The 70,580-nt window shown below is 37.8% G+C and overlaps 8 protein-coding genes across 11 annotated transcripts in view; 5 read left to right on the forward strand and 3 right to left on the reverse strand.

Moving 5' to 3' along the window:
* LOC121962215 (uncharacterized protein C17orf114-like) overlaps nt 1–2,396 on the reverse strand; it is a 7,422-nt gene extending 5,026 nt beyond the window's left edge. Inside the window, exon 1 of the mRNA XM_042512436.1 lies at nt 2,176–2,396. The gene's annotated coding sequence lies outside the window, so the exon portion shown is untranslated. The remainder of the gene's footprint in view (nt 1–2,175) is intronic.
* An 11,301-nt stretch (nt 2,397–13,697) lies between these two features.
* On the reverse strand, nt 13,698–21,168 carry tm4sf5 (transmembrane 4 L six family member 5). The gene is given in 6 exon segments (XM_042512603.1): nt 13,698–14,246; nt 16,437–16,629; nt 18,712–18,854; nt 19,663–19,677; nt 19,679–19,744; nt 20,883–21,168. Coding segments are annotated over 6 exon segments (609 nt in total). The 5' UTR covers nt 21,057–21,168; the 3' UTR covers nt 13,698–14,228.
* A 3,168-nt stretch (nt 21,169–24,336) lies between these two features.
* On the forward strand, nt 24,337–27,144 carry zgc:103586. Its single transcript, XM_042512533.1, has 5 exons — nt 24,337–24,407; nt 24,543–24,659; nt 25,723–25,834; nt 26,145–26,202; nt 26,937–27,144. Exons 1-5 carry the CDS (start codon nt 24,401–24,403, stop codon nt 27,048–27,050), a joined length of 408 nt encoding a protein of 135 aa, XP_042368467.1. The 5' UTR covers nt 24,337–24,400; the 3' UTR covers nt 27,051–27,144.
* Nucleotides 27,145–27,369: 225 nt separating this feature from the next.
* fis1 (fission, mitochondrial 1) lies at nt 27,370–30,767 on the forward strand. Its single transcript, XM_042512532.1, has 5 exons — nt 27,370–27,434; nt 27,885–28,017; nt 28,722–28,798; nt 28,975–29,080; nt 29,913–30,767. The coding sequence occupies exons 1-5, from the start codon at nt 27,390–27,392 to the stop codon at nt 30,014–30,016; spliced, it is 465 nt and encodes a 154-aa protein (XP_042368466.1). The 5' UTR covers nt 27,370–27,389; the 3' UTR covers nt 30,017–30,767.
* Nucleotides 30,768–37,888: 7,121 nt separating this feature from the next.
* Nucleotides 37,889–42,734, forward strand: cldn15a (claudin 15a). The gene is given in 8 exon segments (XM_042512487.1): nt 37,889–38,063; nt 38,065–38,136; nt 38,139–38,166; nt 39,058–39,220; nt 40,877–40,913; nt 40,915–40,961; nt 41,041–41,148; nt 42,124–42,734. Coding segments are annotated over 8 exon segments (669 nt in total). The 5' UTR covers nt 37,889–37,946; the 3' UTR covers nt 42,221–42,734.
* Nucleotides 42,735–43,994: 1,260 nt separating this feature from the next.
* On the forward strand, nt 43,995–51,929 carry dnajc3b (DnaJ (Hsp40) homolog, subfamily C, member 3b). The gene is made up of 12 exons (XM_042512208.1): nt 43,995–44,086; nt 45,536–45,646; nt 45,823–45,952; nt 46,735–46,804; nt 46,894–47,037; nt 47,118–47,299; nt 47,411–47,530; nt 48,925–49,030; nt 49,242–49,362; nt 50,084–50,222; nt 50,306–50,454; nt 51,149–51,929. Exons 1-12 carry the CDS (start codon nt 44,002–44,004, stop codon nt 51,295–51,297), a joined length of 1,506 nt encoding a protein of 501 aa, XP_042368142.1. The 5' UTR covers nt 43,995–44,001; the 3' UTR covers nt 51,298–51,929.
* Nucleotides 51,930–54,849: 2,920 nt separating this feature from the next.
* naa38 (N-alpha-acetyltransferase 38, NatC auxiliary subunit) lies at nt 54,850–57,305 on the reverse strand. The gene is made up of 3 exons (XM_042512545.1): nt 57,229–57,305; nt 56,683–56,857; nt 54,850–55,621 (listed from the first exon to the last, which is right to left on the reverse strand). Exons 1-3 carry the CDS (start codon nt 57,265–57,267, stop codon nt 55,503–55,505), a joined length of 333 nt encoding a protein of 110 aa, XP_042368479.1. The 5' UTR covers nt 57,268–57,305; the 3' UTR covers nt 54,850–55,502.
* Nucleotides 57,306–63,778: 6,473 nt separating this feature from the next.
* The window catches only part of chd3 (chromodomain helicase DNA binding protein 3), a 58,051-nt gene continuing 51,249 nt past the window's right edge, over nt 63,779–70,580 (forward strand). For 2 of the 4 annotated variants that reach the window (XM_042512187.1, XM_042512189.1), the window contains exons 1-5: nt 63,779–64,540; nt 67,532–67,659; nt 67,743–67,931; nt 68,008–68,135; nt 69,217–69,455. In XM_042512187.1, coding sequence (XP_042368121.1) covers nt 64,375–64,540; nt 67,532–67,659; nt 67,743–67,931; nt 68,008–68,135; nt 69,217–69,455 — 850 coding nt within the window. In that variant the 5' untranslated portion in view covers nt 63,779–64,374. The remainder of the gene's footprint in view (nt 64,541–67,531; nt 67,660–67,742; nt 67,932–68,007; nt 68,136–69,216; nt 69,456–70,580) is intronic. The other 2 variants (XM_042512188.1, XM_042512190.1) reach the window with 1 other exon arrangement.

A 70,580-nucleotide genomic window follows, 5' to 3' on the forward strand; every position in this document is an offset into this window, starting at 1 on the left:
ATATTTTAAATTTCCAATTAAACATCGGGGGAATTAGTGGTTAGGAACCTTCCTAGTTTGTACACAAATTATATAGGGTATTAAGAGGAAGGCCTTATTGACTGTTACACCGCCAAAAAGCATCCCAGCTACAGCTCGCTCTCTGTTGCTGCCAAACGCTCAAGAACAGACACAAAAAGAGAGACCAGAGATGTTACATTGTAGCAAACTCAAACATTTCGAGTGTCAGTGATATACGCTTTTGTTCCCCGACCCAAGGAAGCTCAGTGTGGAGTGTGAAGTTGTTTGGATGAGTGAGTAAGTTTGCCACCATCGTACACATGAATCAGATCCCGACACAGAGTCAGAAATGTCGTCCTCGGCACACAGAAAGTTGTCTTTTTTGATGTAGTTATTTATGTTAGTAACTTTATTGCAAAGGAAGGCTGAAATAAATAATACATTTAGGACGGAAACTCAACCCGACTATGGTTAACTTTTAGTTATGTTAAGGCAGAAAACCAGTTTGTTACGGTGAGGAAAAGATTGTGTTTTGGGTTAAAAATCCACTTTTGGGGGCACAATCCCGGCTGGAAATGCAATGCGTTCTCAGTAAAAAATAACCACTTTTTGAACCACTGTCCCAAAGAAAAAACAGGATGACTTCGACGTCGAAAAAAAAAAAAAATTTTCATGGCATTATCTCAATGAAAACACTACAATGTCTCTGAAACAAATATCTGTTTTTCATGGCACCATCCCACTAGAAACTTGATAAAAAAAATCAAGTTTTGTTGTTTGTTGGTCTGAAATAGTGGTATGCAGCTTGACAGCCATCTCACTTCCGCCTCCTGATGACAGCTCATATACTAGATCACTTTAGAAACACGGATAAAGATGCATGAAATGTACAAATAACGAATCTGTTCTTTGCAGAAATGCACATTGCAAAATTAACTCATGGCGACTGGGCTGCAAAAACAGTTTTTTAATATCTGCCCCCCCCAATATTTTTTTGGCACAGACCCTAACCAGTAGTGAGTACACTGCAGTAAACTAAATACTTCCTCCACCACTACTTTTGTCATGTTTAACAGGTTAATCGGGGAGACAGAGAGGAGATAAGTGATGCGTAGTGCTCCTGATGAAAGCTCAGATTAGCCTGTCTGGCGCAGCGTTTCATTCAACCTTCCACCCGCACGCGCACACAAAGCCTCCCGCTCCTGCACGCGCATCTGAAGTAGCGTTTGAGACTGGAAACTAAAGCTGTATTAATGAGTTAAAGAGGGGCTTGTTTGCATATTTAAAGCGTCAGAAGTGGAAAAACACATTATCTGGTCATTAAAACATGAAGCAAAGTCTAAAGATGATGCATTTATTATGGTTTAACCCTTTAAAAACCCGAATCGACATCAGTTTTGCTGCATTCAGATGCGTCTTACAAGCTCTTAAACCCGTTAAAACCTGGAAAAATTGGTTTAATTTCTTGGTATAACAAAAAACATTGTTAAAAAGGTAATGGCCAACTTGGTAAGAAATCTCCAACAAAGTTTTTAAAAAATAGTAAAAAGGTGACAAGAGAAAAATATTGGAAAAATATATATTAAAAACTATGAACAAAAGTAGAGAAACGTATATTTATGATTATTGTAATTTTATATGGAAAATGTATTTAGAGAAAATATGATTTATTTATAATTTATACTTCTTCTATACTTCTTTTTCCCTATTATTTTCAGGTACTTTGGGGGTTTGTTTGGTTTCTTTTTTTTAACCGTTATTTATTTATTTTTCTACTATTTTTTTGGTCAAGTCTTTTTAAGATACCCACTGCCTTCTCCTCATGGTTTTGGAAGAAATCAAACTAGTCTACCCAGGTTTCAAAGGGTTAACTTGCTCATAATTTCCGTTATTTGGCCCATATTAGTGTGTGGACAGTTAAAGAGAATAAAAGGTCGCGCATTCAAGCGTGCAGAATAAAGTTTGACAAGTTGTTTTTAGTTTATAATGGCTCATAAGGAGCTGTCAAGCATAGAAGAGTGCTTTCTTTATGACCAGGAACCCTCCCACTGACACACCTCCTGCTCCGTAAACCAAAACAGACACGCTTTTAATAAGAAACATAACTATATTTATGCAAAAGCAGCCTTATAAATACAGGTCATAATAAGTAAAATGGCATTTTAAATTACCTACCTGGTGAAAAAACTTGTAGACTTGAATATAGGCCGTGTATTCTTGATAATTCCCAGCTGCAACACTACTGTCACTTCATCCACGTTTTCTTTTCGCTTCCTTTATTCACATTTATGTCCTCTGCTCGGTTCTGCGCGTCCTTAACTGTGCGTCCTGTTGCGTCCTGGTTGGCAGCGCGGAAAGGTTTCTGTGGCGCGGAGCGACTGGACTTTAAATAGCAAATCCCCGGAGCACGGCGAGGGAGTGAGTGGACACGCCTGCTTTCTCTCACCCTCCCTCACTGTCTCTCCCTCTCTCTTTATTTGCTGCCTCTCACCATCCCACATTCAGACGCTTCCCCCCTGCATGCTTTGCTCTGTTTTGCCTCCACCTCATTCACATATTTGTTGATACAGATAACACAGAGTTTGATCAGAAATAGCTTCCAGCATATAAATAGCTGCCCCTCCTGCAAAAGTCATGAAAGATGAAGTATGAAAGATGAAGTCGTGTGTGTGCAGAGATAACAGGTTAAAATGAATCACTAAAATCATGAATCAAGGAACTTTAACCTACACTATGAGCATGATGTAATCATATTTTAACAATAGACTCAATTATCTTTGTCAGCTTTTTAAGTGTATTGATCACTGATGAAGTGTTTTTTTTTTTGCCTAATTCGTGTAGGGACTTTTTCACTCCTTCTTCCAAAGAGGTGAGAGGTCACTATCAGTCATAGCATCCTTTTGTATTTCCTAATGTTAACTATTTTTGTTTATTTATATGGTCTTTTCTTTTTTTCGTCTTGTTTTGTAAAGCACTTTGAGCGTTTTCCTCATAAAATGGTCCACACATCTTAAGAAAATGCACATATAATATGATATTTAACACTGTAGCGCCCCACAAATGGCATCTACATGTTGCTTACTCAACATAAAGTTAATGTACGCCTACTTATTGATGAGTTACATCGGTTATGTTCAAAAAAAGAAACTTGTTATGTGCTCAATGTAAAGTTACTTTATGTAACATGTTTATATATATTCAGCAGAAAGAAAATACTTCCTACATGAAACTATTCATAATGAGGTTTGTGGATGATGGTAAGTAATCAGGTCACGAGCTCTGGAAAGAGACATTGATGTTGAATTTTTCAAATGTATTTTTTTGGCGCCTTGAGCTCCACAAGCTGAGCGTCATCTAGTTCAATTATATTCGGTATCTCTATAGCTGTTATCTTCAACACCCAGCACCTAAAACAATCTAGATTGAAAAATAGCACAAAAGGTAAGAGAAAAAAATACGTACTTTTGACGTTTTGGTTAATTATCGTGACATTCAATTGTTTAACCACAAACAAAACTTCTCTGTGACCTTCACCACAATGTGTTATTACTGTCCCAAACTCAAAGGTTACATGTCGGTGTATATAATTGAGTTTTTGTGCTTGTTTGTGAAAAAATTTGACTTTAAAACAGCAGAGTTTGAGCATTGCAGGAAAGTGAGACCGACAGTAGCTGTGGAGGAAATCCCTACATATCCTGTTAGAATGAGAGGGTTTAAGTCTGAAGTGGATCAAACCTACCGAGAAGAATTAGCAAGCAGCAGTCGCAGAAGCCCCTCAAGACTCAATACAAGCCCGAAATACAAGCCAGTTTAATCTGAATAGATTTCTTGTCCATACAAATGTACCAACAGTACACAAAATCAATTCTTTAGAGTGGAAAAGCGCAATCTACCACTTGCTTTTTGGCCCCCATCCACCAAAATTCATAGAAATCTGTCCACTGTTTTAAGATATCAAGGACATAAACATAACCTTGTTCGTAGAGGTGAATTATGCTTTCCAGGAATAAAGGTGTGAACAGGCGTTGCTTTCTTGGCACTGGCACTGCAGCATGAATGAGTCAGACACGGTAGTTTTTATGTGATGTGTTTGACATGTAAACATTAGGTCTACCTCAGATTGTCGGCCCAGTGGCCAAAAGACAATGTTGACTTTGCACATTTCTGCAAACAATGTATATGTTACTTTTGTACATTTCATTCGTGTCATGCCGCTGTTTTTAAAGTAGTTCTGATTATATGTATTTGAGCTGACATCAGGTGGGATTTTTATTAAGCCTCAAATTGTGCAAATATAAAATACGTCTAATGGTTAAAAAAAAAACCTCCTATTTATCACAAAAAAGTTTTTATGCTTACACGAGGTGGTCTGCATTGGAAACACTTTTTTCTCTTTTATAGGTCACATAATGCTATGGCTATGAGCTTGTAGGTAGGAACTGGCCCCTCATGATGCAGCAGGTACAAGAGCTGTTGTTGTGTCACGTAACTCTTCAAAAGTTGAGCAAAACACCCGGAAGTTTTGAATCCACAATTCCTCTGTGAAATCGTGGACTATCACCTCCCAGGATTCCCTAATTCGTGTCCACTCCCACATATAAGGAAAAACATTGCTTATATTTTGTGCAAATTGAAAAAATCTGCTGATTTGGTTTAAAAGACTTGCAGACAGTTCATGTTTGTCGGCTTGAAATCAAATTGCCATGTTGTCAGGAGTCAAAAGTTGGAGAATAAATTATAATCTGACTGCAGACAGTTTTGAACAATGATATTGAGACGCGCCCGCTCTGTAAGACAGATATAGGGAGACAGACAGAGGAAACCTTCTCAGCCCATTAGATGGTTTACTGCTGTTTATTAGCTCTCTGCTCTGGGTCTAAGCTTATTGAGGGCAGCTCAGTGGTTGGAGAGATTTGCCCTAGTGGAAATTTACCCAGATGAGCTCTCGGAGTGAGTCTGCGCCTGCTGGTTAGAAATCACCCAGGAAACCGTCTGTGTAACAGCAGGCTCATTTCTGAAGCTGATTTCTGTACTGAGAATACAACAGGGACTTACCCGCAAGTAGATTAGTCATTTTTTATGCCGAATTCTCACAGGAATGTCGGCTTTGTTCTACATAATGGAAACACATGCAGATGAACATTTACAGGTTGTAATCGGGTCAAAGCTTGTGCAGATTGTGTCCCATTGCACAGTCAGTTATAACAGAATGCAATTAATGGGTTTGTGGCTTGTTTTGGTGCCTGTCGTTCAAAAGCATGTGGCAAACCAAGGCTTTAATAATTAGGAACTCACAAATAGTTTCAGATTTTCCATTTCAACATACACCATTAGCACATTTTCATTTATATTTGGTTTAATTGCTCATATCAGTGTATAAGTTCTAAAACAATAACAAGCAAAGGGTCAAAGTTGAAGGTGAATTTGTGGCCGCTGAGGACATAGCCTTTTTTTGTAACATCCTTACAGGGCTGATAATGTTTTACTGCAAACTGCAAGTAAAAATAAAAACTAAATAGTGTTGCAAGGATCTGAGAGGGGAGAGATGCACCGAGACTAACAATCTGTCGGTGCTGATGACAGTTTACATTTCAACTGTCATGTTTCACGGCAGCGTCAAAATCTCTGCTGACACTGTAAATGTCCAGTCTTACCCAAAGAGACATGCGTGCACAGATTTACACCTGTGAATGTGGGTGAAGGACAGACATTCTTCAGTGGGACATTGTCTCTAATTTTAAATCGACTCTGTGTGGATGATTAACAGCTGAGCTGCAGACTCGGACTGTAGTGGTGCAGACAGGGTTCAGACACATTTTTTACCAGTAAATTTCCATGACTTTGAGACAAATTTTAAAGACCATACATTCTCTGAAATGACTGTCATTATTCCTTTAAATTACCATATAATAGTTGTTGTTTTTTATATATATATACATATTCATTCAAGTTTTCTAAGTTTTCTATGACCATACGAACCCTGTGCAGAGTTGACGTTTTGAATTAAACATGAAAAGCATGCATCTAATGGCATGCTTAATATTTAATGCAAACTTAACCTTCTAGTTCCACTAGGCACCGTTTTCTAATGTTTTATGATGAATGATCTAATACAATCAGAACTTTTTAACCTGTTTTAGACGGATTTTGAGCTCTTTCCCCCATGACGACTTTAACAATCCCAGATGTTTTCACAAACTGAAATTGGGAATTATGAAAGCATATTACTATTACTATTATTAGTTACTGTCGCACCTACACAGAGAGTCAAGTGGATCCTCTGCAGTGTCACCTCCGTGCATTCGTTCCTCTCTATGTAAGGTGCCAATTGCCCCTGCCAGTCTGCCGGTGGCTCCAGTGTGATTACGAGGCAACACAGTAGCTTCCTGTGAGGCCACCAAGAGGCTCAGATATCAGGCGCTGAACCCCACCCACTGTCCCATTGGCCTCAAATGCCATTGTGATATCAGACACGTTGAGCCGGGGTGTAAAACTGGACAGCAAGTAGAAAGCGACATTGTCATAATACTGACATCATGGCCCTGTGATTTTTTGCCCCTGTGGTAGTTTAATCCCTCGGTGTCGCTGCTCCACTGGCCGAGAGATGAAAATAGCAGCACTGTGAACGTGTAGAAAGGACGAAGACAGAAGACATGAGAGACATGAGAGGGTCAAAAGTAGCCGTCCATCATCTAAAAATACTCAAACTGAGCTGAAGGACGCCCATTAAAACACGTCGTAAAAGTCTCACAAATGGAAGTATTCAAAAAATTGCCACAACCTTTAAGCAATTGAGTAAAAAAATCGATGCTTATTCATGCAACGATTAATAAAATGATCCATTTTAACCTAAAATATATAATAATAAAATAATCCCTATTGCCAGAATAAATTTTGGCATTGTGCCCCTCTGCAAACCACAGATCTGTAGCGTTTGTGCATCAATGAAACTTTACGTTACTTTATGCTAAAATAATGTTGTAGTTTGGGCAAATAAACCACTTGGTTATGAGTAGGAAAGGATCATGCTTTGGCTTAAAATACACGGTTTTGGCGGCATAGTCGCCGTTAGAAACGTTGCTAATGTCTTCCAAAACAACACTGGATTTTGGTTGCACGATTGTTGCTGAAAATGCTGCAAAGTCTCGCGAAAAAACACACAGGTTTGATGGCACAATCATCGCTGGAAATATGATGTCTTGCAAAAATACCTGGTTTTGGTGGCATGATTGCTGCCAGAAATGCCGTCATGCAATGTCTCACAAAAAACGCTCGATTTGGTGGCCATAAGAAGTGGCACCAATGTCTTGACAAAAAACACCCAGTTTTCCAGTTTTGGTGGCACAATTGTGCTCTCCTGCTTTTAGTGGCATAAATAACAATTTACTAAAATCAAGTCATTGCAGGGTCAAACCAGTCTATTCCTCAGTGAGAGTGTTTAATGGTCCGCACCCAAACTCCCTGTTTGTCACTCCCTCCTTCCTCAGGCGTCCAGACGTTCCCACACCCAGAGTTTGTTGATTTTCTTCTCAGTGTTGGCATACCTCTTTGGAGCCAGAGACTGACTTGCTGAGGTCACTCTTGGCTGGTTCCAGCCTCCATCGCCCTCCCTTATTCTCCTCCTCCCTCTATATATTACATCACTTATCTCCTGCGTCTTTACCATGTCCTGTTTTTACATCGTGGCACATTTGTTCTCTCCTGGAGTGCACAGGGGGAAGGCGTCTAATCATGGCTGTATCCTGCAAACCATGCAAATCAGCTGATAATGGTCGGTGTAGGAAATAAACCATCTGATGACCAGAGAGCAGACGGGCTTTAGAAGCAGGGAAAATAAGGAAGAAAAGGGGTGGAACATTTTTTGCCTGGCTTGCAAATGGCAAAACAAATCATTGGACACCTTATTAGACTTATTATTTTACCCCAGAAACCATTGCTGCAAAGCTTAAATAATGCAGTTGTGCATGCAGATGATTTAAAGTGATTTTGACAAGTTCGTTTAAGAAGATAACATTTTATGCAAATTATTTGCAGTTCATACTTTATAGTATTGTATTCTGTTTTGCTTGTTGACTGTTTGTCCGTCTATTAACCCTTTGAAACCTATTTCGACATCATTTTTCTGCAGTGCTGCATTTTGTGCAGTGCTGCATTCGTACAAGCTGTTTAGCCCACTGAAACTTGAGCAAATTGGAACGATCTCTTTGAAAATGTGGGGAAAAAAGGCAGCAAGTACCAATGCAAGAAATGTCCCACACATTGCAAGAAATTAGTGAAAAAAAATGTAAATTTGTTTTTTTTTAAAAAAGGGAGAACGTTAAAAAAAATAGGACAAATATCCAAAAAACTATTTTCAGAATTGTTATAATTATATATTTAAAATTATATTACATTTCTCAATTTTTAGGCACTTTTTAAAAAATTATTTTCTTGTTTGTTTTTTGTTTGGTTTATTTTTAGGTGTGTTTTTTTCAGGGCGTAATTTTTTTTTACTTTTTTTTTGTTATTTTTTGGGCATGTCTTTGGGCAATAAATCAAACCAATTTGCTCAGATTTCAGTATTTATCACTATTCAATATAAATAAATCTACACACATTAAATCACATGTTTTTTAGTCAAAAGCTGAGGTAGCCATGTAAGTCTTTCACAATGCAAGTTGCTATGAAAGAGCCAGTTTGACCAAACATGTAGCTACTTGTCTTTGCAGGGCAGATTTGAGGGTGCTTTCTTTGTGCATGACTTGAATTAACGTCCTGGTCTTAAACCTCTTAACTCCGTGCAGAGCAAATCTACCTCACTCAGTTCTGCAGCATTTTGTTTAGCTCATTTTGTGCAGCCTTTTAGCAGTGATGCAGGAGGAAGAGCGTGACACTATGTCTTGTTGGTAATGTCTCGTCTGAGCATAAAATATCACTTTTCAGGGTTATATGATAATACAGTGCCAGTGAAAACAGACAGGCGCTGTCAGCAACTTTAAGCAACTGTTACCTCAGTAGAAATTAAGAACTGACAGAGAAGCTCCAACTTTACATTTTTCAGGCCTTTTTTTGTGTGATTGAACAATAAAATGTCTTTTTCATCTGGCTGGATAAAAATCAAGTGCATTTTTTATAGAGCAAATGTAACCCTTTAACACCTGAATCAACGTTAGTTTTCTTGTGTTGCATTCAGACTCCTCTCACTAGCATTTAAAACAGAAAAAAAATGATTTCTTTAAAAAATGTGGGGAAATCACAAAGGGCAAATGGGCAAGAAATGTCCTGCAAACTGTACAAAATAAGTGAAATTTGACAAGAAAATCATCTGAAAATGAACTGTGGCTATTATTAGATATTATCAAAAGACGAGGGAAACATGTCCAGAAAAGTATATTAATAATTATCTAAAAAAATATATTAAAACTCTTTTCAGAAAAAAAATAGATTTGTAAAATATATTTTATTATTGTACTTCAAATATTTTAGTGCTTTCTTCTGGTCATTTTCCTGTATTTTTTTTTCTTTTTTTGTCTATTTATTGGTAATTTTGTTTCTTAACTTTCTGTCTAATATCTTGCCAGTTTTCAAAGGGTTAAAACCAACACCAAGTAGCTTAAAGGTACAATTAAATCATTGGAAAGTTGAGTAAAAAGCGGGAATTCAGCTTTTACTTCAGATTAATGTATTTCTGACATGCTGACAGTGTTTTTAATAATCTTGCAGACCTGCTGAATGTGCCTGACTGTCGACTTTGTGGTTTGGCTGAGGTCATTCACAGTGCGGCTGACATAATTATTGGGTGGTGGACACTGCTGTGTTATCATCACTTACGTGTGTCTGAGCTGATATTTGTGCCGCCAGTATGACTGTTGCTTTTAAACGAGGCTGCGGTTGTGAGTGTGCTGAGGAGGATTTAACCAGATGAGAAAAGTGAAAAAGGAGCAAATGTTTGTTTAATTAAAATCTATTTTGCACAGATTGATTTGTACACTGTAAAATGTGTTAAGTTGATTTTTACTAAGAATAATCTTTAAAACTGATTGCCTTAAAAGGGGAAAGTAAATATAACTGTTCATGTCAACTTCATGTCTAAATGTTAAGTTGACTTAAAATTATTTTGGGAAGTTGTTGCAACTTAAAAATGACAATTGAATTCACTTCCAATTATGAAACTGAAAGTCTGCGAGTTCTGTTTTGTTAGTGTGTTTGTTAATATACTAATTATTTTCCAACAAGCAGAATACAGATATATCAACTCTTTCTGCGTCAGCTGTTTACGCTCCGGGATGCCATAACAGAGATGTCAACAAATGCACATGGCGGGATGACATCATGGTGGGATGAAGCAGCACAATCCTAAATGTTAGCGTAATCTAAGTGCACTCACGCTCCTTACATAACACGGTTACCGGCGGCATTATTACCTGACGCTGTACTTCAGCGTTTCACGTGACTGGTTTCGTCTGGCCACATTCTTAAGTGACACTGCCAGTGTGTGTAGCATGTGCACACACCCTGTGTCTTACAGATGTTCACTAGCATGTCATAACAACGCTGCTGGTTCTGTCCAAATGCGTTCTCATCTGACGCGGTTTAGCTGCGTTCTGGTTAGATGCATAAGGCGGCTTTTGGTGTCATGCGTACGCCGAAAGCACTGACAGAGCAGAGCTATATGACGAGTTCGGAGTGAGAACAGGCTGGATATATAGCACAGTGAACTTACTGAAGTAATTAAATATTAGAAACATTGATTTAATTAAACTTGTTATTTTTTAGTTGCAGCGACTTCACACAATTAACTCAATAACACGATAACTAAATTTAAGTAAACTGTACAATGAGATACACTGTAAAGTTGATTTTACTTTAAAAATCTAGGTAAATATGACTAAGTCTCTAGTTATGTTAACTTTACATCTAATTGTTAAATTCACATAGGCCTACCATTTAGTTTCATTAACTTAATTTCATGAAGTTATTGCAACTTAAAAATGACAAGTTTAATTAAATCCATCTTTCTTAGTTTTTGTAACTCCAGTAAACCAACTTTACTGTGCTACATATCTGTATCTGTATTCTGCTGGTGGCAAACAAGTCAATTATATTAAACTTGTAACAAAACGTTTAGTTTAACTTAGTTTGCTGAAGTTGCTCACACTTAGAAAGAATAACATGATTTCTCTTGTGATTCTTAGTTGCAAAAACTTCACAAATTAAGTAAATACAGCTAAATTCAAAGTGAAATTAACACTAAAGTCAACCTAAATTAAGATGTATAGTTATATTTAACTGTTTTTCAAGGCAATCGGTTTCCAAGTTTTGTTAAAGTGAGATGAAATTGTCAGATTTTAGGGTGTACTATCCTGCTCTGTCAAAATTCTCTTTTTTTCTCTGGTCTGGTCCGCACCGGTCAGTTCTGCTTCGTCACCCTGTTTTTCCTCCTCTGCCTCCTCTTTGTTTTGTCAGTCAAGCCTGAAAAGCAGAAAGGAGGGGCTCAATTTCGGGAAAGGGGTACATTTCTAAATAAAGGCCTCGCCACAGGGTCCGAACGAGTGATGGCAGATACAACAGAAGAATTATGTGCCTGAAAAACTCGCTTTTTGACCTGTTTTCAATCCCTCTTGAGGAACTTCACTTTGTCTTTCAAGCCTCCCTCCCTGCATGCATGCACTTACATCAGTATTTGTCCACCATGCCGTTAGAAAAAAAAAAGCACTTTCTTCGCCTCTCAGGGTTCTTTCAGAGCGGCGACGATTTGCATGAGAAGTGGCTGAGAATGGGCCCCCTTCCCGTTTTCCTCCCTTTGTCCCCGCATTCTTTTATTCCAAATTCTTGTCACTTATGCCCCTTCCTCGCTTTGTGCTGCGCATTATATAAGAGAGCAAAACAACGGCCAATCAGTTAGCTAAGATAGTCATGGTGTTGGACACAGGCCTTATTTTCACAAAATTTCCCCTCTTTGCCCAAAAAGTGTGTGAACACACAAAGTAAAATCTGAATTGATTTTACATAAAACAAATATTAAACAATCTAGGAAACCTATTGCCTTGAAAAATGTAACAAAATATAACTATTAGTCTCAATTTATGTTAAAAAGTTTTGCACAGTACTCAATCACAGTGGTGGAATGTAACTAAGTACATTTACTCAAGTGCTATACTGAAGTACAAATTCGAGATACTTCATGTCAAACTTTTACTCCACTACATGTCAGAGGGAAATATTGTACTTTTTACTTCACCACATTTATCCATATGCTTTAGTTACTTTTACAAAATAAGATTTTTTCCATAAAAAACAGAGTTTTTAAAATAGGATGTATTAAATTAAATAGTTTATACAAGTACAGCTTCAACAATTAGTTGATAAATCAATTAATATTTTCATGAACATTTAAGTTTTTTTCTCCATTTCTTAAAATAGTTTTTAGGTTTTCTGATGTGATTTTTCTGTTTTTATTATTTATCTGTTTTTCCCCCTTTTAAAAAAAAGAAGAATTTTTTGTTTTTTGAGGATGTCTGTTTTTTTCTTTTTTTAAATAACTTTTTACTTTTTATTTTTTATAATTTTGAATTTTTGTGTGTTTTTTTAAATACATGGTTTGGACTTGTAGATTTTTAAAAATAATTTGAGTAATACTAGTTTTCTTTCTTTTTTACTTCTTTCCTCCTATTATGTAAAGGTTTTGGCGTGTTTTGTTTGTTTTTAAAGATTTTTCTCCATTGGGTAGTTTTACATTTAAAACTATAAGTATATTTCCCTCATTTGTAACATAAAAACAAAAAAAAGTAAATACAGCTAAATTACAAGTAAACTTAACACTTAGAAAAGCAAAAGTAAACAAATTAAGATTTACACTTATTTTTACTTTCCTTTTTCAAGGCAATCAGTTTCCAAGATTATTTTAATAAAGCTCAACTTGTCAGATTTTTACAGTGCAGGAACTTCAAAATTTGCAAAGAATAAAGCCAAACAGAAAAGCTGTCAGGCAAAACTGTTATTCACCTGGCTGCACACAAACACCATCATTTCTTTTATCTGCGCTGCCGGGGAGGCACAGCTTTAGCTTTGAGCTTTGGGCTGTTTGGTGTCTATATTTACCAGCTCTGCAACAGGCTTTTAACTTAAAAGTTAGGTAACAATTACCACGAAGCAGCTCCGTGGCTACAAAAGATTATGAGCTTAACCTGCACCTATGCTAACAGGCGCTGGCGGTCCAGTTTGTGTTCTGTTTATGCAGCTGCAGTGCTCACAGTGTCCACAGGGGGCGGTCTGACCTTTGACCTCGTCTCAGCGCACACTAATCCTGTTAGATCTGGCTGTCTGGCTGCATGGGCCCAGTGTGAGGTGAGTAATTAACAGAGATCTTAACGGTGATTCTGCAGAAGTTCTTCAACTGGATAATCAGAGTTAGTGAGTGACTCGGTGCACAAGTTTCCAAAAATATCAGTGTGTTCTTGGGAGGAAGAAATATGATGAAAAACAGCAAAGTTTGCAGAAAAACTGGTCAGGAAAATAAGTTTTTAATGTTGATGGTAAAAAAAAAAACCCTGAATTTTTCTGTAGCTATGCACAAATCCACATAATTTTCCTTTTTTAAAAAATTGAATTAATTTGTTGGTTCTTGTTTACTGGGTGTCAAGCTGTTAAAAGCAAAATTAACCAAAACTGACATCCCTAGTCCCCCCCCAATAAATACATGAAAATAGCATAAGACTTTTATTTTGACACCATAAAGACATTTTCACCATAAATTGGTGCATAAAAATCCACCAGAATGCAGGAAATTTAAGAATTTGATGCTCAAATTTTACCAGCCCTATTTTATGTTTGCTGTGTTGTCACATCCACCTAATATACAGCAAAAAATAATATGTTAAGAAACATATAATACTAATTAAAACTGACAATTATTTACAATTAAAGCATAATCCATGTATGTTCCTTGTGGAGTCTTAAGTGTGCAAATGACTTATACATTCAGTAATTAATGAATAATTCAACCAAAAATTAATGTAGAAAATACACAAACCAAGTGCTAGAATAAAATTCATACAATGTGGAGTAAGACTTTGGTATTTTTAAAATAGCCATCGAAGGAATAGCCTCTGTGTTAAACAAAAGACTATCAAAAGAAAACTTTTGCATGATTCGCAGAGAAGCGTCCCAGAATATGAACGCTGGGAATCAAATGAAATCCTTCCTGGTCCTTCTGCAGTTCGGATACATCCGGGCGATCTTCTCCACTTTCACAATCCACTGTCATCCTGCAGCGGGACAGAGGTCACATGTTAACTCCATGTTTGGGACAGGAAACGAGCTCTCGGATGACTGACAGAGCTGTTAATATATGTGAGCATCGTGTTAATGAGTAGACGTTTGTTTTTTTAAGTACAAAGATAATGATTTGAGTCTGTAAAGCTTGTGAATCTTGTACGATGCCCCGTCCTTCAAATCAACTTATGTCCGCTAATGGTGTGTATATGAAATGTGTCCATATGCATGTCAGAAAAAAAGCACTTTAAGCAGCTACATGTTTAACCATTTTCTAAATCTGATCTTCAACCTTTGTCATGTTTCTGTTCAAAAGCACACGTGCTAAACTGTAAGCAATCTTTTTTCAGTTTTCTTGCCAAGCTGCTAGTTTACTAGTTGTACCTTTTGTGGAGTCACGTCAGTCCCTAAATTGAGTCATTTTTGTTTTTAGCCCTAACCTTTCAACTATTTTATCTTAATATCAAACTGAGATTTAAATCTCTGACTTCTGATGTGTTTATAGTCAGTCATTACACAGAAATAAAATGCAAATTTTAGGAAACATTGTTATTTGCTGTCTTGCACAGAGTCACATCAGAGGATTCATATCATTTTTTATACTAAGCAAATTTGCATTTCTTATCTGCAGGCCCATATTAGATGCTCTGGGCTTTAAAACTAATTTTGTAGCAGCCAAACAGAAGAATTACAACTGCAGAGTTTGTCATGTGATGCCATGGGGCCCAAAAAGATTGTAAGAGACATCTGTTCTGTGTATCTGTGGATACATTTCTTTGGAGCACAGCTAAAAAAAAGCTGATCTCAATCCAGATTTCAAAGGGTTAATCCACAAAAAGTGTAAAAATGGCACAGCAAAACTACAGCACTTTTCCCCCTTTCCTGTTTTCCATCGGGGCAGACGTGATAAAAATCAGCACTAAAGCAGCTCTGTAGGAAGCTGCTAAAAGGCCGAGTCATTCAACGAGCAGCTGAGAGCAGCCGGCTTTGTTCCAGCAAACAAACAAGTCAGCGTGCAACATGTCGCTTCACGCTGTCTGACCTAGTTTGATAAAATACTCCTAAATTTTATTGCCTGCCCTTTTTATTGCCACTCCAGATCATCTACAGCAGTGATACTAAACTTACAGCCCAAAAGCCAAATCTGACCCCTGATAGGGTGCCCGGTGGCCCCTCAACCATTTTCTAATTCACAATAAAAATAAAGTGATTCACACTGGAAATTGTTTTTATACTTTTAGTATAACTAAGGTACCAGAGTGCATAAAACAACATCTAATAGAGCTTTATTATTATTTATTATACATATATTATAAATTATTTATTATTTATTATTTTTAAAAAAGTGCCAGTGAAGGATCCTCTGCATGCCCTCACGATGCCCTAGCTAAGTCCCTAATGTCCTAAAATCCTAGAAATGTTCTGAAATCCTAAAAATGTCCTAAATACTTAAAATGTGCTAAAATCTTAGAGACATCCTAAAATCCTAGAAACATCCTCAACTCTTTGAAATCGTCTAAATTATACAAACGTCCTAAAATCCTATAAATGTCCTAGAATTCTAGAAATGTCTGTACATCTTATAAAACACCCTAAAATCCTACAAACATCCTAAATGTCCTAAAATCCTAGAAAATTTGTCCTGAAATCTTAGAAATGTCTTAAAATCCTACAAACATCTAAAAATCATAGACATGTCCTAAAATCCTATAAAATGTCCTGAAGTTCTCGAAAGTTGCTAAAATCTTAGAAATGTCCTAAAATCCTTGAAAGGTGCAAAAATGTTAGAAACATCCTTAAATCCTAGAAATGTTCTAAAATCCTAAAAATGACTTAAATGCTTAAAATGTGCTAAAATCTAAGAAATTTTGTCCTGAAATCTTAGAGATTTTGTCCTGAAATCTTAGAGATTTTGTCCTGAAATCTTAGAAATTTCTTAATATCCTACAAACATCTAAAAATCCTAGACATGTCCTAAAATGCTAGAAAAGTCCGAGAGACAACATAAAGTCTCTGGAAAAGTCCTAAAATAAAAGAATTGGCAGCACAAGCTGAGTATCCCTGACTGACAGTAAGCAGCCGCCTCATAAACACGCTTCATAACTCAGTGTGTCATTAAAAATGTTTTCATCTTTTCTCTCCTGACTCAGTTTTCTCCGGAGTTTCGGGGTTCGTCCACCTACATCTTTGCTGTTGCGACAGTCCCCGCAGATGCACCCCAAGCAGCCGTTGACCACCTGGATGCCGCAGAGCACCAGCTGGATCCCCCCCATGGCCAGCAGGATGGAGAACAGCACGACGTGCCACATGACGGCGTTGGCGGGCTTCTCGCAGACCGACCACAGAGTCTGGTTTACAAGGTAGCTGCCATTACCACTGTGAGGGAGGAGAGCATGAGCACTGCACGCTTAGTTTTAATGAAAATATGAATAATATGAATAAAGCAGCCTGTGTTTGGGTGTCAGGAGGAAACCGTGTGATGACTGAGTCGAGGAAAAATGTGTCAGTGAGCAGTGAATGGAAGAAGTGAGGAGCGGAGAGAGAAATCACACGGAAAAGAAAAGAAGAGGAAGTTCTTGATGTAAATATGTTGTTGGAGAAAAGGGACATTCAGCTGTTTTAAAGTGGGAAACTTGAAAAAATTGTTTAACATTTTGGCATATCAGCGTTTTTATTTTTCTCACTGAGCGTTGGATGAAAAGATTGATAGCACTCACATGAAGCTGATTAGCTTAGCTTAGCATTAAAAGTGTAAACAGGAAAACAAATAAGGCAATAAGCAACTTGGTAAGAAATGTTCCTTAAATTGAAAGAAATTAGTATATTTTTCTGTAACTTAAGAGAGAATTTCTAGGTAGGAATTTCTAAGGAAAAAACTATATATAATTATCATTATTGTATATTTTCAATTATTTTTTCAGAATTATTATACTTTTTAAAGCACATTTTTCCAAATATTCTTTGCCTTGTTTTTAAAAAATATATATGTTTTAAGAGTTTCTCATTATTTTGAAAAAAAAATCTCATTATTATGAGAAAGTTTCAAAATATTTTAAGAAGGTTTCTCATTATTTTGAGACACAAAGGAAATTAGTCTTTATTTCAAGAAAGTTTCTCATAATTTAAGAAAAAATCTCCTTATTTTAATACACAAAGTCACATTTTGAGGAAGTTACTCTTTATTTCGAGAAAGTTTCTTATTATTTTAAGAAAATGTCTCGCTATTCTCAGAATTTTTCTCTTATTTTCTCATTATTTTGTGAAAGTTTTCAGTATTTTGAGAAAATTTAACACAATTTTTCAGATACTAACTCTTTTTGAGATAGGAAGTCATTTTTTTGAGAATTTTTTAAAAACACATTCTCATTAATTTTGGGGTAATTTTGTCTGTCATTGCTCATTGTCTTCTTCCCAATGGTTTACTATTGAAAGAAATCAAGCCAATTTGTTCAGGTTTCTAAGGGTAAATGTACTATTTTTTATTGGCCTAATCCATGCAAAAACAAAGTTTAAAGATAGGATTTTGTATTCAAAGATATTCACTTTATTGTGATACGAAAGTCAAGACAGCAGCAAATCTTTCATTTAAGAAGCTGACGTGATTTTTTGGCGTCCTTGCTTCATGAATGTCCATTTATTTTCTTCTGATTGACAGATTGAATCATTTCAGCCCCATTGGAGATATTCGAATACTGCAACTAATGCTGGTTCATGGTGCACTTTATAAAAGCCAGTTAGCAGAAGTTGAAAACAGCAGAACCTCACATAGAAAAATATGAAACTGAAAAGGGAAATTGAGGTTTGCTGCATGGAGGAAGGGAAATCTAAGGTTGACTATTAATATTTCAACATGCATTGTGCAATAAAACCTGGTTCCATCCCTGTAACCTCTGGCGCCCTTTAAACTGACAGCAACACCTACACATTAACAACACGCTCATGTTTATTAACAGCAGTCCCAATCACCTGATGGTCCTCTATCAGGTGATTCAGTTTGACCTGCATGCGCTTGTAAAATGCTTCAGTGGTGCCAGTCGTGCTATCCTCGCAGCATTATCACTCTGACTGGGCTTTAATTTATCGTATGGTATTTTTATGACCTGTAATAAAGCTAAAAAAAAAAATTTTCTTCCCTGCATAAATAAGCAGAGCTGAATCTGAATTCCCAGGCTCACTACACTGAAAATAAGTGCTGGTGCAGCCCGCCATCTACTGGAGAAACATTGTATTCTTTATTTTTATAATTAAGAACTGAAACCTTTCAGTCGCTCTTAAAAAAAGATAATGACAGTAAATATAGCTGGGGACAACAGAGATGTGCAGACACACAGAGAATAAGTGAAAAAATGAGGAAGGGCTGCAGAAAAAGCCTGCACTTGTCAGAGCATGAGACTTATTTTACCAACATGCCTTGAAAAGTACATCATTCAAATGAGTCATAATTGGGGAATCACTTACGTGCCAAAATCCTCAAAGGGGTATTCCCATTCCCCGTTGGCCACCTGACACTTGGGTCCAATAGCCAGACCTGCAGAGGCCACACTGACGCAGTAAATCGCTCCAACGAGGCCAAACGCAGAGGAGAACACCGAGTTCAGCATCTGAGAGAGACACAGAAAAGAGCATTTCTCAAAATCTGGAAATAAGTCATTATTTTAAGAAAGTTTTTTATAATTATTGAAATACCAACTCATTATTTTTTGAGAGTTTCTATGTATTTTGTGACAATAATTTATAATTTTTGAGGAATGTTTTCATTACTTAAAATGTTTCTCATTAGAGTCTGATTATTTTATGAAAGTTTCTTATTATGTTGACAAACTTTCTCATTATTTTGACAAACTTTCTCACTATTTTAAGATAAGAAATACTAGATATTAATTATTTTGCAATGAGTAGTCATTATTTCGAGTAAAATCTTTATTTTCAGACAGTTTCTCATTATTCTCAGATATCTAACTCATTTCAAAATAGTAATTTATTATTTTGTGTTAAGAAAGTCTTAATTATAATAAAATTTCAAATAATTTTTGGATTCTTACTCATTATTTTGAGATTTCAGTCATTATTTTTTAAGTTCTCATTATTTTAAGACAAAAAATATCATTTTTTGAGAAACTTTATGATTATTTTAAGAAAGTTTTTTTTTATTGTGAGAGTTTCTCATTATTTTGAGAAGGTTTCCACTTAGATCATCATTTTTATAATCACACTGATAGATATAGGCTTCCATACAATAAAGTAAATGTAATAATGCGATGGTACATTATTAATAAAGTAAACATGATTCCATTTTTTTCTTCGGTATTTGATATTTCATCCCCCTTGCCATTGCCCTTCACATCCCTTAACTACCAGTCCGGTCCCCACACTGACATAAATGTACATTTCTCAAATGACTTAACTCACCCGGCAACGGTTGCCCGCAGCAACCTTTTCCACAGCAACCCTTGCCCCCGGCCCTGATAGCCGAGCAGCTCGGACACAGCATCTGAAAATTTAAAAATAGCAATTATGTTCTCAATTTCCAAACAAGACATTTGTTTTATGATGTATTATTTCAGTTATTTTAAATGCAATTGAGAGTTCCTAAAAAGCTCTGAATAGGTGGTACAGGTGTGTGTGTACTTGTGTACTTTGTATGTGCACACATGCCAACCTACACATTTGCATTTATATGTGTGCGTCTGTGTGTTTCTCTCTTATCTTTTAAAGCAAATATTTGTGAATCCTGAATTGAATTTTACTCCCTTGTCCCAGTAGGCAGTGACATCCCAACAGTTTGGAAATAAACCTAACTTCCTGGTCCATGTTTCAAACTGGAGGTAATATCACAACCATAAAGACGTGTCCTTTCCACAAGACTCAAAGGTCTCTGTGATCCATTCATGAGATAAAATATTCATGAATTATTTATTGTCCTTGTAAAACTTTAGAACATCGAGATAGTGCTGGTGGTGGCAACTCGCATAATCAGAATTTCTGTGTGTGTGTGTGTGTGTGTGTGTGTGTGTGTGTGTGTGTGTGTGTGTGTGTGTGTGTGTGTGTGCGTGTGTGCGTGTGCGCGTGCGCGTGCGTGTGGGTGTTCCCTTGGTGAGGAAGTAGAGGAGATTAGATGATGTTTGTCTTTATTATAAATGGCATTTAAGTTTTTCTAAAGCTTTTCCTTAAAGTTAACTTAAGTTTAATATTATCATCCAAATGTTACACATAGATATACATACATACATATACACACACACACACACACACACACACACATATACATACATATATATATACACACATACATATATACATATATTTTTTCATTCCACATATGGTCAATGATAAAGCTATAATTAAAAACAAATAAATGAATGTAATAATAATAAATCAAATAGAATAACTGTAAATCATTTCAACATATTTATTTCATAATAAAATAAAAAGCTTTGGTCAAATTCTGTTGTACTTCTAAAAAAAACCTCTGATACTCATTTAACCCAAAGTAATAATACTCAGTAAAACAATACGAGATTTTATAGGTTTACACAGAGAAGGGTTATTGGCCTGACCCCCCCAATAAAACACACAATAAAACATCAAATCAGACTTTGTAAATATACTGATTAAATTGCTTAACTCACAAAGAGGCCTCCTCCGATGAGCCCCCCCATGAGCCAGACCTGATGGAGATCTGATAATTTTCCAGGCTTTCCCCGTTGGGGAAGAAACAGCAGCAGGTTGGCGATCATGCAGATGAACGCTGAAGGTAGCAGAATCAGGCCCACCAGACGGGCACACTTCCCCGTACAGCACATGGTTTTACTTTACTTTTTTTATGTCTTATTAGCCGCTCCCTCTCACTTTGAGTCTCCTCTCAAAGTCAAAATCAGGAGGTGAATGAGACGCTCACCGCTGTCACACTGAAAGTCAAACACAGCCAGTGACAGTCAGAGCAGGAAGGAGAGAGGGAACAAAGGCCAAGTATCGGTGTGACTGACTGCCTGCAATCATGATTTCAGATCTGTGAATCCCCTCAGGGGTCTCAGACACAAAATAAAATCCTCAGCAGGGGAAACAATGTACTCCTCTGTAGATGTTAAAATGCAAACGATAAACCTAAACAAACTGAAGAACACAGAAAGAAGAGGCGAATCTGTGTGTGTTTGTTTATTTAGGGGGCTCGATCACGCCGCTGGACGCCCTTTGATACCTGCTCATGATGATATCGGTCTGTTTGCTCTATTTATGGCCCACAGCAAACACAAAAGAGGGCTCGGCCAACAGTACAGCTGAATAATAGCTTTGTTAGGCAAAGATACAGAATTTAACTAACTGTTACAGTATGAGTATAAAACAGTTAGCGTGCAGTGAATTTACAGCATCACAGATATAAGTTTATGGAGAAAAAATGTTTGTTGATGCAAATTTTATGAGACTCTCTCCCTAAAAATATGAGACAGGCTTTTTGCACAAGCAGCAATTACAACCTATATTTATTGTTTGGCAGCGACATCTAGTGGCCGTAGAACAAAGCAGGTGCTCAGGTGACATGGTTTAAAGAGCGACAAAATCCACTTAAGTGGATGGGTAAAACAAACACAGGACTTTCATCCAGCAGACCGTTTTTTTTTTTTTTTTGTTGCATGTGACTCAAAGGTCAACGTTGGGTGGCCAACCCATTCTCATTCTGAAGTTGTCTTTTTGCATCCACATGGTCCTCCGCAGATCGACATTGGTTGAGAATGTTGTCAGACAGAACTGGTCGTGGAGTTATTATACACCGACGGCACCTGCCGTGTCTGCATGATACGCCGATGGATAATAAGTATTTGCGTACACAGAATTAAACAAAATACCGTTTTTTGCACCAGCTCCTATCAGTGCAGTAATAAATATTCTAAAGACAACTTTTGTTTTTCTTTTTAGATAAACTTAGAATGTAATACTACTAAAAAAAATTTAAAAAAAAACATTTTTTAAGTTTATTTCCGCTGGTTTATTTAACAAATGAACACTGTTAGGTTTTGAAAAAGAAAACTGAAAGGCTTTCAAGGCTTTCAAAAAACAGAGTACATGAGAAAAATGTTGCATTATATATTGATAGAGGTAAAAGTAATTACACTCTACACATAATAAATATAAATATTTTACTTAAATATTTAACAACACTTATATACCATATGGAAATAGCAATAGTCTAATGTAATAATTTGGGAAAAATATGTGATTACGAATAAATAAAAAATATCTATATAATCTGAAGTAAAATAGAGCAAAGTAGCTCTCATGATCATTTTGTTTTCTCCTAATTGTAGCCTATTTTTTGTTGTTGTTGTTTTTAAATCCACACTTTTTCATCCTCATAAAGGTGTGTAAACTTGTATGACTCACTAACTATATATTGCATTTATTTTTATTTACATCCTATTTGTTTTATTTGTTTATTTAGCCCAATTTGTACCATCTGTTTTTGCTGTAATTCCATTTATTATTATTATTATTATTATTATTATTATTATTATTATTATTATGTTTAAGGCTTTTCTTTTATTTTTATTTTTTAAATCTTGGATTGTTTTGTTTTTCTACATCCCCTTTTCTCGCGAGAGATTTTGACAAAAGTCGGGTCCCGTCCATAGGTCCCCTCTGATCAGTCCCAAACTGATCGATGACGCTCCCCTCAGCCAGCCAATAACGTGAAGGTAAACAGTGCGCGTGCAGCTGTCATGGACCCCCACAGCTCTCGCTCCTGTCCTGTCGGCAAAACTGGTGGGAGGAATTTAATTGAATTATAAAACATTAACAGAGCTGTCATCCATCCTTTTTTCCAGCTGTGTCAGAGTCCAAAACTGACCAAAAACTAACAGTCTTCTTCTACAATGACAGGCAAGTCTCAGTGTCTCTTCTTTAACCCTCTATGGTACAGCGTTGCCACATGGCAACAACCCCGTTGTAAGCTTTCTACACACAGATAATACATTCCAAGTTATGATGCAATGCATTAAAAAAAGGTGGGGTTCTAAGTAAACCAATAGCAGTGTTTAAATTTGTCACACACGACTTTCTGGAGGCCATTTTGAAACCCTGTTCTGCAGACATCATCGACGGGAGGAGCCTCACCATTTGACGCCTAGAAATTCAACAAAAAAAGTGTTTTTTTGAAGTTTTTCAACGGGAAAAAAATATACACTCAACAATAGGTTAGTTAAGTTCATTATCATGTAGTTTCTTGCACTGTAGTCGATCAATAAATAATAGAAAATTTTAAAAATGTGTACTTTGCCATATGGCAACACCGTGCCATTATGGATTGCTAGCCTGGCATGTTGATAACATTTTGTATTTAGTTATAGGCCTACTTTGCAATTGCATTGGTGTACACTGATCTTCTATAGTCTATAAACTATAATAATGCACTTTGTGAGTCCTTTCCACATTGCATATGATGATATTTGACACATCTTTCTTCCATTTACAGAATGAATGCAATTTTTTTTTTTTTATGGTACATCGCGGAAAAAGGCTGAACTAGCCCTCCCACTAGATGATAGTGAAGATGACAAAGAATTCAGTGACGAGGAAAATGAGCTGCTGGAAACACAGAGTGAGAGTGATGAAGACAGTGAGACCGATGAAGATTATGAGCCAGAGAATGAGGACAGTGGGGACAGTGAGGACAGAGACAGTGAGGGCAATGGAGACAGTGAGGAGAGGGAGGACAGTGAGGATGAAAGTGAAGTGACAGGTATTACCAGTAAGAGAGTGTAAAATGGGTAACATCTTGACCCTAACCCTGTTCAGGCTACTGGGATTGTTTATATACTATAACATGAGTTTTTAAAATAAATGTTACATACAATTTTAAACAAAACTCATATTTTCATTACTTTCCATTATGGTACGGTGTTGCCATATGGCAACGAACCCTAAAAACTACTAAAAAAATATATATTTTTTGAAAATGTCTCTTAATTATGTTTACTTGGTCTATTTTAAGACAAAAAAAAAACACCCCAAACATTTTTTTACCAACTGGGATCATAGTGCGTACCATAGAGGGTTAATTGAATTATAAAACATTAACAGAGCTGTCATCCATCCTTTTTTCCAGCTGTGTCAGAGTCCAAAACTGACAAAAAACTAACAGTCTTCTTCTACAATGACAGGCAAGTCTCAGTGTCTCTTCTGTAAATGTCTCCTCTCTACAAAGCTTTTCTATTACACTTGACATGTGATTCTGCTCGTGAGGAATAGTAGCTAACCTCGCTTAGATAAATCATGTTGCTGTGTTTTGGGCGCAGATAGAGTTAAAGAGCTCGTGTCAAAGTGCCTGCAGGCCCGGGACATGGCTTACTGTCCCTACAGCCGCTTCCCTGTCGGTGCCGCCATACTGACAGCAGATGGCGCCATAATTACAGGTAATAACAACACAGGTGATTTCTGTCCTCTTCCAAACTGCACAAATTAAACTGAAAACCGAAGGTGCGGACAATATGTAGTTCTCCTAATCAAGTACAATCTCAAAGTACTTGTTGTTAACTTGAATGCACTTGTTTTTATTCTTGTTTGTCTTTATGCATGTACAGTGTTATATATTGTAACATAATGGACATATTTTGACATACTACTTCATATATTCTATTTTCTTTCCATTCCTTAAGGCAATATATAACCCAAGAGTAACTATAAGGTACCCCAATTTCCCCCTGGAGATCAATAAAGTGGGATATTGATAATTATGATACTTAACTGCAATTAAATATAATTGCCAACTTTTTACTTTACAACATGAATTGTGGTTTTGCTAAAAAGGCACTATTTTGTTTTTGGATTCAAATGTTTATTTAAGAAAATGATGCACTCTCGATTAACTATTAACAATACATCATGTTGATATTGTTATTGATGGTGTTATTATTATTATTATCATCATCGATTTTTGTGCTTTTCTTTTCTTGTTTGGCTAACAACTTGGCTAAAAAATAACAGTTTTTTTAAATCATAAAAGAATTTGAAAATCTGAAAATTATTATTCTTATCTCTTTTTTCCTTTTTTTTTTTGTACTGCGCACCAAATGGCCTTGGCCTTTACTTTTTTACTTTTTCTTTTACTGTAATGCTCTCTCTACGTACACTTCATCATGTTCAATTTTTTAAATGTTCAAAATTTAAGAAAAAACAAAACATAAACAAAAAAATGTTTGCAAAATGTTTGCCACCCCATCTCCGAGTGGTCCCCTACGGTTAATATCCACCACTGCTCAAGTGTAGAAATGTGGGGAGATACAGGGGACACGCCCCCCTCAATATTTAGGAACATATTCATATTCACTTAATTTTTGCAACACTTTTAGAAACAGAAGTTATAAAGTGGTCATGAAGCAAAGGCAAAGTATAAAAGTCCCAAAAGTGGCTTTAATGGTATAATAAATACTTATTTTGCTGTCTGTGAAGGAGTCCAAAGTATTTGTGTGTTTTCAGGCTGTAACGTGGAGAACGCCTCCTACGGTCTGACGGTGTGTGCTGAGCGGACGGCCATCCAGAGAGCCGTGGCGGAGGGACACAGACAGTTCACCGCCATCGCTGTGACATGGTGAGACTCTCTGATGAAACATTTTATACAGCAAATGTTCTGATTAATTTATCATTTTATTTCTATTTTATTTATTCATTTAGGTCAAGACCATATCACGTGTAATGGAGCTTTTTTTGTTTTTAATACAAAATTAACAGAACAATGGCACAAAGCATGGTACAAATACAACTAATGTTACTTAAACAAAGGAAGGACACTTCAAAAGAGCATCTAGTTTACAGTAAAATTTTGGCTTATTTGTCTGTAATAACAAAATGAACTTAAACATAGATGGGCGGTCTAAATAATGCTTCTCTCTTTTACATAGTGACATCAAAGACAGTTTTGTGGGGCCGTGTGGAGCATGTCGACAGGTTCTCATGGAGGTGAGACATCTTTTATATGACTTTTACAGACAATAAATTACAAATACAATGCAAACTTTTTTGTTTGTCAATTTATTTTTCTCTGCAATTTGCAGCCAAGAAAACATAATTTTAGAAATATGTGAAATATGTCAGTTTGGAACAAGTTCAAATATTTTCTCTGCTCTGGTAGGTTTTTCTCTATTGTTCTGAGAAAAATGTAAACTTGAAATAAATTATAGACAAAATTATTTGATAAGAATTCTATTTTTTTGTTGTGTAAATAAACCAGGAACACTTTCTCTTCCCGTGTTGAATTTCATAATTGAAAAAAAACAACAACTTTTTTTTTTAGCAAACTATGTCATTTTCACTTCATTATCTGACAAAGGCAGCAAATATTTTTGTTCTTGGTTTCAGAGCATATTTAGTCTTTGTAAGGTAAAATATAATAAATAATATTTTGCATTGTTTTTTTCATTTTTTCACTTCACAGAGGTGAAGTGTAAATATTACGTAATAGTTTTTTTAACAACTTTTAAACAAAAACAGTTCAAGCGCACAACAGGATACTAGGTTTGGCTCTGTTTTATTAACAAATTACATTATATTAATTGGTGTCTGAGTGGGCCACACAAATGAGTTGGAATAATGATAATGAATATTAATATAAATCTTGGATATGAGACCATTTATACTTGGCATGTTGGGACTTTCTCCTTCAATACTGTCCATATGTTTCTCTCTCTCACCAGTTTGGATCAGACTGGATTGTATACTTGACCAAGCCGGACGGATCTTACAAAGAAACCAGCCTGAGTGAACTGTTGCCTCTGGCCTTTTCTCCAGCTCACCTCGCAAAGAAGTGATGAAGCTTCAGCAGCATCCATAGACATCATATTTAAGTACTTGTGTCCTTTTTTTGCTGCAGTGTCTGTTGTATTGTGATATAGGAACACAACAGTTGAGGAAAATAATAAAACATCTTCACAAAACATGTAATAATTTTATTTTATTTTTTATGTTATTGTATTATTTTATTTTATTTTATTTTATTTTATTTTATTTTATTTTATTTTATTTTGTTTTGTTTTGTTTTGTTTTGTTTTGTTTTATTTTATTTTGCAAGTTTTCTGGAAATGTATAAATGACGTATCAGCAGTGTCACGTGATAAGGGTGGGCGTGCCTGGAATCTGTTTCCGGAAACATGGAGGCTGTTGTGAGTGATGTTGTAGCTCCAGAAGACCTTTTAGTAAGTTTTCCTCTTATTAAAACCTCTTCATTTTTACAAAACATTCTTAGTAACACATTACCGATACACAACGATATCCTTACAACACGTGTCAACTCGGTTAATGCTGAAATTTGGTTAAAAAGCGACGTGTCGTTGGATACTCTGACGCGTCACTTAGCAGCTAGCTAATGCTAACGATGATGTTTTTGGTCAAAAATGAAAACGTAATTTCCGCTCAAATATCTGCACGTCTCGTGCTAGAAATTATATTTACTTTTTGTGTACTTAGTGTCACAACAGCTGGCTTTTTTATTCAGAAATAAATTACACAATAAGCGATACATCTGCCAAAATAAACAACAAATGAGCTGATGTAACGTTAACATACGCAGTGAAAGGTTTCCGTTTTGCTGCCTTCCTGTAAACATGTAGTTTTTTTTTTAAATAATTTCTGCTTTTTTTTTACAGAAATTTGAGAAGAAATACAACAATGAGCTTGTGAAGGGAGCCGTCTCCAAAGAAACAAAGTTTGAGTATGCTTGGTGTCTGATCAGGAGTAAATACTCAGAGGACATCAAGAAGGGAATTGTGCTCTTGGAGGGTAAGTTTAGCAATATTTACTTTTATAAAAATTATTTTAAAAACTATATGTTGCAATACAGACTTAAAGTGGCTTTCTGTGGCTGTTATTAATATTTTAGAGTTTTTAAAAATCTAATATATGGGCTTATACTCATTTATATAGAAAAGAATTGAAATACTTAATTAATCCCGTGAGGGAAATAGTTTTGTTGCAGCAGTAAATAAGGGAGAAGCAACTGAAGTTTGGGACTTTAACTTATTTGGCCTACAATGTAATTTTCTAAACTTTTCCTACATCGGCTTAGCCAGGCTCTGTACATTTGCTCAAAATCAGTATTTCTGTAATCTTGAAGGAATCTTGAAATTTGACTACATAGCCTGCTTATTTATTTGATTCTGCCTCTGTGTTGTAGGGGATTGATGTGATGTTTTGTTGTAATTTTTTTTAATTTTGCTTCCCATTTTGTTGAGCTGTAATGTTTGTATGTGAAGAAGTGAACTTGATGGTGGATGAACGTCATAAAGATGACATTTTTACTAGATTACCGTAAACATATTTTTGGCCCTTACAAACTGTTTTCTTTTAACACATCAACTGGCTTATACAGTGACACTGATATATCTGTGATTTCCTCAAATTATGTGATAATATTGATATTTAAATTCATCAGTCCAGGTCTAGTTACACGTTGCTGTAAAAAATGATGTATTCGTTTTTCTTAGAACTTGTTCAGAAAGCAGCAAAGGACGATTCCCGGGACTTCCTGTTCTACCTTGCAGTGGCCAACTACAGACTCAAGGTTAGTTTCATGCTTAAAGTAGTGAAAACTTTGACATTTAAAAAAAAAAGAAAAAGTGAAAAAAGCATGTGTTTATATTTTTATCTGGAGCTTCACACATTCATACAGATTTGTTGACTTTCATATGCAAAGAGCTTAGAATACTTTCTGTTTCCTCTTCCCTGTTCGTCTTCCAGGAATATGAGAAAGCCCTGAAGTACATCCGAACTCTTCTGAGGAACGAACCGGGGAACAAGCAGGCTCATGACCTGGAGAAACTCATCGACAAAGCCCTAAAGAAAGGTACGAACCAGTTTACTCAAGCATTGAACTTAGGTAAAATTTTGAGGTACTTGTACTTAAATTATTTGAATTTTCTGCTACTCTAGTCAGTTATTGTAAATCTTAAATACCTTTGCTGATTTAGATTATAAGTATAAAAAATATAATCAACAAATCAATTATAATATAGATTAAGGTAACAAAAAAGATTCAGATTCAGATTTTTCAGGGGATTTCACAAATTATCCAATATGCAGAGTAAATAGCTCAAATTAAAACTAAAATTAGCTCCACCTTTATCTGCTGCAGCATTTAAGTGATACACACAGTAATGCGACAATAATTATGATCTAACAATGAAATAAATATTTTTCTTCAATGGGCCATTCTACATAATAAGTACTTTTATTTTGGTACTTTAAAGACAAAATATGTAACTTTTCTGCATTAAAATGTCCAAAAACAACTATAATAATGTTGTATATTTTGAGTTGTGTACTTAGATAATTCCAGATGTTTCAAACAATGTTGAAACACAGAGAAATCTGTCATTTTAACCACCCCAATGTCATTTCGTCACCATTTCCTGTCGGTGACCTCATATCCCCTTTGCACATCAATCGGGGTTTTGGTGGTTCCTCTCAGAAAGGGATATTTCAATCCAGTTGAAGCCACGCTTTTTAGATCTCGGGTTGCTTTTATCTATATGAAGGATTTTAGTCATCAGGTGGCTGGAATCATAAGTTGTCAGAGAAACGAGCTGAGCAAAAATTAGCTGCAGCTCAGAATTTGATCAGGCATTTGTTGTTTTAGTGTGAATCCAAAATCCTGACATTCACGTATTGTTATCTAGACGGCTTGGTCGGCATGGCAATCGTCGGGGGAATCGGCGTTAGCTTGGTCGGTTTGGCAGGACTCATCGGCTTGGCTGTGACAAAGGGAGCTTCTAAATCCTAACGTGGACATGAGTGGACGTGTCTTCATAATGCTGGACTCACACACTGACCCTTCTCCTGAATAAAACATTAAAACATTGTGGCGAGCGCTTGAAAGATGTAACAGTTTGGTTTGAAGTTGTACTGCAACACATTAAAGGATTTGGGTAATGCCGATGGATAACAATATTATAACAGGGTTCAGATTCACCACATATGACATTACTTAGCTGTTAATTCACACACCATAGCATGGCACCTTCTCATTATTTGTGTAAATAAATTAGGATAGTCAAGGTGCAGCTAAAGTTTATATAATTTCTGATTAAGTTTGCACCTCAGCCTAAACTAAGTTCATATTTTGTATAAAGATCTTCAAAGAAGTGCAGTTGTGTTTCTGTAACTGTCTGCTTGTTGTTTCTGACATGAAGAAATGTTAAGGAAAGTGTTGTTAGTGCAGTAGGAAGTGCAGCTTGTGATGCCAAAAGCGACAGTGTGATTTTTGTGCTGGTGAGGTAGCGGTGACTCGGCCATAATGTTGGTTGAAGCCTGTAATTCCAGCTGCTGCTCTGGAGGCAATGAGGAGACGTTTGCAATTATTTTGGAGACGAGGTCTCTTTCCATTTGTTCTAAATACTATACATTAAGGGAAACAATGCACTTATTGGAAATGAATACCTTTAATTAATACCTTTTTGTCATTTAAATGCATTTACCTGTACTACATTTAATGGGTTTTCCATCTTGTTAAATAAAATGATTTTGAACTGAGATTTTTTGTTGCCAAAAAATGATTGTCGAGCTGTTTTACCCTTTGAAACCTTGGAAAATTGGCTCAGTTCCTTTCAAAAATATAGGAGGCAGACAATGAGCAACTTAACAAAAAATTACCTGATAATAAAAAAACAGGGAAAACAAGGAAATGAACCAAAAATATTTCTGCAAAAATAGAATATTAAATATGTAATAAGTAAATAAGGATAATTTTAATATAGTTCTCTGCACATTTTCCCAAAAGTTCCATTTATTTCCCAATAAAAATAATTTTCCAAGTGTAGCATTTTTCTAGTTCTTTGTGGGACATTTGAAAAGTTATATTGCTCCACATATCAGAGGTTTAATAACAACTGCCACACAGAGATGGGTTATTTCTTTTGAGGTCTGTTTTGCAAGAGAGAGCAGAGTACAGCGGAAGAAATGTGCCAAAAAAAATAGAGGACATACAGGAAACATACAGTAGTCATACAAATACTGATAACGCCAACAGCATCAGACATGCTATCATCAGAACAGGCTGTTCTTATTCTTCTACATGATAAAAGGTCTGATGGACCCTTGAATTTTATTAGCTCCTGTCTTAAGCAAGTTTGAACAAATTCTGTATTATTTAATTTTTTGTCTTTCCATCTTTCTTTTGTATTGTTGTAGACACTGTCATTTTATATAAAAAATGATAAATTAAAAAGAAATACAATAATCAGAAACCAGATGTCTCTAAATTATTCTGATATTATACACACAGTGTCCCTGTTGCTATGGTTACTCATTTTAAGTAAGAGGCTCGTACTGTGTAACCACTGCATTAATTTATAGCTTTATATGTAAAAAGTAAAGTTAAAAAAATAAGTGTCTAAGAGAAGGAGGAGTTGAATGCATACAAAACAGTATCATCTGCATAAAAAAGTACATAATGAGCATATCTTGTGTTTCTGACTGTTGTACCAGGAAACTAATTTTCCATTGACGCCAACCTGCACCAGATCAATCAGAAATAAAAGACAACTCGCAGCCAATCAGAACTGAGGATTCACCCAGACTACAGTATAATTCTAGCACTATATTTTGCAAGTATTTTATATGTAAAAAGTAAAGTTGAGAAAAAGTTAAGTGTCTTAAGAGAAGGAGGATATAAATGCCTACAAAACAGTATCATCTGCATAAAACAGATCATCACGAGTATATCTCGTGTTGACACCAGGAAACTGTAATTTTCCATTGATGTCAGCCTGCACCGGATCAATTTATTAACGTCACTTTCAGAACTATGTTGTGTTTATGGATCAAAGTACAATTAGGTTCTTATCACTGTCATTTATTGACTCTTATAAATCTACAAGAAGGTTTTGGTGGACACTTTAAGAGACGATCACTATCTGAGCATTTAAGTCTTTAACGCTAAAATCGGGCTGTACACGTTATCACAAAAAAAAAAAAAAACGTGCCTGGCCTCGTTCTGTCATCGCCGATCATCCTCACATCTTGACCCCGAGATGGATTCATGTCTGTGGCACCGTTTTACGACAGGAAGGCTTATGGAGGCTATCAGTTGTGGGGAGTGTTATCAGCCTCGTGGGGTGTTACTCATTAACTCACCTGACAGCACCGAAACTCCCCAGGGACAGATCAGTGAAAACAATAACCTTCTTTGGTGTGAAACGGGTGATTGAGTGTGTAAACGAAAAGAAAAAGGATGGGTAGAGGTCTCCAAAAAATTAATATCCAAACAGAGGAGCATACAATAATGAGTCGTCCTCGTGCAGTTTTAACACTTTGTAGGAGGGCCGTTATACGCACATCATGTAGGTGCAAGGCTGTGAAAAACCAGCATAAACGAGGACACGAGGCGTTACCTTTTTTCTCATGTACGCAGTTTTAACACTTTAACATCAATGATTCATCAAAGCTGGTGTAATTCAGATCAGCTCCAGTGAGTTTTACGTACATGGGCCAATGTTCATTGAGTATCCGCCGGTTTAAGCACATATGACAGATATTAATGTGTAAGGGAAGAAAGGGAATACATCTGGGAACATGGTGTTTGGTTAAATTACACCCACGATGCATGTCATCACACGGTAATTTGAAGTTACTGTGTAATCCAGCAGAACAGCAGTTTATTGTCTGTCACCTTATATTACTGCAGACAGTGGCCATAAGAGACAGCGCACTGAGGTTTTCGTCACAATTTTTTGTGCAGTTAATGTGTAATATTCGTTCTCAGCTTTGATTATTTCCTTCCATCTTTTTACTGTATTATTTATAGACTTGGATTGTATTTACAGAGCAGACTGACTGACACCATGGCCTTATGGGTGGCAATGTCAGTCTCTTGGTCGGTTATCAGTTAGTCGGTCTATCGCTTTGGTTGACATTTAAGGATTTCTGCTACTAGTGGATGGATTGGCACAAAATCTCGTACAGCCATTCATGCTGATTCATGATGAATCCAAATGTCTTTGGTGACCCCCCTGATCGGTATTGTGCATTTCTGCAAACCACAAATATGTTACATTTGCATGTTTCAGAGATATCTATGTTTCTGAGGTGTCATCATGAGGTGGAAGGGATGTTGGATGGCATGACACCAAAGCCTGCTAAGCTGCAGACCTCTGTTTGAGACTAAGCAAACAACAAAAATGTTTTCGTTTTGTTAGCAAGACATTTCTGTTTTTCCAGCAGCTTTTTAGTCTCCATATAAGGGTGTTTTTAGCTGCCAGTCGCTCTCTGTCCAGCGGCTCTATGGCCTTCAAACCTGAGTGGTTTTTAGTGATGTGTGGCCTTTTGTCCAGCTGGCTTTTAGCTCACAAACATGGGTGTATTTTAGTAACCTGAGGCTCTTTGTCCAGCAGCTTTTCAGCACCAAAAGCCTTTCTTCCAAAAAGCAAATGTATTCTACCTGCACAACCAGAGACATTGTCCTTGCAGTTTTGTTAAGTAAGAAAAACATGCTGAAACCTTTGAACACTTTCAAATCATAGCTTTTGATAATCATGACCTAAGAAACAACAGTTTAAGTTAAAGTTTGGAGAAAAACCACCCATGTGTACTATTTACTAAGAGTTCAACAGTCATAAACTCAGCTAATCTGCTCCATCAGGACTGTGTGGGTGTGCACTGATCAGATTGGACTGACAGTTGCCTTACAGCATGAGCAACAAACTATCATCATATTTTTATTCAAATAATGCATCAGTCTCATTGGTGCAATGTCATATTTGACATCACATTTTTTTAAGATTAAGCTCCACCCCAGAAGAACTAAGAAAAGAAAAAATCAAACACAGAAATCTCTGATGTGTGCAGAGAACCTAAAGTCCCGAAAGGTGACTTTTTGTGTTTGTGCAAAAGATAGTTATCTCGTGGGAACATGTTATTATCTTCTATCCTCTTATCTTATCTATAAAAAAGTATCATCTTTTGGGACTTTATGGACTCTGTATGTATGAAACAATCAAAAGTGTTTGAATTTTGGTAGAAATGTGTTTGTTAACCCTGCTTCCACAAGCTGTTTAATACTTTGAAAGCTAAACAAATTGGTTTGATTTCTTAAAAAAAAAAAAAAAAAAAAAAAAAAAAAGGAAAAGGCAATAAGCAACTTTGCAAATAAAGTCCCATAAAATTGAAAGAAATTAGTAAAAGGTGCCAAGAAAATGCCATGAACATTAGTTTTTAAAAAGGTGGGAATAAAGTATAGAAAAACTATATCATGTATTTATTTATTTTAATTATATTACAAAAAATGTATACATTTTTTATTTAATTTTCAGTTGTGTTTCTTTTTTCTTTCTAGTTTTTGTTTTTACTTTTCTGTTTCTGTATATTTTTAAGGTAATTTTCTTACAACTGTTTAAATAGCTTTATGCTAATTTGCTCATTGCCTTCTCTCGTGTTTTTGAAAGAAATCATATCAATTTGGTTCAGAAAGTTAAGCCTTTTTGTGAAAATTTGTTTCTAGGGCGCTGAAGCATCTTTTCACTTTTTCACAATCATTTTTCCAATGAGAGACAATCACTAAATGTAGAAAAGCATCCACTATATAATATGGTCATAAAATGAAATGCCTTATGTATGGGGTTAATTTGTGTGTGTGAGTAACTTAAAACATTGATTTTAAAATGTCAGATTGTGGGTTTCATGTCAAATGTTTCCCCAAAGAAAACTGCTGAGCACACACAGTCCACGCCGTGCATTTCATAGGATATAATTCTGTACCTAAAAAATAATAAAATCAACCTACGTAAACCAAGTTTTAATTGGCCTGAACCTTAAGAAAATGTTCTAAGTGAAGCAAGAACTGCTCCCATCTCTTAAAACAGCAACTTCAATTAAAATGTTTTACAGCAGTTGTTCATATTCCTTTTGTAAATAAGCCAGCACACACAGACGTTTTTTTATTTTAATTGCATTTATCTCTCCTGTGCAGCCTCACCTGCGCTGCCATGTGAGTTATTCCTGAAAAGCACATGAAAAAATGATGGCATTTTTCCAGGTATCACTTAAAAAGACATCACATAAACTTTTGTTTTCACAGACGAAGCTGCTGTGGCTTTTGTATCTAATAACATAAACTCATCAGCAACCGACACTGCGGACAAGTGAGCTGTAAAAGTAGGTTTTGCAAACAGCTCGGCCATAAAATGAGACATTTATGGCGGGGCAGAACTGAGTTTCCAGAGGAACTCAGGTGGAGTGCACGAAACAGGCGAGTGATGTAGGCTTAACCGGATTTGAATTTTTGCTTTTGTTTAAATGAAAACTGAGATTTCTGCCATCCTGCAGGAACAAGAATTATCTCAAATACTCTCAAAGTGTCTACAGTGTTAGTAAATGTGTTATTCCTCAAAATGATTCATTCACAAGATGTACTTTGGGTTTAAACAAAGCACACACAAAAAATGGTTAATCAATGTAAAAAAAGGGACAAAAATAGGATACGTGTGATTCAAAACGCTTCCTGTGTTTTCACAGACTCTCTGACGTGTCACAGCAGGAGAAAGAATCTTTTTTAGCTGCTTTGCTTTCAAGGTCCTAAAGCGCTCTAAAATGTTGAGAATCTTTAAAATATAAAAATATAAGAAAATATTCACATTGACAGAGATTTTTTAAAAAGTGTATGTAAGTCATAAAATTTATAGTTTGAATTTGAAATAGTTTTGCACCCCAAAGCTGCCCATGTATACATCAAGCTACTGTGATGGGCAATTACAAATTTGTTAACCCTTGTGAGGACTTTGATTAAACTTTACAACCATTTGTGTTTCACCGCGATTCATTTACAAACTTTCTTGTGCAAACATGAACCTCCTACTTCCTTCTAGAAAACTGAACATCTAGGGTCGTCTTTTTTTTTTTCTTGGCGCTCTATTTCTGGAGCCTCATTTTTGACCTTTAGACAAACACTGGTTTATAAATCTCCCCACCTCTGCACACTTGAGGGCTCCGCCTGAAATGCAGCTTAAGATTTATCTTAATATTATCAGTGGGGTGAGCTCAGTGTGCCCTCGATTTGGCAATGCTGAGCCAGCCGCTATCAGGAGGATTATTAATGAAGACACACAAACACAGAAACTACGAGGTGAACTGGGTCACTTTAGACCTTTGGCTTTTGATTTAGCTTTGACTTTGCACTATAAAAGGAGAGTTCACCCCAAATCAAAAATGCATGTTTTTACTCTTACCTGTGGTGCTAGTTATCAGTTTAGTTTGTTTGCATCTTCAGCAAGCTGACCGTGCAACATTGATGAATAACTGAATGGGCCTACCAAAAATTAACAAGTAGGACCAGGAAGAGACTAAAAATGGCCACAAATACACACAAAAACAACACGATTAGATATAAAGGAACTATGAGGAGACACAAAACTGCTAAAAAGTAACGCAAAATAACTACAAATAGACATCAAACAACCACAAGGAGACACAAAATAATTTCAAAATGTGCAAAACAACCACAGGGAAACACAAAATATTTGCAAAATGTGCACAACTACTGACAGAACAACCACGAAAAGAGACAAAATAATTACAAAATGTAAAAATCAACCACAAAAAGACACAAAACAATTACAAAGAGATGCAAAATAATTACAAAAATGTGCAAAACCACTGCTAAGATATAAAATAATGACAAAGATAACGAAAAAACACACAAAGGGACTCAAAACAACTAAAGTAGACACAAAATTAACTCAGTAAGATACAAAATTACTTTGTGTTTCACTCCATTGTAGCAGAAATAGTGGGGCCCTTTGGACATCTTTGCCCAGGGGCCCATTGTCTCTTGATCCGCCCATGCCCAAGCATCGCTGAGCTAGCTAAAGTTAACAGCTCAGCCGAGGGGAACACCACACTAATGTTACATCTCCTGCTGTCATGAGCCTCTGATCCATGAGTAGATACACACTTCCTTCTGTACGGTGGTACGTTTGGCAGATGTAGTTTGGTAGAGAGAAAATAGTTCCTACGCCAAAATAATCCAGACTGATAAGTAGCGCTGCAGATGTATCTGCATTTTTTTATTTTGAGTTGAACTGCACCTTTGAGCCAGACCAATTACAAGTTGATACCTTTCCCAAAATGTTACAAAACCTCGGGTGTGACGCTGAGTGATTGTAACCTTGCGTCTCACGGCCTTGAGATTTCTAAACCAAAACAATAAAACGAGGTGCAGATGTGTAAGTACAGTATGTACTGTAGTTCCAGTATGAAAATCTGGACATTTTTCAGGGCAAGAGCCAACAGAAAAAAAAATACTTAAAACTTTTTGTAAATCGCCAATAATGTGCGATTGTTCATCAAAAAGAAAAAATGGGGTGGAGTATGTCTAATAAACATGCACAGTGCAATGTCATTAAGAGCAACTGATGACCATTGGACCCTGAGAGTGAGCCGATAAACACCTGTTCAGTTTCAGGGGTGTAAAATGGTGTGTGTGTGTGTGTATGTGTGTGTGTGTGTGTGTGTGTGAGGGGGGAGGAGGAGAAAGCAACTTATATAAATCATTATACATATCTCTTGAGCCAGACACATCTCACAGGGACAGACGAGACACACCACAGATACACTCTCACACACTTACTGACTCCGTGTGAGCCAATTCTGATTTCTGCAAGTTTTACCAATTTCATAAACTGAGATCTGGATTTGTTTGACCGCTGGGCCGAGGACGGGTCATGGATCCAATTGTGGAAGTAGTGGCTCTGTTGCTTGGGTTCATCGGTTGGGTGATGGTGGGGATCGCCCTGCCGAACCGTTACTGGAGGACCTCCACGGTCGACGGGAACGTCATTCACCACCTCCACCATCTATGAGAACTTGTGGATGTCGTGTGCGACCGATTCAACCGGGGTGCATAACTGCAGGTAGAGTTCCCCTCGCTGCTCAATTTGAGTGGTATGTTGACAAAAAACATCTATTTGCAGTAATTTATGTTTGATATGTCTTTATTTTTGGTTATCAGAACATCAATCATAGACAATTTTAACATAAAAATATTGTTATATTAGGTTGCTTTTTAAAGAATTTTTTTAAATTTAAAAGATTTTATGGGTTCTTGGACACCCTGAACTTTTGTGCTGAACTTTAAAGGCATTGGTGTGGTGGATATAGGGGGATATATTGGCAGAAATTGAATTTAAATATAACAAGGGTGTTATCTTAAGTGTATAATCACCTGAAAATAAGAATTGCCATGTTTGTACCGAAGCGCGGAAAAGGCAAACCAAACACTGGCTCCACATTGTATCGGCAACAGTATTCAGCAGCCACTTTGCATTGAGCCAAACAACATTGTAAAAACACTGATTTTTACTGTAAAACTGCTTTTTTCAGTGTTTTTTACCAGTTTAAATTACTGTGTCTGTTTGTTTCTCTGGATAATTTGGCTCCTGAATAATCTCCTTAATGTCTGGATTTTAAGTTATCAGAGAAAAAAAGGTGAGCGCACTTTAGCATGTGGTGGACAAGCCACCCATCTCCTACATGCCAAACAGCATAAGAGAAACATACATTTTCAACTTTCAACTGTTTTATTCAGTGCTTTTACCGGTTTATATTATTCAGATCATTCGTTTTAGAGAGGAAGAGACCTCTGTGGATAATTCGGCTTTGTAGAAACCTCCTAAATAATGACCACTGAAGTTTCAGCTCATTGCAATGTGCAGTCCCCACCACTGGAAGTCACTAATCCCCCCCCAAAATCATACACACACTGTACCTTTAAATGTTTATAACAAGACATGTTTACATGAAGTCAGCATTTCCTTATTTCCTCACTGTGTTCAGGTTACATCCAGGCATCTCGTGCCTTAATGATCACATCGATAGTGTTGGGCACCTTTGGACTGGTGGCGGCCCTGATAGGAATACAGTGCTCAAAGGCTGTGGAGGAAAACCCCGTCCTCAAAGGGAGGATCGCCGGCACTGCGGGAATCCTTTTCCTACTTCAAGTAACAAATATAAGAAAAAGTTTTTAAAAAGTGTATTTCTGGAGTTTAGACTGGTTAGATTGAGTCCAGTGGTAGAGGAAGTACTCAAATCTTGTACTTAAAGATAAAATAGTAATACCACAGTGTAGAAGTACTCTGTTACAAGTTTAAGTCCTGCAATCAAATGTATCATAAAATAAGTAATTCATAAAATAAGTATCAAATAAAAGGCAAAGTCCTCATAAAAGATATTTCAGATTGATACATTATTAATTATATTAACAGGTTATATTAGTTTATGAATTTATGTTTTTATCACTTTAATGTTGCTGCTGGTAAAGGTGGAGCTCATTTTAATCACTTTATACTGCTGCTGGGTTACTTGTGAATTCCCTCCGAGAATCAATAAAGTTTTATGGCTACACTTGTACAGCGCCTTTCTAGTCTTCTGAAGCGCTTGTAAAACGAAATGTCACTTTCACCCTCACACACACACACACACACACACACACACACACACACACACACACCAACACACACACACACACACACACAACACACACACACACACACACAACACACACACACACACACACAACACACACACACACACTGGCCGAGGTTTCCAGGCAAGTTGCCACTTGTTACTCAGTATTAATGCTCACATGGCATTTTTGGGTTTACCCGTGGATTGAACCGTCAATCTTCCAAATAGTGAAGGACCTGCTCCTTAACGAGGAATGATAACAACCAATCAACTAATTAATTGGTCGTTAAGAATTCAATTGATGATGTGAAATTTTAATCGGTCAGACGATAGTCTATGCAATGTTGTCATAGTATATACGTATATGTTGCTGTGAACTTTGATTGACGAAAGAACACATTTAGTATTGTTTGAAATAAGCAATGTTTTTTTTTTTTAAGTTTTTTTAATAGAGATAAATCAATAGTTAATTTTACCAATAATCCATTAAAGAAAGTGCTTAACATTTGCAACTCTAATCTTCACCAATAATAATCCGTCAATATTTGTGTATTGATAGTATTTTAATCTAAATTTGAAAAATAATATAAACTGTTCAATGAAGTCTAATTGGTTCATAGTAAATAAAAGAACAATATTTGCCTTTCAGATGATGTAGCAATTAAAGGGAGCCTATGAAGGGGGTTTGAAAGATTGAACTTTAGATTTTTTTTAAATAGCTAGGCTCCTCTCACCTCTATAAGTTGTAAAATGGTTTAATCCACCCTTACAGAATCAGAAAAAAGGAAGAAACAAATTAACCAACAAGCGAAGCAAACAGACATAAAAAATAAAAATCTAAAGGTGCATTTAAGAGACTTGGATCAAGAGAGGAAGGATAGGGGCCCACACAAACTGCTTATGCAAAGGGCCCAGAATTTGGGCCCCTGTGCAGTAAAAGATTGAAGTCACATAAAATGAAAAATACTAAGGAAAAAGTACAATAACCTTTCAGTCATACTTGTGTAAAGGTATTTTCACCATTTCCTAATACGGCACTAATAAATAGAGGAACTAATAATCTTTTTTTCACATTTAAATGGTCATGAATTTCCTTCTTCTTTCCTGCACAACTTCAGACTTCTGTGTAGCAATCTGGAAAATTCCCTTCTGCTTTCTCAACTATGTTTTTTTTTTTTTATTATTTTACAGGTCTGTGTACAATGGTCTCAGTGTCCTGGTACGCCCTTCAACATCACTCAGGATTTCTTTGACCCCTTCAACATGGGAACAAAGTAAGACAGCGGTGGTGGTGGAGAGTGATGAACATGAAGCTCACATCATGGGCTGACTGACGCTCTGCTTTGGTCGCAGGTACGAAATTGGCGAAGGACTTTACATCGGCTGGTGCTCCGCGGTGCTCGCCATCGTTGGAGGCGTCTGTCTCACCTGCTCCTGCAACATGGGCACACAGGAAAAATAGTGAGTAGTTGTTGGCGTAAATACGATATGAACTAATTTATTGATGAATTTAATCAACTGCTGTGCATTTCCTTACAACCTTTTTTATTGCTCCGTAGTTCCTCCATACACTATATGTAAAAGTGTGAAAGCCCACTTTTAAAAAGTCGTTTATCTGAGGCTAAAAAGATGTATTTATCAAATAATTAAGATATGGTATAAATGCATCAATATATCTAAAAACTGCAGTATAGAATAATTAATAGCAAATTTTGACTTCAACAATCAAGATGCAGTTTCAAAAAGGAAATGAAACGGCAGTGTGCATATATAAATTTAGAAATAAATGTACCAATTCAGTTCAGACAAAGAAAATTAAATTAGCTTAGCTTTCTCGTATTTTTTAGATAGTTATTCCTCTTAGAAGAACATTATACATGTAAGCAAAGGTGAAAATGAAAAACGTTGAGTTGTTTTGAAGTAACAATAGCCGGAGTTTTGTCGCCCCCCAGTGGTCGGACAGATTTTTGGCTTACAGCCTTCTTATCATTTTATTGTGTAATAGTATTAATCTAATGTATAATATATTAATTTTTATCTTTTTAACTTTAACTGTTTTATCTGTTATATTACCTTTCACTTGTGGTTTTATTGCTTTTATTGTTTCAGATGTTGTTTTTGGTTTTTTTTTTTTTATTTGTGCTTTGTATTTTATCCTAGCTCTACCCTAGCTCTTCTTGCTTGTGTTCAATAGGACTGTAAAGCTTTACGTTTGTGGTATCGTTGTTTATTATTATTATTATTATTATTATTATTTTGGGCTTTTTCACTGAAGATATATTGACATGTCACAGTAGAAAAAGCACAAGTGTAAATTATATAAATTATGGCTGGATTCCATTTAGCTGCTTCACATTATTATGTCACATTATTATGACATATTGGGATCTCCAACCTCAGTGTCTAATGTTTTTATTTATGTTTCTTGTTTTGCAGCCCAACAGCTTATCAAGCCAGGGGAACTGTATATTCTGGACCTGCACCGACCAGGAGCGTGGCTGCTAGCACTTACGGCCGAAACGCTTACGTTTGAGCCGAATATCAAAAAAGGAACTTTTTGGAAGTTTTTGTTGATACAACACATCCTGGTGTTCAGTTTTTACACTTAAGATGGAGCTTTTTGTCTGTGTGGAAAAACTAGGTCCATCTTGACGTTATAGCACCACTAACTGTATATAATCACTATATCAAGTGTGTATTCTTAAAAACGGACAGCACTGCATGTGTAAAAGTTGTAAAAAAGCTAAGCTTCATATCAACGCACAAATGTACTGTATGTATGCAATGATTCTATTTATGCTTAGCAAAAATACATTTACACAGAGTCTTTTACTTTGAAAGGAATCCAATCATATGATGATTTGCATCACCATTCAAAGGGGAAGGTCAAAACTGTGATAATCCAGATATTTGTGTGTTGTTTGTACATTTTTGTTGATAGTGTCTGTGAAAGAGGACGAGTTATCTGTACGTTGATGTTTTTCGTTTCTTTTTTTTTTTACGATAGCGCAAAATAAAGTGTGTCATGCTAATGTTATTGAAAATAATTTATTTTTGTGTGTGGTTTTTTTCATGTAAAAAATGGCATCATGACAAAAAAAAATGTAATTTAATGGGTTAAAATTCAGAAAATCAGTGAATATTTGATATCTATGATAAGGACTGATTTTTGTTTTAAAAATTAACTCGATGAAAGTGGGGGCATTTCTAGGATTTTAGGACATTTTTAGGATTTGAGGACTTTTCTAGGATTTTAGGACATTTTTAGGATTTTAGGATCTCCTCAGGATTTGAGGATGTTTTTATGATTATAGGACTTTCTGAATTTTGGCATTTTTCCAGGATTTCAGGACATTTTCAGAATTTTAGGACTTTTCTAGGATTTTATGACCTTTCTGGGGTTTTAGGACTTTTCAAGGATCTGAGGACGTTTCTATGATTTCAGGACATTTTTAGGATTTTAGGACATTTCTATGATTTTAGTACGTTTCTATGATTTCAAGACATTTTTAGGATTTTGGGACATTTCTATGACTTTAGTACGTTTCTATGATTTCAGAACATTTTTAGGATTTTAGGACATTTCTATTATTTTAGTACATTTCTATGATTTCAGAACATTTTTAGAATTTTAGTACATTTCCATAATTTGAGGATGTTTAAGGGTAACTATGAGCTACAATAATATATCTGGAGGAGTGATTGGCAGTAATAGGCCTCCATAGAGGAGCCACACCTAATATGTTTACTTTCTGATTCTTGTTCATCTTAATGCAGAGTTAATTTGCTTAAACTGACAGGGTGCCTGTGTGGTCCATGCAGGGAGTGGGAGTGCCTTCAGTGTTAAAATAGTCCCTCCAATGGCTGCAGCCCACGTTTCCAGACCAACACGGATGTGCGGCGCGTGGACCAACCACGAATATGTGGGGCAGAAAGGGAGGAGACGACGATACCGGAGACAGACAGGTTTCATGTACAAAGTGCACCAACTCTCAGCTGTTCAACTTATCTATCATCATGTTACGCGGAGGTGTTTTAAGTTCAAGTAAAAAGTCCTCGTGAAGGTAGAAGAAACGGTGTTTAATGCGCAGCGTTTTAAGGGAGGGGAACCTTTCATCCTGCCGCATTTCCACACGGACTGCTGTCACACCGGGACCGTAAATACACCGTCGTCGCTTTTCCTGCGGTGCAGCAGAGATGATTTAAGAAAGATTGTCACCTGTTTCAATGACACAACGAGGTGTTTTCGGCACAGGTGAAAGCAGAGCCGTTAAGTTCGCTGGTCCCGGTGTCAAAGTGTGACTGTGTCCGGAGATGGAGTCGTGTCGGCGGACAGGACTCAGCGGGGTCCTGTGCTCCCTGTCTCTGCTGTGTGTCATCCTGGACATCCAGCTGGACGGTAAGACAGGCTTTACCTTCATTAATAAGTTATTTAAAACTCAAATACAGACGTTTGTGTGCTTTTTAAACTTCTGTGAAGCAGTTAAAGTTTCCTCAGATCTGCCCCGGGATGTTAGCTCACCGGTCACGGTGTTCCCGCCCCTCCGGACCAAAATAACAACCGGCCGCTTCATTATTTCTCTAATAATAACGATGTTTTGGCTTTAAAGCAAAGATACTCGATATGCTTCGCTTGGGGACACTCTTGTAAAATGACAGGGGGCCAGGGGACAGTCCACAGAAGCCCCATACACGTTTCTAGGATTTTAGGACATTTATAGGATTTAAAAACCTCTCTCCAATTTTAGCATGTTTCTACGATTTTAGGACTGTTATAGGAATTTTAGGACCTCTCTCCAATTTTAGCACGTTTTTACGATTTTAGGACATTTATATGATTTTAAGACGTCTCTCAATTTTTGCATGTTTCTAGGATTTTAGGACATTTATATGATTTAGGATCTCTCCAATTTTAGCACATTTTTAGGATTATAGGACATTTATATGATTTTAAGACGTCTCTCCAATTTTAGCATGTTTCTTGATTTCAGGACCTTTCTAGGATTTTGCATGTTTTTAGGATATTTGGGGTGATTTTAGGACATTTCTAGGATTGTGGGACTTTTAGGATCTTAGGATGTGTCTAGGATTTTAGGACTTTTCTTGGATTTTAGCTTGCTTGGATATTAGGACCTTATAAGGACTGTAGGACGTTTCTTAGATTTTAGGACATTTCTACAATTTTTCGATGTTTCTTGGATTTGGACCTTAGATTTTAAGACCTTTCTAGGGATTTAGGATGTATCCAGATTTGTAGGACAGTTTTAGGACTCTAGGCTGATTTTAGGACATTTCTAGAGCCCTTCTTGAGTTGAAGGAAGCCTTGGGTTTTCATTGATGTCATGCATACAGGAGTGCAGAGTTTGATGCTTTTTACATGATCTAGTTGGTGCAGATCGTTTATTTTGGAGGAAACTTTACATGATGCAAGTCTCTCCAAAGTGCTGACATGCATAAATACATACAAACATCTTAAGATACATTATGAACACATTTATCAGCCTAAACTTAAAGTACAACACATGTTTATAATATTTGGAGTCAGTTTGACGAGTTGTCATTTCCTCGTGATGATTAATGGATACTTGAATCAAAATAGACTTGGCTTTGAATTTCTATTTCACTCATTTGAAATCTAATGAGCAGCATTTGGTTAAGTCTGCACCTCTGATTTCACCCTAATAAACTAGGAATATAAATGATAAACAGGTGTAAACATTCATTTGTCCTTTGACTTACTGACTGACAAAATTCAGCCATACCTCTGTGTGCGGTTATAATGTTGTCGCCATCTCTATTTGTCAGCGATATATTTCTAGCGAGGCTCAAGCGCCGTCTTATGTTACAGGTGTCTTAGGGGCGACTCATGTCGAGATCGAGCACCACTTGGAGATGGGCCGCAAACTTTTGGCTGCAGGTCAGCTGGCCGAGGCCTTGTCCCACTACCACTCTGCTGTGGGTAAGTTTACACACACACACACACAGACACAGACACACATTTATACTCCAACCACTGGCCGACATTTTCAGCCTGTCTCTGCTCCAGTAATGTCCGTAATCATCTGTTCTTCGGTACAGGCAGAAAGGTTTGTTTTGTACAATAAGAGTGATGTTTGGCACCAAACATTTTCACAGAGGGCGACTCTAAGAACTACTTGACCTACTACAAGCGAGCCGCCGTGTTCCTGGCGATGGGAAAATCCAAATCTGCCCTGCCAGACCTGACCAGAGCCATCCAGCTCAAGCCCGACTTCCTGTGCTGCAAGTTCACGAGACCACGACCACAAAAACAATCAGTCTTAAGAAAAGAGTGGATTGTGTTTTGAGTGGATTCATGTTTCAAATTACCGGGAATATTTAGCGTTGAAATTCTCCATGGAAGTGTACTGGAGTGAATAAGAATAAAATGTAAATAAAGGAGTTATTTGCTCAGGCTTTTATTTATCAGGTGCAGATAGAAACAAACATTTTCCGAGATTTGAAGAGACACAATAGTAAACCTGTCTAATAGAAATGGAAAAATGAACAGTTTAGTTAAGCTGAACTTTAATGAAATGTTTTGACTCATTTAACATGAAAAAATAATAAATAAATATATAAAATAATAATGATAATAATATTTTATTATTATTATTATCATTATTAATTTTATTTATTATTGTTTTTTTAAAAAAATATTTTGACAAAATTTTCAAGTTTACCTTCCCTTGAAAGATATTCAGAAAATTACCAGAAATGTACCAACCTGGGGCATACTTCTATTCAAATTTCTGGTAATTTTCAAGTTTACCTTCCCTTGAAAGATATTCAGAAAATTACCAGAAATGTACCAACCTGAGGCATACTTCTAATCAAAACATGCCTAATGGCCAACGCTGTGTCCAAATCGCACACCCAACATGTGTACTTTTGTTCAACATACTTTTGTTCACGTAAATGATTTCATTGAGATTTACTGACCTTTTGCAACCCTAGCCCTCGTTACATGTGCGTCTCATATTTTTTTCCGTCTCTTGAGTCTCTTTCTGTTGTGTGTTTTCAGGCCAGGTTGCAGAGAGGGAACATCCTGTTAAAGCAGGGCAACACACAGGAGGCCAGGGAGGACTTTGAAGCCGTGGTGAGTTTAAATTCTAAATCTCAGCTTCTGTATTTGCAGCTTTTTACCTGAAACTGACGTTTGACAAATAAACGCATCTGCTGTTTCAGCTGCAGCGCTCCCCAGACCACGAAGAAGCTCAGGACCAGCTGATGAAAGCGAACGAGCTGGAGGAGCTGCAGGAGGACGCTCATGCTGCGTACCACCAAGGAGACTACGGCGCCACCATCAGCGTGCTGGAGAGAGTCATTGAGGTGAGCGTCGGCTGTGAAAAAACTCTTTCAATAATTTGCACACGTCTGACTCTTTATAAAAAGCTTCCATCTTTTTTCAGATCTCTCCGTGGGATCCGGAGTCGCGGGAGCTTCGTGCAGAATGCTACATCCGGATGGGGGATCCACAGAAAGCCATCCAGGATCTGACGCCAACCACGAGGCTACGCAACGACAACCGCGCCGCCTTCCTGAAGCTCAGCTTGCTGCACTACAGCCTCGGAGATCACCACGAGTCGCTCAAGTGAGCTCTGTCGCTGGAATAAACAAACTACGCCGATTTAGTCATGCAAATGTGGCAGATTTCCATCTCGAGAGCTTGTGTTTGACGTCTCACCCGTCTGTTTGTTTGCAGTCACATCCGAGAGTGTCTGAAGCTGGATCAGGACGACAAAGAGTGTTTCAGCCACTACAAACAGGTGAAGAAGCTCAGCAAGCAGCTGGACGCTGCAGAGGAGCTCATTCAGCAGGAGAGGTCAGTACTCCGAAATCATGATCCTCTGAAGGTATCTAACGCCTAAAGTCTGACACACTTTCACATCTAAAGACAATCTGAGCTTCTAGTCACACGCTGTAAGATTTTGCAGAGACTGGGGATCCACAGAGTCAATATTTTCAAGACTAGATTCCTTTAGAGATCATTTCCAAACCTGCTGCAGGTGGAAATTTACAAGAATGAAAAACTGGTAAACATTGAAGAAACAGAAGCAGCTTTTGGCAACAGCTGCCCTCATGTGTGTGCATGAGGGCAGCCGAAAAGAAAAAGATAAGACGCCGCAGAATGTGGACGTAACCAGCGACAAACCAGCTTTTCCTGCTTTTCCACATTTCATTTGCAAAAAGACTTTAAACAGACTTAAATTTAAACAGCTGCTCACATGTTCAGATAATGTGAGTTACAGCTGGATACAGTCCTGCTGGAAATTATTACACCAAACTCCCTTTAAGAAATATGACGTTTTAACAATTCCTCACATTTCCACAAAAACACGTAACTCTAGAAGCTTAAGATAAAAGGCGTCACATGTCAACAGTATTTTTGTCTGTTTGGCATAAATATAATCTATTAAAAAATAAAAAAGTATTTACAAACAAACTTTACATTTGCATTTTGTCGCCTCATTTCATCATCAGCCAACTCGCAGCTGTAATTTAGTAGTCGGTTTCTGGGGGAATGAGAGGCAAGCTGTTTCAAAAATTAAGATTTCTCATTAAAATAAGAGTAAGTTTATAGATCAGAAACACACTTTTCTCCTCTTTTTCCACAGAACGAGAGAACCGAAACTAAATTTTACTGTCTGCCCGGTTTGCTGCTTCTTGTTTGGTGCTGCAGAGAGCGCAGCTGTTGATTGTTGGCAATGTTCACTTCATTGGAATTCACCACTTGCATGAGCCAAAACTCGAAACTTTGATATTGTTAAACATGTTTGATTTTGTCGGAGCGTCAAGTCGAGAAAAAGACAGTCTTAAGACAAACACCAAATGATCTGGATCACTGGAGCGTGCCACAGCTCTAAAACTCATGCTTTTATTCTGAAATTGGAAATTTATCTGCAACTGTGAAATCAATTGAAAAGTTGTGAAAATATGCATTGTGTCTGAGACAGATAAAGTCAGCCACGGGGAACTCTTACAGTTAGAAGATGCATGTGCAGCCTCAAAAAAAAAAAAAAATCAGTTTGGATAAATTGATATGTCAACACATACAGTTAAATTTTAGATATAAAGATCAAATTCATGAGCTGCATGTTGCTTGTGACTCCTGTTCGTTTAATATCTTGACACTCAAAAAAGAAAAACCAGAAAAAGTGTCAAACACTTGCATCCTAACTACCAAATAAACTAAATATCCTCTTTAAACACAACCAGGTACGAGGAAGCCATCGATAAATACGAATCAGTGATGAAGACGGAGCCTAATGTCCCACATTACACCAACCTGGCCAAAGAGAGGATCTGCTTCTGCCTTGTCAAGGTAAGAGATAAGTAATTAAAACTCCAGAGTTGGATCTCTAAATGATGTATTGAATGCAAAAAACATTTTTAAAAATGTGAACATTTTCTCTGTGATAAATGGTACGTGACGTTTATTACTCACTGAGATTTTTAAAGTTAATGGGAGATTAGATTTTCTTTTTGACGTCGCTCAGAGCCGACACACTCTCTCTCTGTCGTGCCAATTGTAGATAAACTTGGCTCAGGAGGCCATAGACGTGTGTTCAGAGGCTCACCAGAGAGACCCCCGCAACGCCAACGTCCTCCGAGACCGAGCCGAGGCTTACATCCTCAACCAGGAGTACGAGAAAGGTAAAAGTCTCCCTGCAGTCCTCAGTGACATTAACTGGCCTAAACTGTCCGCCTCTGTCAGAGTCATCAGCTCTGTTTGTAAAACACTGATTTAACAGGAAGAAGCAGTCTGTGATTTTAGAAACACACACTTGTATAAAGAAAAATCTTGCTTTCGCAGACACATTTTTAAAAAAATGTATTGGGTCTACTTTAGAAAATTCTCCATAGTTTAAAATCTAAAAACTATTATAAATCATCAGACTAAACACAGATTCAGAGGGTTAATTAAGACTTGAATAATTCAACCCTCAAAATAAAAATGCATTTATCGTTGAGATACGGTTATAAGACACTTGTGATAAAGATACGTAACGCAGGTGGGATATTTTGCAGGTTGACAATAAACATTATTTCCGAAAGTAACATCAGTGCACTGAAACGTTAATCTTAAATGTGATGATTTCTAAGTTACTGAAAGCATCTTTTTCTGAATTTTGTTCTCTTAAAAATTCTCCCGTCGTTCATATTGGACACATATAAGCTGATACTGATATATATCTGTGATTGGTCGATTAAATCAGCTGATCGTTCATCAATAGGGCTCTATTATTTACCTTAATGCTGTTGTTATCATAGATTTTTATATTTGCACTTTACCGCTTGTTTTTAGGTTTTTCCACACATTCAGACAATAAATATGTTTCTTTAAAAATGTCTTTTAATGTCTTTTTTGCTGCAGCTGTGGAGGACTATCTGGAGGCGAAAGAGTTTGACGGCGAAGGCGACCGCATCGATCTGAAGGAAGGGCTGGAGCGAGCGCAGAAACTGCTCAAAATCTCTCGTAAGAGGGATTACTACAAGATCCTCGGTGTCGGCAGGTAACCGGGCCAACCAGTTTTATCACGCGGTGTTTCATCCGGATCACTTCAGATAACTCCTAACACACTTTATTTTTCCACAGGAATGCAAACAAGCAGGAGATCATCAAGGCATACAGGAAGCTGGCGCAGCAGTGGCACCCCGACAACTTCCAGTCGGAGGCCGAGAAGAAAGAAGCGGAGAAGAAGTTCATCGACATCGCGTCCGCCAAAGAGGTCCTCACGGACCCGGGTAAGGAGCTCATCTTCACTTATTGCACAGTTTATCTTTTTTATTGCTCTTTTTAATCTTTTAGGCTTTTTGTTTGTTCTCTGTACAAACTGTACACATCTTATTATTACTGTTGTTATTTTGCTTTATTCCTTTGTATATGTATATTTTTGCATTATTTTGCCCTTTTTAACGAATATTTCATTCAGTCGCTGCTCTCTTATTTGCTGCTGCAACAAAACAGTTTCTCTCACGGGATTAATAAAGTATTTCTATTCTATTGTCTTTATAGGAATTTAGGAAACGTGTTCAGAGTGACTAAATATGTGCCACGGCTCAGAAAAGTGTATATTATGCATGGATGGATTATTATTCTTATTATCGTTTTATTTATTTGTCAGTCAGAATGATCTTTAAGTTTTTCCTGGAAGTATGTGCAAAATGTTTATAAAATAACGGTGAGATTCTTCGTCCGGTTGCATCTTTTTAGTATCGTAAATGAGCAAATGTTCACAGTATGATGATCATTAAATAGCAAAATTATTGTATTTTTTGAAGGACCGATGGTCCGTCTGGCGTCCAGTCTCGTAGATACCAGTTTTTGGCTGCTTTAGCTTTAACGTCACATTTTCACGCTTCAAATAGCCATTTTAAAGGAGTAATTACAAATATGTGGAAATGTGCTCATTAGTTTTCGTTGTCATTGTCGTGCTAGAAATGCGGCAGAAGTTTGACGCCGGCGAGGATCCCCTGGACCCTGAAAACCAGCAAGGCGGCGGCGGCGGAGGAGGGCAGGGCTGGCCGTATCACTTTAACCCGTTTGAGTCCGGCGGCAGTTTCCACTTCAAGTTCCACCACAACTAGAAGACGACTTCACGAACACGAGGTGGGCTTTTGGGGACTTTTGATCTATGACAGATTTTTTTGGAGAAGTCTTCCTCAGAGCGTCAGCTTGGACACGGTTTTGTCGGTTACTTGAACCTTTTGATTTTTAAAGCAGCGGGGATTTGAGCTGTACAGTTTAAAGAAACTCAGACTTCTAGCCACTAAAACTGAGGATTTAATCGTGGCTGCTGGTGAATGAACTCGTCGTCGGGTTGAAGAAAATGAAGTCTTGTGTCCGCGCTTGAATGGAAAGGTGGTGGTTGAACGCAGTCGATGCGGGCGTCTGCTCTTATTAGTCATTTCTTTCTTTGTGCCATTCTTTGAAGCTTTTGTCAAAGGACCTTTTTTTTAATGCAGTAGCTTCTCGGACAGGAGGACCGTCAGCGTGTTGCTTTCTGCTCGCAGTTTTCTGTTTACTGATCTCTATATTTTTGACCATGTCAAACCTTCTCTAGAGATTTTGATACATCACGACGTCCGCACGCATTTTGTTGAGCTCTTACATTAACGGTAAGTAGGTGAGACTTCAGCACTATTAAAGGAAACTTTTGGGTGTTAAAGTTTTGAAATCCTATGGATCTGAAATCAGTGCCACTCCGTGTTTGTTTAAATTTTGTTTTAAAGAGTAACTTCAGTATTTTTCAACCTGGACCCCATGTTTTTGTGTCTAAATAACTAATGGAGATGACATTTTTGGAAATTGATCCAGTTTTGAGCAAAAGTGCTGCGATGTAATCACTCTGGGCATATTTTCATCGTCCACTAAAAGTGCTTGTTTTTGCCACTGACAGGCTCCGATTATTATTATTATTATGAGTGTCTGACAACATTATGGAAGGATCCCTACAGAGTTAGACTTTTTATTTAAAAGAGTGAGATCCTTTTTTGAAACAGAAACCGCCACAAAAGTGTTGTCACCAAACCCACCAGACTCCATTTAAATAAACAGTGATTTTAGCGCGTAGAGACAGCATATTTCCACATCTTATTTTGTAAATTAAGGGTTTACTTCAACCAAACTAGAATTGGTAATCATTGGAACAGTGAAAATACAAACCAAGACATTGTTTGTATGTTTTATTTTGTTTGTGTCGACTTTGAATGAAGTGTTTTTTACTTGATAAAATTACTGTTTATTTGTATGGAGTCTGGTGGGTTTGGCAAATGCAATTTCAGGGCTGTTTTTGGTTAAACGAAAAGCATCTTAAGGGTTCTCATGGTCATGGAAAACCCAAAAGGTAGTGGAATTTCACAATCACATTTTCCAGGCCTGGTAACGTCATGGAATTATTAAAAATCATTGAAAGTTTTGGAAAAGTCATTGAGTTTTGTTGTGTGTAATGAAAATGTTTCATTTATCTTCCATGGATAGCCCACTATGTCCGGTAACATTACCGCAAATTTATTTCCTGTAGTTAACGTAATATAGCTACTGGTTAGATGTAACGTAACATGGCTGTAATTTGGGTCGATGTTTTGTTTATCATTTCCTCATATTCTCGGTTTGTAACATAATTTCTAGCTGAAATTAATTTTGAATCTGATATATTTGAAAAACACCAGTTAACTCTAAACTCTTTATTTGAAAAAAAGTCTGTTTCTGTAGGATCCTTTTTATAATGTTTTCAGACACTTACAATGACAATCTGAGCCTGTCAGTGACAAAAATGTGCTTAAAGTGGACATAAATTGACGCAACACAATTGCCCCAAGTTGTGTTACATTGCAGCCTCTCACTCAATACTGGACCAATTAAAAAAAGTTGTTCCTGTTCGTCACAAAAACATTAAAAAGAGGGTCCAGACTGAAAAAAAACATACTTGACCTTTAAATTATAATTCATTTTCAACAGTTATGTAATTGGAAAAACGTGTGAATTCTGTATTTGGGTGAAAATATTGTATCTTCAACAGACTTTTAATGAAATATCACGTTCAGCTGGGAGAAAAAAATTCAATATTGTGGACAAAAGCGCAGTAATTCTCACCTGAGTCCAAGGTTGTAGTACTTCTCTTCCTTTTTGCTCATTTCAAAGCGAGTCTTTGAAAACTTGCACTTTTACCCTTTTTGTCTGAAAAACCACTCCACATCCTCTCCACTCCTGAAATGTCACTGCGGGCTTTATAAAAGCCGTTCAAAGACTCTTTACAAAACCAAGTGTGTCTTCTATGGTTATCTGAAAGCATCATTTAGGGAAAAAAAGGTCTAACAAAAAGAGCTGCGGCTGGCGTGTTGCAGTAGTTACAGGTCTGCGACGTATTGTATGTAATTCATAAACAGTGTATTTGTATAATAAGCCGTGAAGTCGCAGATAAAATCCTGATGTAACTTTGTAAATGAGGCTCCAGTTTTACAGCCAGGAAAAACACAAATCTGTTTAAAACGAACAAACTGAGACGACTTTATCTTAAAGATTTGACTTTTTCAGTACAAAGTAAGTTATTTTGTCACTGATAGTTTACAGATAAAGTGACTTTGATTTCTGTCTTCTGCTCGACTGTGTGAACCAAATGTGATCGGCTCTTTGTATTTAAATCGACTGAGTGGGACGTTTTTTTCTGGGTTTTTTCTTTTTCGGGTTTTCTGCTGTTTGTGGCATCGATTTTACTGTTGCCAGACTGAATCAGCTGACATGCCCAAGCATATTAAAATATTGAAACAACATGATTTTGTCCTAATTTCATGAATGCAAGAGTCCGCTGCAGCTACAGGCGTTTGTTTGAGATGTTTGTCTTTAGATATTTGACCTCGAGTTTGACCATTTAAAGACATTTTTCCTAATTTTCTCTAACCGTAAAGGGTAATTTTGGCATTTTTCAATCTGGACACTATTTGCACATTAGTCTAACTGACTAATGTGAACAACATTTTTAAAAAATCCGGTTCAGTATTGAGCATTTGGGGCATGTTCACACCGTCTATTTATGTCCTTTAAAAGTGCTTGTTTTTGCCACTGACAGGCTCATATTTTTATTCTAAGTGTCTAAAATTGCCATTGCCAATTCCACCAGACTCCATTTAAATTATTAGTAATTTTAGCGTGAATAGAGCCGGCATATTTTCACTTTAAACAGGGTGAAATCAAGGTTTATTTAAACCAAAGCAGACTCTGTGACTGTTGGAACAGAGGAAAGATGAATTAATGGTTTTTTGTGTTTTATTTTGTTTCTGTCGACTTTGAATGAAGTGTTTTTTAATGATGATAAAATTACTGTTTATTTAAATGGAGTCTGGTGGGTTTGGCCATAGCGGTTTTGGGGCTGTTTCTGGTTAAACAAAAAAGGATCTCGCTCTGTCTCTGTGGGGATCCTCGGATAGTTAAAATAACAATCTGAGCCCGTCAGTGACAAAAACAAGCACTTTCAGTGGACGTAAAGTGACGACACAAACATGCTGAGTGTTTACATTGCAGCCTGTTATAGGTTGAAAAATACCAGAATTACCCTTTAAGAGGACTCCACTGATTTAGCATTGCACTCCTGTGACATTATCAGACTCACTTTGGAGAGTTAACACAAAAAAGGATCAAAATTGATGCAGTCTTTTTTAATTCCACACATTCTTGGTTTTAAATCCTGCACATACATTTACCACATTGCTGGTGATGTTACGTCATTTTAACTCCAGACTCTCAAATGTTTTTCTTTTTTAAATTTGTAGTCTTCTGCCCCAGCTGAGTCAATTAATAAAACTTGGCTGCAGCTCCCTCTAGAGGCTCAAAAGGGTTCATACAACCTTTTTCAAATACACAGTTGTGTCCTTCGAGGTTTGTAAACAGACTTTAATGTGTAAAATCAGTGTAGTTCTCCCCGATACATCAACTTTCTATCCATTTTTGTAAATGACAAACACACACGGTCTCAAATACTCAAGCAAAGACGTTCACTGTACACAGCACTGAAACACATTTCCACACACACATCCAGCTGTTTGCCCAAACTGTCTCACACACACACACACACACACACACACACACCCGGTCCACTCAGTTTACACACATGCTGTATGATACAGCCGCCGCTGCAAACGGACACATCTTCAAGCGTAGAGGGAATGGCTAAATCCAGAGTACTGACACAGGAGTTCTGCATCTGAGGTGAAAGTGTCCTCGAGTGAAGATGTCCACTGTCCTGTGAGCTCGGCCGGCTCTCTGAGAGACAGTCACACCGAGTGTTGTCCAAACATCAATGGTTCGCTCCAAATCCTTCTTCCAAACTGTCCGCCTCCACCTCGATGGATACGACGTGGTGACCGGGGATCATGGCCAGGCCCAAAACTCTGGGCTCGCCCTGGGAGAATGTGTCTGAGGACAAAAAAAGACAATTGTACAAACAAACTGAGTTTACAGTGTGTTTTTTAAAGGTTCATCATAAAAGATGTTGCTTGTTGTGCATCCACCTTCGCACTTTCAGATCGCTCATCTTTTTTCAAAGACACTATTATGGGAAATAATTCTTAAAGATGCAAATGTTCCATGATTTATGCCATTTAACTTTAGTAATTATTCCCACTTGAATGTGTAATGACATTATGTTAAAACCAGTGAAAAGGACACTTTATTATTTAAAATTTTCAGTTTTAGATATTTAAATGGCATAACACAGAAATTAAAAGTGCAACAAATGACTGTAAAGCATATTGATGTTTAAGAGTATTTAAGACCTTTGACACCTGAGCGAATGGTTTAATTTCTTTTTAAAACAGGAAAAAAGGCAGTGAGTAACTAAAAAGAAAGAAAAGGTGAAAAGAAAAATAACCTTAAAAAAGAAGAAAATTACTTAAATTACTTAAATTAACAACAGCACCAAAAAAAGGAGAGAAAAAAATGTCTTGAAAATAAATTATTCTAATTATATATTTATTCAAGAATTTATTTGAGCTTTTTCAGGTCATTGTGTGTTTTATTATTATTATTATTATTATTATTATTATTATTTACTTATTTATCTATTTTTAAAAAACTTTTCTGTGTTCTAATTTTCTGGATTTTTTCCTGTAACTTTTACCAAACTGCATGCTATTTTTTCAGGTCACTTCTTATACAGTTGCTCTATGCCTTTTCCTTTGTTCTTGCAAGGTTTCAAAGAGTTTAATTGGCAATCCTAAATCTTAAACTCTGTCTAAATTCACTTATGTTTTGTAGCAATAAGTGGTGTTTCTTATCTATGTGGATATTAAGCTTTGAAACTGGTTTCTAACAAAGCCTCCTGCTAGAAAATAGACCTTTAATTTCATCCCATCAGAGATGAAACAGCTTGTAAATTATCTGTAAAAATACCATGTTCCACAGACATAAGGATGCAAAGCTTCAGTTTTATTTTGCACGGTGAGACAGGTGAGTCACTGTCTCCTGTCCTCATCTACCTGTGGATTTGAGGAACTCCTGAGCTGACCCCAGGATGACGTTACAGTCTCGGTCCGTGCAGAGAAAAAGCCCCACCAGAGTCCGCCCGTCTGTCATCCGGATCCTCATGTTCTTGTTCAGGAGCCCCTCTAGTTTCTGCCGAGCCTGAGAGGACGAGGACACCTCAGACTGCTCCTAAAAGTGGACAGACACTAAAGGTAAGACACTGAACTGACACTGAATTTCATAGTGTTCAGCATGTGACACGTTTAAGTTCGTTATTATTAGTATTAAATACATTCAGGAAACTGTTTGGTGATTGTACAAATAAAAACACACGTTTAGATGCTAAATTAAGTAGCGTCGCGTACAAATATTTGTTATTTATAGCAAAACAAAGTGTAAACAGTTAGCTAGTTCGTTAGCCGCCTGCTAACGTTAGCTCCATTGAAGCCTTGATTATACCTGAATATATTTTAAATTAACACTTTTCTCTCCGCTACAAGTTGTCAGATAGTGTTAGCAGTAATGTAAAATATTGAAACATAAAAGAGAGATACACGAACATGTGTCGAAGGGCCATTTTCTTCAATCATTGTTGCCATAATAACCTCTTCTTCTTCTCCTGCATTTACGGAGCACTTTGTTTGACGGACCGGCGAAACCGGAAACGCGTTTTTCTTTTTAAAGGGGACGAAACCGTCAAAATATCACAAGAAATTTAAATTAAAATAGTTAAATTTGGCGTTAAAATGTAACATTAAGTCAACACAACTTCGGTGGCTCATTACAGTTGAAAGAGGAGGCACCAGACAGCGGAGAGGAACCAATAAATGTAAGAATTTTTAGCTAAAATTGACATTTTCACAGTTGACATTTAGCATCAATTAGCCTTTTTTTTTTTTTTTTTTTTTTTGCATTTTTGGCATTTTTCAATCAATGCTGTTTGGCGGCAACATTTTTTGGTCCCCATGAATTACTTACTCCTGTTTTCTTTAGGTTGTGTCGAATATTTATAATTGAATTTGAGATTAAGGTCTTTTTTTATCACATAAACACAGAGTGACACTGAAAATAACTATTTTATGTGTAAAAGTAAAACAAGTAAAATACTTTTTTTTAATCTCTTTTGCTATCACTATAACATCACAACTCGATAAGTAGTAAAAGAGAAAAAAAAAATCATAAAAGTAAAAAAAAACAAAAAATAAATAAAATGAAACTTTACAGATCACGCTGAGAAGGAAACACTATACATATATTAAACAGGACAGAGTTTTGATTTTTATTGAATGGCTGAAAAGTTATTGAAATATTCACCTTTTTTTAATATTTACTGAGGTTTTTTTCTTTTCTTTTTCTGAGTTATATTTGCAAGATTTTACCATGTCCCCAGCAAAATAGTTGACGTCCATAAGAACAATTAGCCATTACAATAAAAAATACTTAAAAATGTTCCACAATGTTAGGTTTGTAGATCAATATAAGGCAAAGATTTTATTTTAGTGCTTGAAATTGACAAATATGTTCTTCTGAAAGTTGTTTGAACTAAACGTAGTGATTTTAAATCAGTGCCTCCGTTTACAAAAAGTAAAAAAATAAATATGTTTTTTTTAATTTCTCCTATTGCCATTTTAATGCAGGAACTGTGTTGAGCACAGACTGTGAATTATTCCTGGACAAGACAAGTTAAGACAAAACAAGACATAATAAGTGATTGCAGAGCAGACTACTTTAAACCAGGGGCTGATACAGATCTTAAAAGATGTGTTATTTTACAATAATTAAATATATAGCATTAACTGGACAAAAGGAGGACATATTTACAGCTTTTCTCGTCATTCGCCCATTTGGACATTTTGTTCCCTCAGGTCCCGACCCACGTTGATCCACGGATTGAAGTGCTGGAGGACGGGTTAATGATACAATGACATCTTGACATCACAGTGCTACAGCTGAAGTGAGTAGCAAATGCTGGACTGCATCCTTTTTCTTGTTTTTTTGACTCCCACAGAGCAGCAAAATTGTCTTTTTTAGCATTAGGTCAGTTGATTAAAGTCTTTTTGAATTGTGGCTCCTTAACATGAAGCAAAGGTATATGTCTGCTCTTAAAGACCAGCTCAACTCAAGTGATTTAAGGTTTAATTTATTCAGTAACAGACAGGGAAAAAAGAAATTAGGAGCAAAAATATGAGTCAAATGTGTAATTTCTAGCTGCGACTGTGCCACCAAAACCAGGTGTTTTTTGTATGAAATTGTTGGCCTTTCTACTGGTAACTGTGCCACCAAAGCTGGGTGTTTTTTCACAAGAATTTTGCAGCATCTCCATCCTAGCGTATCTAGCCACAATTTAAGGACCAAAAGCAGTTTTTTTTTTAGCAAGACATTGATGCCGTTTCTAACAGCAAGTTAGGCACCAAAAGCAGGTGGTTTTTAGTGAGAAATTGGCAGGATTTTAAGCTGCAGTTATGTTGTTAATACTGGATGTTTTTAAGCAAGACATTGGTGGCATTTCTAGCTGCAACTGTGCCACCAAAACTGGGTATTTTTTTAGCATTTTTGTTTAAAACTGGCTGTATTTCTAGCAGCTATTGTGCCACTTTAGGCAGGTGTTTTGTAATGAGACATTGGTGGCATTTCTAACGGTGGTTGTGCCTCCAAAGTTGAGTGTTTTTTAGCCAGACGGCAGCATTTCCAGCTGTAATTGTGCCAAAAAAACCTGGATGACTTTATTAGACATTGGCTCCATATCTAGCTGCGATTGTGCCACCAAAACAGGGTGTTTTATAGTGAGACAATAGCTGCATTTCTAGCTGCAGTCGTGTCACACTGAGCATGTGTTTTTAGGAGAGACATTGGTTGCATTTCCAGCGGCAAATGTGCCACCAAAACATCATCTTTTCCTAACCATAACCAAGTGGTTTTTATGTGTAAACATAACAGGTTAACCACAGTGTTGCTGAGACATGAAAAAACAAAGTTTTTAACATTTAGTTCTATAAAAATGTACAAATATACATATCCATGATTTTTAAAAGTGCCAGCATTCATTCTGGTAATTCTGTTGCTGCACTACATGTCCACTATCTCTCTGTTTGTGTCACGACCACCTCTTTGCACTTCAGCCTCTGGACTGTAGGCAGTCAAAAAAAGATCTGTGGAGGTTTTTTTGCAGAGATTTTGATTGAGACCTTGCTAGAGCCAGAATAAAAGATTCAAAAGCAAATTAAACTGCTGAAATTTGAAGTCTCAGAGGTCAGAAATTGGAAGCCAATAACCGGCTCACGCAAGACTGAACACAAAAAGAACATGTCATACTTTGACTTAAAACACTTTGCTGGGATTTGAAAAGCTAACTTTCTCTCCATATATGCCGCTGCACGAGCATTATTTAAGCATTATCTGCTCTCAGGGTCGCCTCGGTTCAGACAGCTCAGCTCTGAAAAGGAGCGCAGGAACCTTCCTCTGTGTGTCACACTGCATAAAATCTGGGTTAGCTACAGCGCAACACCCAGGGGAGGCGCCTTTCCCTCTCATCCTCGACATGTCTCCCTGCCAAACGGACACACGGGGTGTCGGAGGGGAGAGGAGAGGGGGGCCACAGCACAGTAGTGCAGTGTGTCAGGGCCTGCGGCATATCCTGGCTCGTTACATGGTGAGACACATGCACAGTCATGGCCACAAATACCTCAAACGCACACACATGGATGCTGTGGGTGAGAGTATACAAAGCACACACACTCACATATGCACATAAACACACAGCCAGCCAGTCAATCTGGAAACAGCAGACACCTCAGTGGCCAGAGGCTCCGCGGGGGGGCTTCCAGACGCACTCTCCCTGCACAGATGCACACACACGTCTCCTCCTCTTTCCCCCCTGTGTGTCTTGCATCGCGCCGTGCCTCTCTTGGCAGATGTAGCCGTTGGATCAGACACTTACAAATTCCTCTCTTGTCGTTTGTGGGCGCGGGGAAGCCGAGCCGGCGCGGTGGAGGCACCTGTTGCAGCAGAGGGAGCAGGAGGTGTAATTGAAATGCTTGTTTACATGGTATGCAGTTATGGGTGTAAAAAGCCAAAGCTGATGGAGAAACAGACAGAATGCAAAGAGGATAAAAATATAAAGAAATAAAAATGTTGCAACTCTTTGCTGTTATTTTTTTTGATGGAAAAGGCAGAAAACGATCCAAAGTGATCACAGGAATAAAAAAGTGATTAAATTCACTCAAAACATGAGCACAAAGTTGCTATTTGTCAGATTGCTACAGATTTGTCCATAATGCAGCTGTGGGTTATTTTATAGGTTGAATTATTTTAGTTTCAGGATACAATACGATTTTATGAAAGCATAGACTGTATAAAATAATAAATGTTGGACACTGTGACGTGTCACATTGGTTTGTGAACTCCCGGTTTGAAGCCTCGAGTTTAGCATTTTAGCTGTCACAATCTTTGATTTTTGGAGATTTTTGGAATTAGCTGAGGTGGAGCATCACAGACGGTCTGTCACTCAAAGCAGCCAAGCCCCTCAATGATACTTAGGCGTTGTGTAATATTTCATACCTTCATACCTTCCTGAAATTTCAGCAGGGTACGGAGACAGTATGAGCGTGCTGCGCTAACACGGAGGCTGGGCTCTGGTGGTGCGTGCTGTGCACTACATACTATGAGTTTAATTATTAATTAATTTAATTTATTATATTACTTAAAAAACATACCTTTAAGATTTCTAAATACCCTGGTATACCAGGGTGCATTATGACATATTTTACATTCTTTTCATTCTTCATTTTTTGATTATTTTGGCTGTGTTTATGCACATGGCGTGAATTTTGGCAAGAGTGTGTGTTTTTGTTTAGTCTTGGAATTTCCAGCTCAGCTCCTACAATAAGTCTAAGTTACACTTTGTAAACAAAATAGTTACATTCAGATTAAGTGCAAAAAAATGTGTGATTGAAACCCATTCTAACTGCAGCCACACAGCCATCAGAGCATAAAAACATGCATTGTATTATTTCTGGGTGTCATTCTGGGCTTTTGCTTTGAAATTTGTAATTCTTATTATTTTCCACTTGATTTTGTCATTTTTTAACATATTTGGCATATGGAGAAAGTACATGCTATTTCCACTAGGTGCACTGTCACAGTCAGTGTTGCTGTAAATCATTGATATATCCCAGGCTGTGATAATATTTTTGGAAAAAAATTACTTAGCATGTAGTGTATTGAAAATCTTTCACTTTTTATGTTTTTTTTTCATCTAAAAACACAGTGGCATCATGACACAAACCTGGCATTTAAAGGGTTAAAATTTTGAAAATTAATGAATATTTAATTTTTCTGATTAGAAATGCTTTTGGTTAAAAAAAAACAAGTAAATGAAAGTAGAGAATAATATTAATGTATAATTTTTTTCAAGCTTGATTTTTAAAGCACAGATTGATGTGATTGTGTCTAATATTAAAGCGGGCCCTAAGGGTTAAAATTCAATAGAATTTGGTGGTTGAAGGTCAAAGGTCAAGTTCAGTGTGACCTCATGAAACATGTTGTACTTTTCACACAGATACATATTATCGTGCATCCGTATCTGAAGTGAGCGTATCTGTTTTCATAGCTAAAGGAGGTATAAATGAGCTGTAAAGTTCGGATGAATTGATTTCTGAGTATTGACAGAAAGCTTCGTCCGTGTCTGTATTTAACGTTTTGCATAAATGAGCCTTTACTGCTAATAAATTGACCTTTTCTGCATATTAAGGAAATAGATTCATTATTGTGAAATGTTGCTCTGTTCCCTTTTTTAATAGTAAATGCATTAGATTAGTTAAATGCAATGAAATCAAGGCCATGTGAAGTGTTAAACACATGTTTTCAAACACTGTCTTTTAGTCTAAGAAGTTCATCGGGAGGCAGACGTTTCAATACAGATAATCTTTCATATTTTATCAATAGTGCCGCCGGCAGTTTCTCTCTTCTGACTATGATTTGGCTGTGAGGTTTTAAATATGAAAACACGGAAATCAGTTCGCATTTCAGCACTTCCAGTTCCCTCATGTGTAAGTCAGTGGGTTTTTTAATTGTTTTTTTGGTTAGAATTTAATAGAATTTTTGAGGAGGGAACAAGAGTGAAGCAAATTTCCACGTCAGCCTCCAAAAAAATGTCATGTCTGGGACACTTTGTAGAATAACTGCAACAAATTAAATTGAATTTATTTAAATCAAGGCCACACACACCGTTAAAACACATATTTTTAACACATAGGTTTTTTTTATTAGAAGCTCATCAGGATGCAGATAATTTTTCCACGTTTGATCACCATCGGTTTCTCCTGTCTGACCCCGATTTGGGCTGTGAGCTTTTGAATGTGAAAACCTGTATTTCAGCACCTCCAGTTCCCTCGTCTCAAAATCACCTTTTTTTTAAACGGCTTTTTTGATGAGGGAACCAGGGTGCACTTTATAGACGTTTGCTGCTTTGACAGAACAAATTCAGTTATGATGCAAAAGGTTGCACATTTATATTTATATCCCTTTTTTTGAAGAATAACTGCAACAAATTAAGTTGAATATCAAGGCCACATAAATTGTTTAACACATGGGTTTCTTTATTTTTTATAAGACGCTCATCTTGATGCAGATCATTTTTCATATTGTAGTCATTGCGGTACTGTCAGTTCTGACCCCAATTTGGTTGCGAGCTTTTGAATGTGAAAGGCAAATCAAAATTCCTTTTGTCAAAACAAAAGTGCCCCTGAGCAGCCGCTGAGGGCTGGCTGGGGTTGAGGGATTCCCATGGCCTTACTGCCATCCAGCCCGCTGCTGCTGCTGCTGCTGCTGCTCGGCACATTTTACACCAAGAGTTCACAAAATCTCCTGTGTTGGTTTTAAACCTCTGCAGCGAGGCTGGATTACTGGCTGAGAGCTGTTTAATATGGTGGTTTATAAAGGGGGGGCTGCAGTTTGCATATTGTGAATTGTTTTCATCCCCACCACAAGTAGTTAATTTTTAAGCAATACAATCTGATGTAAGTCTGGGCATGGCTGCGGCAGATTTTCCCAACCCCCCTCTCTCTCAATCCCTCCCCAGCACTCACACTCACACACACACACACACACACACACACACACTGCTCCAAAATATTTTTTTATACAACGGTGGGGGCTCCGGAGAATATAAGGTGGCCATATTTGATAGATTTGTGTCGGGCTCTGCAATGCAGAAAGAGAGTTGCGTGATCTTGCAAGAAGTGACAGTGACACCACGCGAGTGTGTCGGATTCGTGACTGATCCGGACTTGGAGGGGGAAAAGAGAGGAAAGGAGGGAGGGGGGGCAAGACAGAAAAGAAACAAACAAGTAACAATGTAACTTACATGCAGTCACACACCCCTTTCTCTTGTAACAATGTGTACGTTTTTAAGGAGGGAGGGGGCGCGCGGAGGGAGAAAGAGAGACGGAGAGAGAAAGGAGGAGGGGGGTGCGTTCTGAAATAATATAGTCAGCCATTTTTTATGTAAGGGGATTTTTTCTTATTGGGGGGGTTGTTAAAAAATAAATATAAGAGGGCGGCCATCTTTGTTGCTCTGCCTAGTGTAAAATATTTCAAAACGCCCCCCACTTTTTTCTGTGCCGATTTGAATATTAAATAAATATCACACATTCGGGGCAAGAATACGCTTTTTTGAATACAAGGACGGACCCAATGACAGGAATATAATGTCCTCTCCTCTCCGGTCCTGTGAGGAAGACGAGGGCATGGTGGTTAATTCCGAGGGAGGAGATTTTGATGAAGAAGACGACGACGACGGAGACCTAGACGAGAACGCAAGCGACATAAACTCGCCGGCGGCGCCTCGGGAAACTGCAACACCAGCCGCGCCAGGTACAGTAAAAAAGGAAAAAACTGGCGGACAAGTCGGGAGCGCGCACACGAAATAAAAACACACTTAACTTAAGCGGTTAAATTTTTTGGAGAGACGGTGTGTTAGGAAGCAGCCGGAGCCCGCAGTTTGCGCCCCGTGTGTCGGTGCTTCTCCAGCTCCAGCACGGTACAGTACACACCAGCGAGTGCGCGCAAATGCAAACTTAATAGTTCTTAAAAAAACATCTTTCACCACCTTTACCCTTTAAAAGCATACGCACCATCTAGTTATTGCACCTATGTGTTCTTATAGGTGCCATATTTGCACCTATAAGAGAGAGAAAAAACACAAGAGCGCGCTTTAAAACTCCAGTTTGCAACAAAATGCCAAAAAAGAAAAAAAAAATCTGCACAATCTCTCCACTTCCTCTACACCTCCAGCACATCCCAACAAAGTTTCTTCTCCAGCATCAAAAGTTGCAGCTCCCTTAAATCCAAATTTGACAGCTCCTAAAATGCATGATTTAAAAATAATCATGGTATAATAAGGTCGCCCCGGAGGGTTAAAGAAAAAGCTCAAAGCAGGGACTGGAAATCATGGAATCCCCTAGCCGGAGGCGATATATATTTGATCTCAAGAGGAGAGGATGCGTTGTGTTGTGCAGACATGAAAGCACGTTGCCCAGACAGAAACTTGCCCCCCTACCCCATTGTCGCTATGACAGGTCAAAATAGGACACTGCTGCTGCTGCATGCTGCTCACTTCACAGGGCACAGAGGTGGGACTGTTTAGCTCCCTCTATATGTGCACTAATTAGCTACACAACATGTTTCTCAAATGCATTTTTATTAAACACCATAGTTTGTTGCTCCCGTGTTGCAAAAAGAGATGATTGAGTGACATTCTGGAAGTTTCTGTGACAGTGAGGCTGCACGCAGTGAAAGTAAAGGGTGCAGAAAGTAACCTGCAACTATCAAAAATAGCCTTAAGGTTGCAGTTTATTCATTAAAAAAATACATTAAGTAGTTGCTTATTTTATGATGCAATGCACATTTAGCAGAGAAAGTTAGAAGTGCAGATGTCACAGGGGAGAAATGTGAGTTAATACAACAAAAACGTGTCATTTCCTGTGTGAATATTACAGAATTGCATTGCTTTGTCTTTTGAAGCTAATTAGCTCCGCCGCCATGCCGGCTCCAGACAGATAAATTGAGCTTCCCGTCGAGGACCTTAACCCCCTCGCGACCTCCAGCCGCGGCCACAGCGGTGGTCGGGGTCCCCGTGCAGGGATTACAGCGCGGGAGAGAAGTCGTTCCAGTTCACCGCTCCGCACCGTCCCGCTGGCGGCCTCTGAATCACCGGGCCCTGCGTGCGTGCTGCCGCCGCCCCCGGCGCGACTTCGCCGGCTGCGCGCTGCTCGTATACGCGGGAAGGGTTGGTTGGGGTGGGAGTGAGGAGGAGGTGGTGGAGGAGGAGGAGGGGGCTGCTGTTGCTGCTGCTGCTGGTGGAGAGAGCGCTCACCAACAAAGGCAGGCAGACAATAAAATCCGACAGAATGTAGTCTGTATCAAACAGGCTGGTTGCACAGGCCCACACCGCAGCCCATATTTTGGTTATGCTTTAATGCTTTGATGCATTTTGTCTTTTGAAGCTGCTGCTGCTGTCGCTCTGTCTTTTTCTGCTCCAAGCCAGGTCAGGTTGCAGGTTCAATTGCTTTCCTTGTGGTTGTGATATTGCACAGGCACCGTGGGGAATAACTGGCCTGATATTTTCAAATCATTTCCAGTAAAAGCAGAGATACAGTCATGTATTTTAGATGCTCTGTGGCTGAGAGTCTTCTATTATATAATAGGGGGAAGGGGTGGGTTAAAGTAGTTTTATTTCTGCTATTTTAATCGAGTTTAAAAAATATAACCGTGTTTTACACATCAGACCTCACAGATGCTTTTCAGCTTTGTTTACAAAACTGCTTGTCATATTTTTTCTATCATTAATAAAGTAACCCCAGGTAGCCAAAATGACCTGGCCCAGCATCGGCACAAACTCGGCACACGAGAAGAAATAACTTGGGCCGCGTCCGGATGCGCAACTCGGCTAAGACTCAGGATGAATGATGCCCTAGAGTAGGGCCAAATAAGTTGAATAACAAGCCAGAACTGGGCCAGTTTACATGGCCCGACTCGACTGCTGACACTGCCGTCACTGTGACATTATCAAAAATGACCTGCCGCAGGATTGGCCCAAACTCGGCACGCCATTTTTGGTTGCCAGACTTGGCTGAGTCTCTGGATCAAGGAGACCTCAGAATAGGGCCGAGTAAACTAGTCTGACTTGGCAGCCGCCGTCACCGGGCTGTTGTCAAAGTTAACATGGCCCAGCTTTGGCCTAAACTCAGGCCAAAATATATTGAGTTGCATCTGGTTGCCCGACTCTGCTGAGACTTGGGATTATCGACGTCCCAGAATCAGGCAAAATAAACTGACCCAAACTCGGCTGTGGACGCTGCCATCACTGGGTTGTTATTGGAAATGAGCAGCTTTGGGCCAAACTCTTCACACCAGGAGAAGAACATATTGTTGTGTGACTTGGCTGAGATTTGGGATCGGATGTTTAAAAAATAATCTGGCCCAGTTTTGGCCCAAACTCGGCGCACTGTAAGAACTAAGTTAAGCAGCGTCTAGTTGCCTGTCGCGGCTCATACTCGGGATTAACTGTCGGGCAAAATAAAATAAACTGGCCCAATTCCAGCCGCTGGCACTGCCATCACTGGGAATTATCCCCATGTGATGGAACCACCAACACCAGCTGTCACATGTACTTACAGCCTCTGACGAACTCCATCTAATTTACCATGTGTCACAATTTAGACAGGGTCAGAGGTCGCAGAGGCCACCGTGGCTATCATGCAGCTTTTGTTGTGTGTAATTATGTTCAGCTGGGATTAGCTCGGTGTTGGGAAGATTATTGCTCATCTGATTCTAATAGCCGTCTCGCTTTCTTTTCTCGTCTAGACGAAGAGCCAGAGGTATCAGACAGAGAGATCCCGTGCAGGAAGAAAGGGCGTCCGAAAAAGAAGAGGGAGGCAAAGAAGAAAGACAAAGAGGGGAAACCGGTCAAAGCAAAAAAACGGAAGAAGATTGTAAGTTTATCATGCCTTTTTTTTTTACTTTGCTGGTTATGTTGCAACATAGTAATTGCTTTTTAATATCATTTTCTCTTCAGGACAGCGATGTAGAGAGAGACTCAGACAGAGAACGAGATTACGGCGAGAACTCAGACAGTGTAGCCAGCGACTATGGATCTGGAGAGAAAAAGAAAAAGAAGAAACATAAAGAAAGGAAGGAGAAGAAAACCAAGAAGAAGAAAAAACTCGATGGGGACCGAGACAGCAGTCAGGAGGAAACAACAAAGGTAGAAAACAACACACATTAAAATAATCTTCGACAAGTGTGTTATCTTTGTGTCCTGATGGGTAATGGCTTTTCAGCAGCCAATAGAGCAGAAGACGTCGGCCCAGCTGGCGAAGGAGTGGGGTCTGGAGGATGTTGATCATACCTTCACAGAGGAGGACTACAGGGAGCTCACCAACTACAAAGCCTTCAGCCAGTTCATGAGGTGCAGTATTTTGTTTTCACGTGGTGTTGACGTGGACAGCTGGCTGTAGCTGTTGGTAAAATACAATAAAAACATATATGTGTGTGTGTGTGTGTGTGTGTGTGTGTGTGTGTGTGTGTCCGGTTGGCGGATGTAGTGCAGTGTTCAGTGGAAAAAATAGACAAGGTCTGTGGATTATTTTGAGTAACCGGGTCATGATTTCTGGAAAGAGACATTGCTGTTGAGTTTTTCAAATTAATTTTTTGGCACTTTGAGCACCACAAGCCGAGTGCCGTTTAGTCTAATATGTAGGGGAGAAAGCAAACATTTCCACGGCCGATATCTCAAACACTCGACAACACACACCAAAGCAATCTAGAATGATAAGTAGCACTGTAGGAAAGAGGAAAAATATTTTGATTTTGGGGTGATCTGTCCCTTTAAAAGAAGGATTTTAGGAGTAAAAGGGAAGTTTTGCTGCTAGGAGTCTGTGATCGCTTATGGTCTTGCAGAACTATAACATCTGCTCTATTCATAATGACACAGAGAAACTAGTGCTCTGCAGAATCTGAAAAAGCTTCTGTGCATTGGTTGCAAGGTTAATGTCACTGCCAGCACCCACTTTAGGGTGTGTGCTCATTTATGGTTCCACTTCTCAGTTTTGAAAGCATGTATTTCTGCAGTATACACATATGCACATGTGTTGTTGTAGTACACAAAATTATGGGTCACCTTTTGTATAAAGTTTCCCGCCTGTCACACAGACCGACCTCCAGCAGCAGAAGCTGTCCGTGGTGAAACTACCAGCAGCATATTAACACAGATACAGGTGGCGTGGGTTGAAAACAACTTGCCTCTGTCTCCCTCTGGCAGCTGTGTCTTTATCCTCCTCGCTCGTCGTGCTGTCGGAGTGTCAGCGGCAGCCTGAGCCTCGGCCTCCGTGGCTGACTCATACCTGCTCTCACTCTGATAACACGAATCCATAATGTCCACCACTTGTGCATGTCGGGGAGTTATTTGTCTGACTGACACGCAGAATGCACACCATTTCTGTGACTAACATATAATTGACATTTCACTGATGCTCACCTCTCGCTCTCAGGCCGATGATAGCCAAGAAGAATCCTAAGATCCCCATGTCTAAGATGATGACCATCCTGGGGGCCAAGTGGAGGGAGTTCAGCTCCAACAACCCCTTCAAGGGCAACGCCGCTGCTGTCGCGGCGGCCGCTGCAGCTGCCGCGATCGCTGTCGCTGAGCAGGTCTCCGCAGCGAACGCCTCGCCTGAGCCTCCGCCGCAGCCACCACCAATCAGGAAGGCCAAGACGAAAGAGGGCAAAGGTCAGTGCTTGCTTTTTCTGTATCCATGTGGCTTTTGTGTCGGTTTGTCATCCAGCAGAAAAACTGAATCACTTGTTATTGGTAGAAGTGCATTAGTAGATTGTGGTCGGGACACCCCTAGACTGGAGAAGCAGGCAGATATACCGCCACAGGGGGCGAAGCAGTGTACTGCTGTGGACTGGGGCAGCTACAAAACATATTTTAGACACCTAAATAAGACATATTAGTTCAAGTGTCTGCTATATTTAGAATATTTTCCCTGCTTTAACTTGCCCTCAGACAGCGATTTTCAACAGGGAACTTAAGCTGTGATATTGTTCTCTTTATAGCCAGACTCCATTCAGAAAAACAATAATTTGGTCAACCACTTTGGTCTACCACTGCCGTGACTGGTTAGTTTGTTGGTGTTATTTTGTGACTGTGGGGTTTAAAAGAGTCAGCTTGGATTCACCAAAGTCACACAGTAAGACAAATAAAGTAACTGATCAAGGCAGTAGTAGACCAGCAGCTCCTGTGTTCAGCAACCTAAAATTATTGTTTTTGTCAATGGAGTCTGGTCTGGAAGAAAGCTTAGGTAGCAGCTACAGACTCCTGCGGGAAAGGGCTGTCGACTGCAAACTAAAACAGTGAAAATATACTAAATATAGCATCCTCTTAAAGTGATACTGATTTTTTTTCAGTGGGCCTGATAAATAAATTTACTAACAACGATGATGTTTCTGTTTTGTCGGTTTTAAGTTATTTTGTGAGGAAGCAAAAACTAACCTGGTCCAAACATCTCAAGTCAACGTCATCATGGCGTAGACTAACAGCATTTAGTGGTAAGATACAGAAAACAAGCCCAACGTCTGCAAAATGTTGTAATTGTAACTTCCAAAAAACATGAAATTCTTATGCGGTTAGACATTGAAAATAGTGTCTTCACGATTTTCATTCCAACCAAAATTTAACACCTGTTCTGCCTGATCTTCCTGACGTCATATGGACGTCTGGTGTTAGCTGGGTTATTTAGCCTCTGTGAGTGTGCTGAAGGTAACACACTGACTCTGGATCCCGCCTCAAAAAAGATCCAAACTATCCCTTTAAAGAGCTGTTTTCATGGAAACAACACACAAAAAAACATGT

The sequence above is a fragment of the Plectropomus leopardus genome, chromosome 23 (genome assembly GCF_008729295.1).
Source record: "Plectropomus leopardus isolate mb chromosome 23, YSFRI_Pleo_2.0, whole genome shotgun sequence".
NCBI lineage: Eukaryota > Metazoa > Chordata > Actinopteri > Perciformes > Serranidae > Plectropomus > Plectropomus leopardus.

What these genes read in the sequence shown, in the direction of transcription:
- zgc:103586 (XM_042512533.1), top strand. An exon ending in AGATGGCGCCATAATTACAG is followed by an intron (nt 24,660 to 25,722) that starts GTAATAACAACA and finishes GTGTGTTTTCAG; the next exon opens with GCTGTAACGTGGAGAACGCC. An exon ending in GTCGACAGGTTCTCATGGAG is followed by an intron (nt 26,203 to 26,936) that starts GTGAGACATCTT and finishes CTCTCTCACCAG; the next exon opens with TTTGGATCAGACTGGATTGT.
- fis1 (XM_042512532.1), top strand. Translation starts at nt 27,390, where the DNA reads ATGGAGGCTGTTGTGAGTGATGTTGTAGCTCCAGAAGACCTTTTA. An exon ending in TGGCCAACTACAGACTCAAG is followed by an intron (nt 28,799 to 28,974) that starts GTTAGTTTCATG and finishes TTCGTCTTCCAG; the next exon opens with GAATATGAGAAAGCCCTGAA. An exon ending in CGACAAAGCCCTAAAGAAAG is followed by an intron (nt 29,081 to 29,912) that starts GTACGAACCAGT and finishes ATTGTTATCTAG; the next exon opens with ACGGCTTGGTCGGCATGGCA.
- dnajc3b (XM_042512208.1), top strand. Translation starts at nt 44,002, where the DNA reads ATGGAGTCGTGTCGGCGGACAGGACTCAGCGGGGTCCTGTGCTCCCTG. An exon ending in CCACTACCACTCTGCTGTGG is followed by an intron (nt 45,647 to 45,822) that starts GTAAGTTTACAC and finishes ACATTTTCACAG; the next exon opens with AGGGCGACTCTAAGAACTAC. An exon ending in CCCGACTTCCTGTGCTGCAA is followed by an intron (nt 45,953 to 46,734) that starts GTTCACGAGACC and finishes TTTTCAGGCCAG; the next exon opens with GTTGCAGAGAGGGAACATCC.
- naa38 (XM_042512545.1), bottom strand. Translation starts at nt 57,267, where the DNA reads ATGGCAACAATGATTGAAGAAAATGGCCCTTCGACACAT. An exon ending in AAAATGGCCCTTCGACACAT is followed by an intron (nt 56,858 to 57,228) that starts GTTCGTGTATCT and finishes GTCCACTTTTAG; the next exon opens with GAGCAGTCTGAGGTGTCCTC. An exon ending in GGAGTTCCTCAAATCCACAG is followed by an intron (nt 55,622 to 56,682) that starts GTAGATGAGGAC and finishes TTTTGTCCTCAG; the next exon opens with ACACATTCTCCCAGGGCGAG.